Here is a 72,089-nt window from a genome sequence, read left to right as displayed (position 1 = left end):
CAATGGCTTGAAACAATCTTGGCCGGAAACAATCTTAATGATGGATTTGTTTAACACACAGTTTTTCATTTCACAAGACATTAATTGGTGGACTGGAGTCGTGTGAATTACCTATGGGTTATTGTGATGTTTTTATCAGCTGTTGGTACCCATTCACTGCTGAAGATCCATTAGTGGGAAAGTGATATAAAGATACTTTTTTTTTCTCAAATCTGTTCTGATGAAATAACAAATTCATCTACATCTTGGATGGCCTAAGGGTGAGTACATTTTCAGCACATATATTAATTTTTTTGGTTGAACTATTCCATTAATGAGCAATTTCAGTTACTTTTTGTCTTATATTATTAAGTTTTTTTTTTGTTTGTTTGTTTTTTTGTAAAAGTAAATTACATTTGATTACAGTTCTATCATGACAACTCTTGGAAGATTTAATATGGTAATGAATATGACAATGTTAATGTATTGGGTCTTGGCAGAATAGATCTGCTACGCTGCTGCTGTTGGTTTTTGCTGTTGTTGTGAATTATTGCTGCTGCTGCTGCTGCTGCTGCTGCAAAGCAAGTACAGGAGCTTGCTACTGCCAGTACATATGCTGATACGGTGCTGTGAGTATTTAGGAGTATTTACTGCCGCTGCACAAGTAACATATTTAATAACACGTAGCAGATCTATACAAGTGGAGCTGGGGAGGTGGAGGGTTTCAGAGGAACTCTGAAAAAAGCGTGCTGCGAAATGCTCTAGTAGATGCTAACCAGCCATATAAATGTAAAGGAGCGAGCTTATTGGCGGTGTATGCAACATGAACCAATCAGCTTGTGCCAAGTAGTTTAAGGCTGTGAATATCATCAGTTTGCATTAACAGCCCATCAGCCTGTGCCATCTAGAGTTTCATGACAGAATTTGGCATTTAAATGTAGTTAAATATTGATGATAAAATGTATTCTTTGTGTCCTCATATTTGTGGCTATGCAAAAACACTGGCTTCAGTGATTCCCTTCAGCTTTGTGCTGAATAAACAAAATCCACCTTTTGTCAGTCATTGATTGGCTTGGTTCTGCTTTTTGGCCTTTTTGTTCAACCAGGTGGCACAGAGCAACCTTTGAGGTTCCTTTTGCGTCCCCTTTGGTTGTAAACTGGAGGAAAAAAGAAGCAGAGAAAGAAGGAATAAAATGGGTGAAGTTTTATACTGTGCCTTTTGTAAAAGTGCCAAAGCAGCCTCAGTTTTGAAAAGCCCAGCACAAAGCATATTCCTTTATAAACAATGCAAAGTATGCTGGGGTGAAGCAGAAAAGTGCTAAATCCTCTCAAAGAGGGGATGAATCTTTCATGAATGAGGCACACTTCCCTTCTTAAAAGAGCAGAGTGGAACACGCTCGCACACAAACACACACATCTGCGCACACTTGACACTTATAAATAAGACGCAGCCCGTGCTGCCACGCTCAGAAAACAAAATGCGAAGCTGTTTGGATTTCTCCCACTAACGATGTGAATTATAAATGAAACTCTGTAATTTGGAGAAAGTTGGGAGCTGGTGATTGCTTATCAAGCCTCAGTTTCTGCTGAACTCTGAGTGAAAATAAAAGACCGTTTTAGGGAAAGGAGTTATTTTGATCTTTTATATTCAGTGTTACATACACTCACCAGCCACTTTATTATCTACGCCTTACTAGTAACAGGTTGGACCTGCTTTTGCTTCCATCTAGTTCAGATAAGGATAGTTCACCCAAAAATGAAAATTCTGTCATTGGTTATTCACCCTCATGTCAAATCCATTATATGAATCTCCAATTTCATCACATCCCAAAGCTGCTCTGTTGGATGGAGATCTGGTGACTTATTGACATGTTCAAGAAACCAGTTTGAGATGATTTGAGCTTTTTGACATGGTGTGTTTTTTTTGCTGGAAAATTACACACTGTGGTCATAAAGACATGGACATGGTCAGAAACAATACTCAGTAGGCTGTGGAGTTTAAACGATGCTCAGTTGGTGCTGAGAGGCCCAAAATGTGCCAAGAAAATATCCCTCACACCATTACACCACCAGCAGCCTAATGCATTGATACAAGGCAAGATGGATCCATGCTTTCATGTTGTTTACTCCAAATTCTGACCCTACCATCTGAATTTCGCAGCAGAAATCTAGACTCATTAGACCAGGGACTATTTCCCAATCTTCTGTTGTCCAATTTTGGTGAGCATGTGCGAATTGTAGCTTCAGTTTCCTGTTGTTAGATGACAGGAGTGGCCCCCAGTATGTTTTTCTGCTGCTTTCAGCCAAAAAAAAAAGCATTTTTTCTAATATGAAGCGAGTAAACAATCACACACGTTTCCTATTTGGGTGAACTGTTGTCTGTATGCCGCACATGCTATCAAAGCCATGACAGATTACTTGAGGAAAGCTTTATTCATCTCATTTGTGCCACCTGCAGAAGCTCATTTGCTGTGCGCGACACCCACATCAACTGGAGTCGCATAATTCTATGAGGTGCTGTGGTAACCTTTTCTGATTTCACCATTTTTGTATAGTGCACTTACAGCTAATTTCACAGTTGCATGGATACAGGGGAATTTAATTTGAACAGGTAAATCAATTTCGAGTCCCTGATCCACTGTATTTAAGAGTAGCACCATGAAAAAGAACTTGATTTTACTCAGGTCTTAGAAGGAATGCAATGTTGTTATTATTTTTGAGATTTGAGGGAAATGTGTTTTTACTTGATGCCCTAGGCTAAATAACACATTTGCATTAATTGTTGTAAACATTTAAACTCGCTGGTTTTCTTTAATTTTGTCTGCTTATTAGGAGCACATGGATTTCACTGGAGGTTTGAAATATTGTTCCTACCTGTAAAGATGAAGAAAATCTCTGAAGCTATAACCAAAAATAAAATGACTGTCACAAGGTATTGTAGACACACAAAACCCACTAAGCAACTAAAATAAAGGCCTAAATTAATAAAGAAACTACTAAAACACAGAAGACGTGAGGGATCAAAAGAAGAAAAATTATATTACCATATACCGCAGGGAGGACAGATAGAAAGCAAAAGGGTTTCTTGGAGGACTATTGCTCTCTGTGGTTAGCCAAGCACCGCTGTGTTCTGAGTCTTCACACTCATCTACCACAAGAGATTTCAAACCAGCTTCAGCACAGCTGAAAACAATGTGTACTGTACTCGGGTGTTCTAGAACAGAGGTTTCAAACTTTTGATGCCCACAACCCTCATATATAATGACCTCTTCCTAAACTAAAATGACAGCAACAGCAGATTTTTTTTAATGTTTTTGAAAGACATCTTGGTAACACTGTACAATATTTGTTAAAGTAGAAGTCCACTTCCAAAACAACAATTTACAAATAATTTACTCACCACCTTGTCATCCAAGATGTTGATGTCTTTCTTTCTTCAGATGTAAAGAAATTATGTTTTTGAGGAAAACATTTCAGCATTTTTCTCCATATAATAAACTGGTATGGTGCCCTGATTTTGAACTTCCAAAATGTAGTTTAAATGCGGCTTCAAACGATCCCAAATGTGGTTGTAAAAGATCCCAGCAGAGAAAGAAGGGTCTTATCTAGCGTTACAATCGGTTATTTGAATAAAAATAATACAATTTATATACTTGTTAATGTCAATCGCTCATCTTGTCTTACTCTGCCTGAACAGTTTTTGTTCTGGTTCATGACAGTTAGGGTATGTTGAAAAACTCCCATCTCATGTTCTCCCTCAACTTCAAAATCATCCTATATCACTGTTTTAACTTTTTTTGTTGAGGGTGTTTGATTTTCTTTGCATGTTCACTTTGCAAAGACTGGGTCAGTACTTCAGCAGCGATGTAGGATGATTTTGAAATGATTTTTGAAGTCGAGGGAGAAAATATGATTGGAGTTTTTTGATATACCCTAACTCTCACGAGTCAGAATACACAGAGTTCAAGGAGAGCAAGACAAGACAAGCGAAACATAATTTCTTTACAGCTGAAGAAAGAAAGAGATGAACATCTTGGATGACAAGGGGGTGAGTACATTATATGTGAATCTTTGTTTTGGAAGTTCTCTTTTAATGTATTAACTAACATGAACAAACAATGAACAATACATTTATTACAGTATTTATTAATATTTTTTATTGTTAGTTAATAAAAATACAGTCGTTCATTGTTTGTTAGTTCACAGTGCATTAATTAATGTTAACAAACACTTGTGATTTTAATAATGCATTAGTAAATGCTGAAATTAACATTAACTAAGATTAATAAATGCTGTAGAAGTACTGTTCATTCTTAATTCATGTTAACTAATGTAGTTAACTACTGTTATCTAATGAACCTTATTGTAAAGTGTCACCAAAATCTCTTATGCTCAGCAAGGTTTATTTGATCAAAAAATACAGTAAAAAACAGTAATATTATGAAATATTATTACAATTTTAAATAAAATGTTTTCTATCTGTAAATGTTTCAAAAATGTAATTTATTACATTTAATATATTTATATACATTTGTATGTGATTTATTTATTTATTTATTTATATGAATTTTATTCTGTGTGAGGGAAAATGTTAATAGTATTTTTGTACTAAATTAAATAATTTTAGATTGTTTTTTTGTGTGTTTGTTTTGTTTTGTTTTGTTCGTTAGTTGTTACCCTAGACCACAAAACCAGTCTTAAGTAGCTTTGGTATATTTGTAGTAATAGCCAAAAATACATTGAATGGGTCAAAATTATTGATTTTTCTTTTATGCCAAAAATCATTAGGATATTAGGTAAAGATCATGTTCCATGAAGATATTTTGTAAATTTCCTACCGTAAATAAATCAAAACTTAATTTTTTATTTGTAATATGCATTGCTAAGAACTTCATTTAAAGGCGATTTTCTCAATATTTACTTTTTTTTTTTTTGCACCCTCATAATTTAGATTTTCAAATAGTTGTATCTCAGCCAAATACTGTCCTATCCTAACAAACTATACATCAGTTGAAAGCTTATCTATTCTAACGTATCTAGCTTTCAGATCATGTATAAATCTCAATTTAAAAAAACTGACCTTTATGACTATTTATTTATTTATTTGTTTGTTCGTTCTACATTAATCAAACAATAAGAGTGATCTTGTCTCTCATGGCAAATTTAAAAAAAAGCTGAAGTCCGAATGAGTGAGTGTATTAGTGCGAGTTCTCGTTGTCACTTCACAGCACAATTTGAAGCTACACAGACCAATATCACAATTTAAAAATAAGCGGTTTGAGTCAGTCATCTCACAAATTTACTCTACTAACACTTTAATATCCTGTTTCATGCAACAGTGGGTCGCTACTCTTCTGGTGTGCCCTGCTGGAAATCTCTATTCAACTAAAGATCTTACAAAGGCTCGTCATCAACAATACAGCTGTGATGAAGAAAGCTAGACGGTGTGCATTTCAACAAAAGCCTGATGATCAATTCAAGCTTTGTAGTTCTCTGTTATCCTCAAACAGCAGATTTGTTTCCTAAAAAGATCATTTGGAGAAAATATTTTTTGATTGACTCGATACACAAAGTGCTATTTAATAGTTAACATGTTAATTAACACCTTGTTTAATTTTATTTGTTTCATATTGATTTATAAACACTGAACACAATAGTCATTGAACTGTTTTTCTAAATGCATTTTCAGGCATACAGTACATTGCTGCTCAGACTGAGGAGGGAAGAGAGATTGTACAGCTGCAGAAAATGCATGTAAGAGCTGGAGCAGAAGAACCTGCTCACATGCAATCAAAATGTGGGTGCTCCATCCCTGCCTCTTTCCTCTTTTATTTGCCCCTACATGTATTTTGTCTCCTAATTCCCACCTCTCTGGCTTGAAATTTACATTTCCCCTTGCCCACAGGGATGCTGATGGATGCAAAGTGGCATCTGAAGACACCGACGGCTCTGCAGCAAAGGCTGCTGAGAGCCGCCCAACTAGAGAGCAGACGGCAGTACTGAGCCATAGCTTTGAGAAGTCACTCGATGGGGAGAAACAGGTGAATGCATACAAATGTATTACTAAAATTTTATAATCTAAATATTCTAGCTTTGTATGAGGAATAAAACGGACATTTAAGTCATTATTCAGAGGTAATATTTTACTGTATCTCTTAAATGTCATTGATGTCTCCTTGTTAGTGTGAGAATGTGTCTTTGGTGTCACTAGTCCATGTAAAAGAAAATCACAGGGTTTGGAAAGTGTTATTTGATGTTATTGGAAAAAAATCACAATATTTTGCTTTTTTATATTTTCATCTTGAGATGAAAATTGCTGAATTTATTTCTAAAATTTGTGGAGGACATCAAGAAACACTGATTGCTGTAAATTGATGCAAAAAAGGTCTTTTTTTCATTGACATCTCTTCAAAAGTATTTGTGAAAAAGTAAACAGACGTTTGAGGTCAGTATTTTTTATTATTTTTACTATATATTTATATTATCAGCAAGCATGGATTAAATTGAACAACTTGTTACAAGTTGTTGTAAACTGTTACAAAATATTTTAATTTTGAAAATTCTATTGATCAGCTAAACTTGAAAATAAATGCATTACATTTTTAACCAAAAATATTAAGTGATATTTTAACTGTAAAAAAATGTAACTCATCATATTAGAATGATTTTTGAAGGATCATGTGACACTGAAGACTGGAATAATGATGCTGAAAAATTCAGCCATCAAAGGAATAAATTACATTTAAAAATATGTTCAAATAAAACTTTAACTTATTAATATTGTTTCACAATATTACTGTTCTGATATATCTTGCAGCCTTGGTGAGCATAACACAAAAGCTGATGAATGGATGAATGAGCCTTGCACTATCATTCAGAAGTTTGGGGTTGGTAATATTTTAAATGTTTTAAAAAGAAGTCTTTCTTTTAAAAACATTTAAAATATTACCAACCCCAAACTTTTGAATAATAGTACAAGGCTCATTCATCAGCTTTTGTGTTTCATGGAAAAAAGTAACAACATATGGGTTTGGAACAATCTGAGGGTGAGTAAACAATGACAGCATTTTTCATTCACTTAAGCAACATGAAGTTTAAGTATCTCCTTGACCAGGCTTGATAACCTCACAGCTTTGCAAGCAGATAGAAGAGACCTTGGGTTTATTTACCCAAATCAATTGTACCATTAGGCGCTAGTCTGAAAAGATCCTTCATGTTCTTTCCTAGGTGCACAATTAGAACTTAATGCCTGTTAGCGTTCCTACACACATACGTTAACACTAAGACACTTTAACCTCTGATGAATTGGTACTTGACTGAATAAAATCAATGGCAGCAGATATGTGGTTTTGTGGTAAAATGCATTGTTTTACACAATTGTCTGAGTTTGGCATCATTTTTTGAGGACAGAATGAGGACGAGTGGGCTGTTTTATACAAGCTATCACTTTGAAAGCTTTCAGCCTTGACAAACTGGGCAGCCCATGCACTGGCAACGACTTCAGATGTATAACATTTTACATACAGCATACATCCTTTGAGTTATTTTTTAAATGTTTTTAAAGGGGGGTCTGAGTGATGTGTGCTGTTTTCTCTGGCCCGATTCCCTTTGTCCGCTATAGCCATAGTTTTCTCTGTTGTCTGCGCAGCATCTTTAGCAGAGTCTTTCATGCTGTCGTCAGTGGAGCGTTACAAGTCGACAGCGGCGTTCAGCCGAAGCGGTTCAAGGCCATTATGCGACGATCTCCACAACTCAGAAGAGAAAATAACCAGAGCCAGTCCCACAATGCACCAAAATAAACCCAAAAAGGCCTGGTAATAAGCTATATCCCTTTATTTTATGAAGATGACATTCTGTCAGTAATGTTGTGTTGCAAAACTGGAATAAAAATCAAGCTGTGCTTACCAGCTGTACACAATTTTTGGTTTTTATAGCAGTGTGGAGTGTGTCCTGTTGGAGGGAACAGAGACGTTGTGATACGGCTTTTACAGTAAAATACAAAGTTTGACAAGTGCGACAAGGTCACCTATTTATCCATTTTATGTGAAATATTTAAATAATAATTATATTATATTATATTATATTATTATTTAGTACTGTCAAAATTAGCATGTTAATGCAGGTGATTGTTAATTATAAAATAATTAGCATATCTTAAAATAATAGCAGCCAAATAAGCTAATTACCCAGCTGCTGTGAAAAACAAAAGAAAAAACAAGGAAATCATTAACTTTTGTAACTTTAAGGATTCATCTATATTTAATTTAGTATATAGTGTTTGATAACTTTTCAATTTCTGTATATTTCCTACTTGCTGAAGGGCACAGATAAATAATGGGTTTATGTGAAGATTATTTTAAACTCACTCAGATTAGAAGTTTTTTTTAAGTCTAATTCATGTTAAAATTGATAGCTCAACACTGTAATGTTGACCAATTTCCTAGAGACATGAGTAATATTGTATATATGTAATATATGTCAAACGATTAATCGCAATTAATCACGATTACAAAATAAAAGTTTGAGTCTGCCTAACATATGTGTGTGTACTGTGTGTAATTATTATGTATATATAAATACAAACACATTCATGTATATATTTAAGAAATATTTACAAGTATATGCAATTATTATAATTTTTATATTATATATATATATAAATATTTGTATCTATCTATATATATATAAAATATATATTTATAAAAATATAAATATCTATGTACATAACGTATTTCTTTTAAATATATACATTAATTGGTTTTATTTTAATTTGAACTTTTATTTTGAATGCGATTAATCGCGATTAATCGTTTAACAGCCGTGATTGGTATCAGTGATACTCGCCTTCAGTCATAAAAAAATTCATAAATTAACAAATATTAAAAATATGTCTTTGTTGTTTTTTTATATTAATTTGAAGGTTGAATGTAAAATTACTGCAATAAAGTATATTTAAAAACTAATATTAGGTGGAATTAATCATAATTAATCGTGATTAATTTCAGAAAAAATGTGTGATTAATACATTTTTTAATCAATTGATAGCACTAATTGTATTATATTATTTATATTTACTGATTATGGTTAACATTAGTTTATACAAATGCAACTCTGATTTTAATACTGTATTAGTAATGTAGTTAACTAATTTTAACCATTTTTTATATTATATGTTAATTGTATTATTTTTTTATATAAAAAAACAGACAAAAAGTCTGAGAGTCATATTCATCATCATATTCACAGTTTTCACCATTTTAGCTTTATTTTTTAGCCCACCACTGTGGTCTTGTAAAAAGACATTGCCATATACTGTAATCAAGTACTTCACACTCACTTTGACCCGGTCATTCACCAGATGCTGACAGTTTTCCACTTCATAGCTCCTAACATTCAAGCCTTCAGTCTTGCCTCATTGGACAACAGATCGATATTGAAATTGTAGTCATTCAGTGGTGATCAGCCTGTAAGTAAGGACAGTCTGGACACAAGCCGCTGTCCTTACTTTTATAGGAGTCTTTCAAAGGACTTCTTCACATGCTGTATGTAAAATTCTGTTTTCATTCACAACCAGCATCAAATGCATCAGGTCAGTATTACACTGACCAAAAACACTGTCTGATCATTAAAGACCTGTTTATAGCAAACATGAAATGTTTAGATGTTAAAATTTGGTGCGATAAACATTTTAATTTGAATAAACAGCCCTCCTCCTCCCCAGCACCACCTGTCTAGATCTGCTACAGGGGATTTTCCTCTTTCTAGCAGCAACATGTTTCCTTTTCATTTTTATGATTCAAGCATTAAGCAAGTCCACTTGCTCCGATACCATTAATAAAGATTTTGCTGTCTATCCCAAGAGTTGTTATGACTGAAATATAGTAATTAAAATGCAAGCAAGCAAACCAGCTCTTCTGACATTTCTACGTTCAACATCCAGTGTATTTTTTTGGTGGTCATGTCACGCCTCATTCAACATTCTCCTGGCTTTGACCTAGTCTTTACCTCAGCCACCCTGGGGCTGATCAGCACAGCTGATGTAGAGAAAGTCACCTCACCGCACAGGCTGTCAACGCTCACATCTGACTCTGTAGCAGTTTGAACCCCGGTCGACGGAGGTCTGCATGCTCTGCGATGAGGCCAAAGCTAAATGTGCATCATTCAGGGATTACAGAACATCGCTGGAGATGTCAGTCCATGCATTTAATGCTGGACTAACCAGCTTTACGTCAGTTCTGCTTTGATCTTTTTTTCTTTTGAGGGCCCCTGAGGTAAAACTATGCTAGCAGAAACTTTCAGGGTCAGTAGGAGAGCTACAATAGCTTCAGGTGAGTTCTGACGTCCTGCTGGTGTTGAACACCACGTCCAGCTGCCCTTTGACGTCAGTGGTGATTTTTGTCATCCTGAGACTGAAAATACCCTTCAGAGGTTCTTGTCTGAACAATGAAGTTGGTGCTTCTCTACCCACCATGAACAGAAACACATGCTTAAAAACATTTAAAGGGACCAGGAAAAAATCATTACTTATTCCGTTCATGGTTTTTCATGATCATCTTCCACTTATTCTCTGACTATCTATCTGTCTGTCTTTCTGTCTGTCTCTCTATACATCCGTAGTATCTATCTATCTGTCCATCCTATCTATCTATATACCTGTCTATCTATCCATCCTATCTATCTATTTATCTATCTATCTATCTATCTATCTATCTGTCTATCTATCTATTTATCTGTCTGTCTGTCTCTCTATACATCCGTAGTATCTATCTATCTGTCCATCCTATCTATCTATATGCCTGTCTATCTATCCATCCTATCTATCTATCTATTTATCTGTCTGTCTGTCTGTCGTTGTTTCATTGTATCATTCTATCATTCTATCTTTCTGTCATTCATCATCCGTCATTCTATCTGTCTGTCTGTCTTTCTATTGTTGTATCATTCTGTCATTCTATCATTCTATATTCCTATCTATCGTTCTATCTATTGTTCTATCCATCCGTCATTCTATCTATCTATCTATCTATCTATCTATCTATCTATCTATTGGTCTGTTTGTCTGTCTGTCTGTCTTTCTATCGTTCTATCGTTCTATCGTTCTATACATCCGTCATTCTTTCTATCTATTCTATCTATCTATCTATCTATATGTGGTAATTTGTTCAAATATGTTGAGTGTCCCATCCAGCTTAGTTTCAGTAAATGTTCTCTTTGGACTGTGGTCCAGTTTTAAATTCTGAAAGTGGTGAAGTTTTAAGTTCTGAAAGTTACAGAACGTGCTCATTGTACTCTTTTATTTGAAAAGATCAAGGCAAATTTGATTCCTCACAATATGACCCCTTTATGTTACTAAACCCGAGAAGGTCGAGATCCACTGTGTAACTTTACAGGGAGTTCCTCTCGGGTTGTTCTTTGACATTTCTCCTCCAAAGCTATTTAGCCCTCTCCAGGTACACCTCCTATCTCAGTTCTCCTTATAAAAGTCGATTTCATTCTGTCTCTCAGTGACCATAAATCTCTGATCCAATGCCTTGGGTCATGTAGGTACATTCTCATTTTCCCTGGCCCTTTCTTACCTTCATCTCATGTCCATTGCTTCCTTCCTCATTAGAAGCTTTCCATCTGCTGAAACAGGGCTTTGAGATTTCCTGCCTTCTAAACCTCTCTCTCTCTCTTCTCTATTCCCTGTCGTGATGTTCAATCTCTGTGGTAGTCTAGTGAGAGCCTTCCTCCATCTGTACTATCTCCCTTTTTGCCCTTTTAATTCTCCCTGATCTGCCATCTCTCTGCTTTTAATAAGCGTGATCATTCTCTTTCTTGTGGCGGCAAAACCTTGGAGTCATTTAAGAGTTACTCAACACTGGTGGGAGTATGTCACGCTTTGGCAGTGTTCAGCTTGTCATGTAGTGGTTTCGTTTCTGTTCCTTTTGTTGTGGTGGCTTGCGTCTTGTTTTCTCTCTCTCTTGCATCTTTAGAGCGCTCAAACTCCAGAATTCTTTATGTTTGCTGGGGAGAAAGGCGGTGGGGGGGATGTGTTCTGAAGGATGCATGTTGCAAACATTCACACAAAAAAACATTCTTAGACTTCTTTGGTGTATTTTTGTGCCTGACAAAAGATGTCAAAAGTCTGTGCCCGACAGAAAATGTCAAACATCACCAGCAACAAAGATGTTGCTTTTGAAATCCGAAACTCATTTGGGAATCAAAGTAACGCTCCAGGTTGAATTGGACAGAAGTTTATTTACAGTTTCATGTCACGCAACAAATGCCTTTTCTGTTTGTTTTTTTTTTAGTGCAAGTGATTCAAATATCAGTTAACAGATGTTCTGTTGTTAGAGATCAACCAATTTTGTTTTTTAAGCCTGATACCAGATATACATAATTTTAGGATTTAGAGTCCAACCAATATGCAAAACATAGTTTTGTTATGTTTTGAATGTTTATATTATTTTTTCATTACATAATTATATAATTTGTATAATTATTGTATTGTTCTGCTGTTTTTTGTCATAGCAATAATAAATCCTGACATTTGAATTCATTTTAATGTTTCTATATTTAATTATATAAAAGTATTTTTTTTATTGTGAATGTGTAATGTTTAATTATTTAGGTTATATTAATTAATTATCAAGGTTATAAGACTACGACTTTCTTATTTTAGAATGAATGGCTGAGTTCTACGATAAAGCAAATATTATTTTCATATTATTAATTATACAAATGTATGTAACAATATTAAACCATAATTAAATAAATTACCATTTAAATTATTATTATTATTATTATTATTATTATTATTATTATTATTATTTTTGTTGTTGTTGTTGTAATAGCAATAATATTTATAAATGATTATTGTTATTATCATCAATAATAATAATAATAATGTATATAACTGTTACAAATAACAATAACAAAACATAACTGAATAAATAACCTTTTTACATTGCATTCGCTTTACTATTGAATTATTATTATTATTAGTTGTTGTAATGCCAATAATATTTATAAATTATTATTATTACAATTATCATCATTATTAAATAAATAACCATTTTAAATTACTTTTTTTTTTGATTATTATTGTTGTTGTTGTTGTCGTTGTTGTTGTTAATATCATTATTTTTAGTAGTAGCAATGCCAGTAATATTTATTAATTATTATTATTGTTATATTAATCATTGTCATCAATAATAATAATGTATATACCAATAACAGAACATAATTAAATAAATAACATTTAAAAACAATATTTGCTTCATTAATCAATTGTTTTTATTATTATTATTATTATTATTATTATTTGTAGTAGTAGTAGTAGTAATGACAGTGATATTTTTAAAAATCATAATAATTAATAATAATAATAATAATAATAATAATGTATATAACAATAACATAACATTAATGAATAAATTAATAAAAATAAATTTAATAAAAAAAAAATCCTTAATCATTAAATTAGTGAATTAGTGCTTGTAGTAGTGTCAACATATTAATAATATTTTAGAAGGATAATAATAATAACAAGTGTGACAATTATAAAACATAACTAAATAAATAGCAATTTTATATTTAAAAAATAATATTAACATTAATAATATAATATGTAATAATATTTTAATAATAATTTATTTTATTAAAATGGAACTATTGTGACTTGATGAGTTATATATAATTATGAATAATGCTCTTCTTTTTACCAGCACCAGTGGCTGCATTTTAGAATCCAACATCCCGAACACTGTGTATGACAGTGAACTACAGCAGCCAGCTTTGACGCAAATCGCCTCTGAAAACTTACTCACAAGTGCTGGAAAGCTATCGGAGGCTTCTGTGGCACATTATTGTCGCCATGCTCAAAAACTTTCATACAATTTGTCGCCTGTCCGGAGCTGGGATATCAGTTTCAGGGTCACGCCACAACAGCGTGCAGGGTGAGGCGCTTATAGGCTCTGAGTGGGCTTGTGAATAACTAAGAGTCTGATTCAGGATGACACCTCTTAGATGGGGACAAATGGGGGGCTGGGCCCTCCACTTGCTTCCCCTGACCCCTGACACAACTCCCTTTGTGCTGCTGCAAGGGGTGGGTCACCTGTGTTTTTTCAGAGGGAACCAGATTAAAAGGTTAATGGATTCAGTTCAGTAGAACTGCCAATCCTTTACAGTGGGCACACCAGGGTGAGAGTGGATTTGCTCGGCATGTTGATGTAGGAAGAGGATGGTTTTGAAGGTGCCTCTGCTGCCCCCTTTGGGGCATTAAGTGTCATTACAAGCTCAATACATCAGACTGGAGTTACATCGGAAAAATGCTATCATTCAATAAACAAGTGTCATAAGCCTTCCTTAACACTTTTTAGTAGCCTACATCTTTTAAAAGGTGTACCATTTCACCTGCAGCTGTTGCAAAAATAAAATACACTACCAGTCAAAAGATTTTGGTTTTTTTAAAGAAAAAACTCACCAAGCCTGCATTTATTTGATCCAAAGTACAGCAAAAACATTTAGAAATATTTTTACTATTTAAAATAACTGTTTTCTATTAGAATATATTTTAAAATGTAATTTATTCCTGTGATTTCAAAGCTGAATTTTTATCATCATTACTCCAGTCACATGATTCTTCAGAAATCATTCTAATATTCTGATTTGCTGCTCAGAAACCATTTATTATTATTATTATGTTGAAAACAGCTGAGTAGATTTTTTTTTCAGGTTTCTTTGATGTATATAAAGTTCAGAAGAACAACATTTATATGAAACAGAATTATTTTGTAACCTTTTAAATGTCTTTATAATCTGTTTTTAATCAATTTAAAGCATCCTTGCTAAACAAAAGTGTTCATTTCTATAATTTCTTTCCCCAAAAAATAAATATAATAATTATAATAATAATTATACTGACTCCAAGCTTTTGACTGGTGTATAATGTTACAAAAGCTTTTTATTTCAGATAAATGCTGATCTTTGGATCTTTCCATTCATCAAAGAATGACACTGAAGAATGCAGTAATGATGCTAAAAATTTAGCTTTGATAACAGGAATAAATTACATTTTAAAATATATTCAAATAGAAAACAGTCATTTTAAACAGTAAAAATATTTCAACATCTTACTGTTTTTGCTAGACTTTGGATCAGATAAATCCATGCTTGGTGAGCAGAAGAGACTTCTTTAAAATTTGACATAGTAACAATAAAAGTAAAAGGTACACTAAGATTTGTAATGTTTTTTAATAAACGAATGCTGTGTTAGTATATGCATAGTTTAGTCGTTTGTGGTTGACTTTGTGGTTTAATGTTAAAGAAATCTCTCATGCTCATCAAGGCTGTTTACAATATCTAAAATAGTTGCACTGTAAAAAACAAACAAAAAAAAAACACAATTTGTTGAGTCAACTTAAAATAATTTGTTACCCTACAGCCTTAAAATTTTAAGTTCAGTCAACTCAAATAAGTTTAGCCAACTTGAAATGTTAAGCTGTACTACGTGAAAATGTAGATATTTGAGTTGACTAAACAAGCAATTTGGTTTGTTAAACTTAAAAGCTGGGCTTCTTACCCAGCTGCCTTAAAATTTTAAGTTGAATCAACTCAAATATCTAAGTTGTCACTTAGTACAACTTAAAATTTCAAGTTGCCTAAAATTTTGAGTTGACTGAACTTAAATTTTTAAGGCAACCAGATAGCAAATTATTTTAAGTTGACTCAACAAATTGTTTTGTTTTGTGTACAGCAGTAATATTGGGAAATATTTTTACAATTTAAAATAACTAAGTTTTCTATTTGAATATATGTTGAAATGAAATTTATTTTTGTGATGTAAAGCTGAATTTTCAGCATCATTACTCCAGTCTTCAGTGTCACATGATCCTTCAGAAATCATTCTAATATGCTGATTTGATGCTCAGGAAACATTTTAATTATTATATTAATAATTTCTTTGTTTTTGTTGTTTTGTGACAATTTAAAATTCTTTACTGTCACTTTTGATCAAATAAATGCATCCTTGCTGTATAAAAACATTAAGTGATCAGCAGATTTCCATTTTATTAATACATCATGTATGTAATATGATTTTTAGGATTTGCAGCTCAAGAACAGAAATATGACATTTTTCAGCGTACATTCTCTAAAGCGTAAGGGGTGAGGAGAAATCAGAGAGGTGATAAATTATTAGTGGAGCTTACTAAGGCAAGGTTCACTACTAATATTGCTCATACTTATTATATTTTCTGCCCAAAGCTAAGTGATAAGACATATGGTTTTCACTGGGCAGACAATAAAATGGGCAAAAAATCTCATCAATTCCCACTGACACCCATATCTAGAGGATCGGAACATCACTGAGGCCTGAGGATGGGCTCTTTTTACTCTGGACAGTAAGGAACTGCTCGGAACACCTGCCTAGAAATGCCCTAGAAACCACACAGCAATAGATTAGCAAGTAAAGTTGTCAGACAGAAGTTGTGAATTTTTTAAGGATTGTACTTTTCTAACAGCAAAGAGCCAGTATAGACTAAAGGTGCTTTGTGTATGTGTGTTTTGCTGTTGCGTTGTTGCATGCTTACAAGTCCTCTATTTGAATGCTCCACAAGCCACAGTGGGCGCCTGGACAGAAGAACCCGAGTCAGTGACCAGAAACAATGTTCAGACTGTTCCAGCTTATGTCCTGCAGGCAAACACCTCAACACACAGTGGACTGGGATACTGCTCAATGCCACATTTAATATCCGCATCTTCATTTAAATCTAGTATAAAAATTTTTTAAAGAGGAAATCAAATGCAAAATTCACTTTTACATGGTGTTCGCATATAAACGTATCTTAGCAGTGTGTTGACACAACCACCATACAATGGTAAAAATCCATTCACTCCTTTTTTTAATGCACAAAAGCCTACACAGTCTCAATTATCAAGCTGTTTGTATTTTCTGAGTAGTGATGTCATACTGCACAGGCCCCGCCCACAACCATTGATAAATTGTCCCGTATTAGCATATCTCCGCCCTCAGCCAGTTGTATGCTGTTTGCCATTTTTTCCATGCTTGAGTAGCTATAGCAACAACGTCTTGTAAGCAATGCAGGTGTTTTGTAGTTGGGTGTAATAGTGTTCATTATCTCCTGACATCAGAGCCACTAAGGACACAGTGGATTAGTTTAGTTTTTGATGATAACTCTACCGAATACACAAAAATGGAAGAGAGGGACGGGGTGAGCAGAGCTCATTATCATTTAAAGAAAAACACACCGAAACGGCTGGCTGTGAACAGAGCTGTTTTTGACAAAGTTAAAAAGGATGTTGTTTTACACAAACCACTGAGGAATTTTACCCAAAGTATGTTGGAGACATTTCATAAAGACCAAGAATCAGACCAACTTGTAAAAAATTTGGAGGTATGGTAGTGCTCAAACCACTGATAACGTCACCAAGGCTTGCCCCAATCGGCCTGACGGGGGCACTACATTGTTCAAAAGTACGAAATCGCTCCTAAACTCCAAACCATCAGTTGCAGGCTCAAGTGTCTTATGTGGCTGGAATCCTTGGCTCATGCCGGACAAAACGCAATCAGATTGTGATCAGACACGCAATCGTGAGCCTGGTAAATTTTTCAGGTATTTTGTAAAACCTACTTTTGTGAACTAGACCTAGGGTTTTCACCTGATCGAAACCAAGTCAGTGCAGAAAGATTCTCTGGAGAGTGAATATCAATAATTATCAAAAAAAAAAAGTCAACTTTCAATGCACCGCCGCAAAGGGACGCCAAATCGTTTAAAAGGGGCAGGGCCACTTTTATTAAAATGCCTATAACTCCTGAGCGGGATGAGATATCTCTGCCAAACTCAGGGCACTTATGTAAGAGCTTAATCTGAGGTTGCTAGACAAAAATCATGGAGCTTGCGTTATAAAAGGGGAAAAAAACAGAAAAATGCCTATACCTACACAACCATTGTCCTATCAACATGGAAGTTTGTGCACTCTGTGCATGGTCTTGGTCCAAAGTTCCACAAGTGCCACAAATTTCTGTATTTAAAAAAAAACATGGCCACCATTGGCCGATGAAGTCAGGGGCATAAACGATTCTGCATTGCGCAGTTTTTTTTGCACATACGCACAATATTGTCATGCGATAGAACTCCTCATTCCAGACAACTTTGCCTCTTGAACCACTGCTGTCAGTCAAATCGTTTGTTAAATAATTGAGAAGATCTAACTAGTCTTGGGTTTTTCGCTCAATCTGGAAAAAAAAAACACTGCAGCACAATTTTCTGGACTCTCTAGGTCAGTAATTCTCAAAAAAAATTACCCTGCTATAACAGCATTGTTTAGAAAAGGGGCCTGAATTTGCCCAAAATCCTATAAACCCTAAAGGAAAACTCAAAACTTAATACAACCTGGTGAGCACATGCTACAGGTGATTCTAAACAAGCATGCAAAGTTTTAAGGAGATAAACATTACAAAACATAATATTTTTATGGTAAATTACCTGTATTTGCAAAAAAAGGCTTGCAACATTTATGCTAAAATTCCTTAAAGGGGTCATCGGATGCTAAGTTCACTTTTTCATGTTGTTTGAACATTAATGTGTGTTGGCAGTGTATGTACAAATCTACCCTATAATGATAAAAATCCATGCAGCGGTTTTTAATTAATCTGTAAAAAAAGGGTGTTGTTTTACAAAATCATTAAGAATTTTTAATCAAAGTATATTAGAGACTTTTCATTAAGACTGGGCATCCGATGACCCCTTTAAAGTGCTTGAACTGAATGCAGCTTGCAGGGTTTTTTTGGGGGGGGGGGGGGTTGCTCTTTTTAAATTTTGATGATGCATTTTTCTTCTTTCTTGTTGCCAAATGTTAGTTAATGTGTCATTGGAAAAGCTCATGTAAGAATGCTGTAAAACTGATCACTTAATTTGAATGTGTTTTAACAGAATTAAATTATCTACCAGAGGCGTGAGATGGTGTCGATCATCGCAATTATTACACACAACGCAGATAGGAACCATTATACACTGGCTGTCAAGTTCAAAGTAGTGGTTACTTAGCTTATTTTAATTTAATATTTAATTTATATTATCTTATAGATATATTTAAGAAGGTACTACTCTCTCAAGTTGCTTTGTAGCTTGTAACTACTTTTTCCAAACAGCAGCTTGACTGTAGAGCCACTTCATATCATGAGTCTGACAAGCTTCGCTTTCAAAGTAGCTTCCCGACATTGGTCCATGAGCGTGTGATTGGCAAGATAGGACATTAGATCTCGCTTTAACCCAAGAGGATGTGTGAAACATAAAAAACATAGTCCTTCGCTCTGAGATAAATCGGGGAGAGGTGTCACTGTTGACCGTTTTCTGAGATCCAACCACCTGATTGATGTAGCATTTTTTTCAGTCTTGTCATCAGCTGCTTTAATTGAAGTCCAGCATTATTTACAGCTCACCCCACCGCACGCTGACCCCCGGCAATCTGTGGAGTCTGTGAAAACAGTTTGAACTGCACCACATGAATACTGCATACAAGTGGACGTTATATGATTTACTGTTTCCTTTGTTCTAACGGTGACATCAACAACAACAACTGGGTTGCGTTTCATCTTCATAAATAAAATATTTGCAGATCTAACGAACAGTCTGCGTTTGCTGGACTGCGTAGTTGCATGTGACAAAGTTTGCATGGGAGAGATATATTCAATGAGAATTTTTTAAAAGCTATATGTCAAATCACCAGGAGCATTATATAAGAAGAACTTGCTTCAAAAGAGCTTTTGTGATAGCATGGTTTACATGCATATGCTTTTGTTTATTGTTGTAGCACTCGATTCACTAACAGAGTAAAACAAACATCAAATAGTACTCTGGTCGGCAGAAAAAAAGTGTAAATATTTAATTTATATATTTAATTAATAAATAAATAATTTAATTCTTTGTTGATTTATTTATGTTGGATTGGGTTGTGAGGACTTTTTTTTCTATAAATGGGATTATATAAGGGGAATCATCATATTTGTGGTCCATGGCATCAATAATAAAAAATAAAATAAAATATGTGTATTAAAATTATTTGTAAATTTATTTTAATTATTTAAAATGAAATTAAAATTTAATTATTTTTAAATTAATATAATGTAAAGACAAAAACAAGCATAAATATTTTACAGATTATTTTTAATTATTTTCATGCATTTATATAGGATGAGGGAGTGTGAGAATTATTTTTATGTTTTATACTATGTTTTTTATTTATATTATAAATCTGTTGCTATATACACACTTTAACCACTGTATAACAACATAAAAAGTCCCAGACTGCTCCAGGTTGTTTGCTTCTGCACAGTGTACTAAAAGTCACTTTAGATAAACACATCTGCCCAGGCACCACAATTTTTAACATACCATCATTGAGTTTCGGTAATCTGGTCAGTCTTAAAAATATGGAAACTGTCCCCGGTGGCGTGTTCAGAAGTGCTATTACTTTTTTTGAAAGTGATTTTGTGCCATATTGCCAGTATCAGTCCATTGCTGGAATTGCAGATTGCCCTTTTGAAGAATTGAATTAAGTTAGGAAGAATTATGTTTCATTTTTTTTTTTGGTGGTGGGGGGGGGGGAGTTACACTGAAGGACCACCACTGCAAAGTTTCTTTGCAAAGAGACTTTTCATTACACTAGCAGATTGAGAAACCAAAAAAATAAAAAATAGACACTCTGGGACTGAAAACTGGCAGTTTCAACATTAACACTCCTTATGTGGAAGCTTCCAGAAAAAAACCTTGAGACTTCACTGAATGGACACATTAAAAAGTGTTTCTGAGTATCATGCTGAGATCTCCGCTCATGAAAGATTGCTTTGATATTTTATGCCCCTTTTTCTACATTTCTGAGTGAGAAGTTAAGAACATGTTGTGTATTACACCTCTCATAAAAAAAGAAACATATTTTGCGATTTTTTTTATCATTATTTTATTTATTTATTTACTTTTTCAAACTACTTTTTAATGTAATTTTATTTCTTTTTTGCATATATTCTTGACGATTAAAGAGGTCATCGGATGCAAAGTGCACTTTTACATGTTGTTTGAACATTAATGTGTGTTGGCAGTATGTACGAATTTACTCTATAATGATAAAAATCCATGCAGTGGTTTTTAATTAATCTGTAAAAATAAGATCCCCTTTTTCAAATCGAGCCATTCTCAGATTCCTGTCACACCCACAGAGGCCACTCCCATGATAGTTGATTGACATGAGCGTCTTACCTCAGATCAGCTGTAACAGTCCGACCTCCACTGTTTCGATGCCGGAGCAGGGATGTAAGTTAGACAAGAATATCTCAGACTGAGCGATTGAGGTGTTGTGTTGCTGGATGTAATAATGAACATAGTGGTCGTCATTTACTCACGACATCTGAGCCGCTGAAGATGCAGTGGATTACGTTGGTTTGTGAAGGGAATGCGCTTCCCAATCTACATAAATGTGTCTATGTTCATGCAAATCATTTGTGATACAGCTTCACCTACAGAAGTGAGTATAAGGGTTTTTTAATTAACCTCTGCAATCACCTTTTCTAATAACATGGTAGTTAGCAAGTTTAGCGGCTAAACGCACTAAATGTGGCTAAAGTAAACAATCTCTCTGAGCAGCTCGTCACTCGGCGGGGCGAGCAGAGCTCATTTGCATTTAAAGGAACAATGCCACAAAATGGGATGATTTTTCCAGAGCTCATTTTGACAAGGTAAAAAGGGTGTTGTTTTACACAACCATTGAGAATTTTTAAAGTATATTATAGACTTTTCATTAAGGCCCTAAAGAATCATATCAACTTGTGGAAAATGGGCATCCAATGATAAGCACATTTCCACCGCAATTCTAATCACTGTAATGGTAAATAATAATTAGATTTTGTAGAGAGCTATAACCTTGTTCACCCATTTGTGTAGAATAATTGTAGAATTTTCTTTATTTATTTTTTGTTATCTAAAAAATAAATGGTTTAAGTAGTTTGGGGACCATTAAATTTTTACATCTCTACTCAAGCTATAAGCCATCCCTGTTTTGAGTTCAGTCCCAAAACTTCATTTTGCATCATCTCTGAGGAGATATGAATGAAAGGAATAAGACAGAGGGAGGCAAAGCGTTAGCTGCGCTGACAGTGTGGAAATTTATTGAGGATCTTTTCTTCTCTCCACTCCCTCTTAGTTAAACCCCGAGAAAAGCTTTGATTTCCCTTGAGAGGAGGGAAAGGAGAACACACACACACACACACACACCCTTCGGTCAAGTTTACGTCCTCAATGCAAAGACGTGCTCCACTGCCCTTTACAACAGTATTGACATTGACAATATATATGAAGAAGTGAATGATGGCATAACAGGATGGAAGTAACACAAAAACGTCTTTAAAAATATTTTATTACATAAATATATGGTCTGCTTCCACGTGAATGACTTTTATTTTAAAATAAAATAAACATTGTGTTTCCAAGGGCATATTTCACTCAGCATAACATGCTGGAACACAACAGGGTGTAAATTAATGTGTGATGATGTGAAATTGTGTGGTCATTCTCTTACTTTGAATTTTTATTCATGTAAATTTTTTGTTAAATGTTCCATGTAGGCAGTGACTTTTATATGATTTTTTATATGTATCCACGTTGATCCTAAATGCGAATGTAAGCCTATGGACGAGATTTCCAGTTCATTATCACAAGAAGAATAACAACGTGCAGTAAATGGCAAAACTGTTTGCACTACAAACCAGTGTGTTCATAATTAAGATAATACATTAAAATATTATGGTAAGAAACTCCCATTTGCAATATCAAGCCGCAAAACGAGCTGTTTTGTACAGCTTAAATAGAACAGGGATGAGACCGGAGGCCACACCCATAAAATTTACAAATGGCCACGCCCACTCTTACAGAAAAATAAGGTGGATACGAGTTTTTTGGTTTCAGTATTCAATCTACAAACTCTAAAAAATCACAGATAATGGAAATAATGATTAATGAATTCATTCTTTTTCCCCCTCAGGGACAAAAGGCTGAATGCAAAAAATGAATCTTACAATGACTTCTTGTAGTCAGAGCCGGATTAAATAAATGGACTACACTAGGCAGGCTGCATTTTTTGGGCCCCCCTCCATCAATGTTATTTATGAATTGAAATCTGAAACTTACCAAAGTTAATTCACGTTTTACATAGCCTAGTCTTTGGTTACAAATTGGTTGTTTGTATGCCAAAATAAGTCATGTGTTGTATATTAAACAGTCTATCAGACTATTTTTTGATATTCATTATTTATACGTCATTACACGGCTCTATTAAGTGCTATTAAATTATCCTCATCTTATCCATTGGGAGTGTCATTGTTAAGGCAGTAGTACCAGTAAATAACCAATAGGTGTCAGTAAACTATGTAAACAGAGCAAATACGTTTATCTTATTTGCTCTGTTTACATTTAATCAACACATTTAATTAAGATTTTCTGCAAAATTTATTTATAACAATTTATAAATGTTGTAAGCTATTGCATTTTGCAGAAAATCTTAATTAAATGTGTTGATTAAATTGAATAGTTAAATAAGTATTCAAATATACAAAGACCAATAAAATTTGCAGTAAGAGAAAGTGTGCTGTAGTAGTAAAGATGTTTATTTTCATGGACAAGCATCATTATTTCCATTTTCTGGTATTCAACACTCAGCAGCTCAGCTCCTGGTCTGGACTGTTCAGCAGTTCTCTCCACTGGTCTGGATGTTTCTTTGGATGGTGTGCTTTACTGGACTGCATTCTAAAAGCAGATTTAATCACAGAAACATAGTAGAAAAATAAGCAATCATTAAATAACTTGACCCTTATGTTTGAACCAGGAACACATTTCTTCACTTTTCTTTACTAACCTGCTCAGACAGCCAAGGGAAACGAGCCTTTTGGGTGAACAAAAAATGTGACGGCGCTGATGTTGACGGCGCCACAGCGTCTTCCGCCGCATTTCCCGCCGCATCTTCCACCGCGTCTTCGGGCCGTGTCTCCGGGCCTGGCTCGGCCTCTGGCTCTGCTGACTCGAGCAGGTTCACAGCTGTCGGACGGCTGCCCGACAGAAACTTCTGTAAAGCCCCCCGCTGTCTCTTCTTTTGTTCCTCTTCATTTTTTTTTTCTTTTTACGTTTTGCCGCACCCGAAAGCATCTTGTTAGCCTACTCAAAAAACACCTGCCTGCTAGCTTTGTTGTCCCGCTCTGACCTGACCGCCTCTGAACGCCGCTGATGTCCCCTCGGACTTAACTGGCTGGCGCCTCTATACAGTCATGAGCTGGCGTTAATGTGACGTAATGTAACAGTCTATGGTTAAGATAAACATCGTCACTATTTTTAGTTAATTAATAAATATTGAAATAAATTGTAGATAGGACATTTATACATTTTTATTTTATTTTTATTTTTTATTTATTTATTTTTATTTTTTTATTTTTGTCCCTCTGTCTGGGCCCCATCCCGCCAATCAGGCCCTAGGCACGTGCCTAGTTTGCCTTTGCGTTAATCCAGCTCTGCTTGTAGTGGACTCCATCTCTACAAGGCAAAAAGGTTTGAACCAAGGCACCTAAAAATAATTACTTTGTCAAACTTTGAGGCCTTTTGAGTATACATTTTTAGACATGACCAGTAGATGGGGCTCATGTAAAATCCACTCATAAACATTCTGCAAATAGTGTGAAGATACTAAAGAAGAAGAATATTTAAGTAGTTTTTCCATCACATCTAATATCTATTCATTGCTGCTAACTAACATGTTTTCCTGTATGATTAACCATGCACATATTCTCAAATTAAGAGGAAAATATAATAGATGTGGAAAATAAATAAGCAAAATGAGTTGAAATTGGCTTTTATTACAAAAGTCGCCTGCATTACAAAAATATTTTGTTAGGTAGCCTGAAAATATACTTTATGTGTTATAAAATTTAATGTCAAGGAAATAATGTAATGTGATTCAGTCAGTCCTAACACATCACTCAGGGCCTGGTCAGACAAAAATCCCAGGATTCTGATTGGCCAGCGCTGGTTCATGTGACAGGATGGAATTCCACTCACAGGATTTCTAGATCCGCCCTTCTGTCCTCTCCTGCTCTTCTGCACCTTCATTTATGGCTTTAGAAGCAGTTGGATATCTTTAATGTGGAGGTGTTGTTGACGTTCTTCCTGTTGCAAATCAAACAAAAAGTACACGTGTTAATCTTATGCCTAATATATAATATGCATAAAGATTATCCACATAATAATGTTTATAAAAAAGAGCATTAAGCATATTAATATATTGATCTCTAGTTATTTTTATTATACCATCATATTTGAAGGAGCATGACTATAGCTGTGTCTATTAGATTTGTGGCTAATATTGTTTAGTATTAGTTCATTATTAATGATTGAAAAATGCAAGTGACATAATAAAATGTCTGTACCTGTTCCAGCAAAGCTGCAGGTTAATGCCTTGTTTTGTGTCTGGACTCAAGCAGCGCTGGACGCCATCAGTTTTGTGATTCACTGGTTTCAGTGTCAGCCTGCAAACATTGAAAATGCATCACATTAATAAGATTCAGACAAACTTATATAATTTATATGCAGATTTATACCTTAAGAATAAAACTTTAAGTAGTCTAAATGGGCTTTTTGTAGTTATCTGAAAATCCTTTAAACAAGAACAGTTTATTTGAAAAGCAACACATTTTAAGACTTTTCAGAGCATTTATTATTTTGTATTAAGTATTAACATGTTAAAACACTTTTAATAGTGTTGCCTCTTAACCACATTTCTCTTATTTTAAGGATATTTTAACTAGAGAACTAGTCAAAACTACACCTATACATATGATAAATTAAATATCTCACAAACTGTTTAGCAGCTAATATAAATGCATAGCAAAAAAAACTTATAGAGCATCTAAGGATATCCTAATAAATATGCAGCATTTATATTACAAGCAGGTTAACAGACTGACACTTACATGATTTCAGTGTTCTCACACTTTGATCTTTTGGGGAAAATAGAAAACTCTTCAATATCTTCTTTCGGGACACGCTTCTTCAAAGTGTTCAGACAAAAGCACCTGTCAGGTCCGTCAGCTAGAACTGTAAACATAGTAAAGCATAGAAAGATTCATTTAAAGTGCACGATTCTAACAGAAGATTGTGATTCTGCATAAAAAGTTCTTGGCATCATGCTAAAAGCAACAAAAATGCACAAAATTCTAGCAATACCTGACAATAACAAGAGATATTAAAGTGTCATTAATGTCTTACCTCCACTCAGCTGAATACAAACAACTGCCAGGAGCAGCAGAAGAAGGACTCTTGGTAAAAATGCCATTTGCAAGGGTAATAAATAGGTTGGAAGTGCAAAAAGATCAGCTCCACTGGTTTGCTGAGCTTTCAGAGAAGTAGTAAGTGCTAGTGAAGCTGAAGTGAAAGTGTGAGGAGTGAAGCCTCTACTCTCTCTTTTATAGAGGCACGAGAGGGATTCCCATCCCACAACATTTCCCAGCAGTCATTTCCAAATTTCTGCCTGTCGGAGCAGGGAGTGAGGGAGGGAGGGAGTCTTAGTGAGACAGAAAATATATTGATTACATATTTACACAGTGGGTCTGTAACAAATAAAAAAAAAGAACCTGGCCCGTATTCACAAAACATTTAGCAGCATAAATAGCAGTAAAAGTTTTTACCTAAGAGTTTTCTCTTAAAACCTGTTTACAAAGCTGCTGAGACAAACTTTTACTATTTTACTTTTGCAACAGAGATAAGTCTTAAGCTAAGAGTAAGGCAGACTTTCAACAGAGTAGAATAATCATGGCTGATAGTAAGACATGCAAACCTAAAAGAAAACCAAACTGGACACAAGAACAGCTGTTACTTCTTGCCCAACTTGTTAATGAAAACAAGAATATAATCAAAGGAACATTTGGAGTTGGCATAACCTCTAAAACTAAAAAAGATGTGTGGAGAAACATATGTGTGCAAATAAATGCAGACTGTTTCTATCGCCACGACATAGCTTGCTTTATTGCATGAAGAGACTTGGTGCAGACACCACGTCAGTTGCAGAGTCACTCTGAAACGAACAAAAATTTTAAATTGCTGGCACTTTAACAAGACAGAGATTCCCAAAATTAAGACAGGAAAAGAAGATATGCTATTGTCACATCAAAATCAGGAAATGGAAAGGACGCCATCTTTCAGACATACTGGAGATCCAGAAAAGCAAAAAACAGACTTACTATAGATTAAATCATTAAAACTATGCAAAAATAAGAACAGACATGTTTGAGGCTAAATGTTTTCTACTTGATTAAGTTCTCTCTCCCTCTCTCTCTCTCTCTCGGAGCACAGCTTGTCCAAATGTGCCTTATTGCGAAATATCTTGGCTGTCTAACTGCTCTCTCTAACCATCGAGCTCTATGATAGTTAGAAAACATTTCCTAAGAAAAGTAAGTTGTGTTTACATTACCGCTAACAGTGATTTGGTCCAACAGTGCTGTGCAAGTTGTGTAAAGCTGCTTGGCAGAAAGACAACATTCTTTTTTGGTTGAATAAATGAAGAGTTCAGATGCAAAAGCCTCTAAATCCATCTTATGTCTTTCTATAAAAAATGCATTTTTATCAGGCTCAGATGTATAGGTTTCTATGTAAGTACCAGTACTTCTGATTGGGCTGAGGCTGGTATTTTAGCGAGTTTGAAGTAAAAGTACTTGATGGAAGTTTAATATGTGTCGAGAGCATTCACTCAGTATCATTATCTCATTTTTGACCGAGATGGCTTTTAGGGGGTTTGCATCTGAACTCTTCAAATCATAAAAAAATAAGTAAGATTTTTTTAAATGTTTTTGAAAGTCTCTTGCAAAGCTGCATTTATTTCATTAAAATACAGTGGAAACAGTAATATTGTGAGGAAAAAAATACAATTTCAAATTACTGTTTTCTATTTTATTATATATTTAATGTAATTTATTTCTGTGATGCAAAGCTGAATTTTCAGCATTGTTACTTCAGTTTTAAGTGTCACATGATCCGTCAGAAACTCATTATGTTTAAAACAGCTGTGCTGCTTAATATTTTTGTGGAAACTAAGATGTATTTTTTGGTCCCACTTTATATTAAGTGGCCTTAACTACTATGTACTTACATTTAAATTAATCATTTGGTACAATGCACTTATTGTGTACATGTTTTTACATTGTACTTATATTTTTAAAAATACCTATATAATTCCATCTGTAATTACAAATTGACAGTTTATATACTTTTTAACCTTAAATGCTCGTCTTGTCTATCTCTGCTTGTACTCTGTGTATTCCAGGGTCTACAGTTTCCTCGTGGAGGGAGCTCTGGATTGGAGGATGGTCTCAACAACCTCGGTTGAGAGACCGGAGGCTACAAGGTGTGCCCCCTCAGAGGCCACACCCATTCTTCCACCCCAACTTCCACAACTCCGGGCGAGGGTGAAAGATGGTGCCTCCCGCTTGCGAGAGGAGATCCCTCCTGACGGGAATCTCCCAGGGAGAGCCGTCGAGGAGGAAATCAGGTCCGAGAACCATGCTCGGGCCGGCCAGTACTGGGCTACTAAAAGAAGACGGTCCCCATCCCGGCACACCCTCTCCAGAACTCCCGGGAGCAGAGCGATCAGGGGAAAGGCATACAGACCCAGCCTCGGCCACGTCTGTACCATGGCATCCAGCCCCAGTGGAGCTGGATGAGTCAGAGAGAACCAGTGGGGACATTGCGCATTCTCCTGAGTCGCGAAGAGGTCCACCTGAGCCTGGCCAAAAACTCTCCAAATCTGCTTCACCACCTTGGGGTGAAGCATCCATTCCCCGGGCCTCAGCCCCTGCCTCGACAGGATGTCTGCTCCCATACTGAGATGCCCAGGAACATGAACTGCTCTCAGCGAGAGGAGTTTGTCCTGGGACCACACAAGGATCTGGTGCGTCAGCTGTATAAGGGGCGCGAACGCAGACCTCCCTGGTGGTTGAAGTAATAGACCACCGCTGTGTTGTCGGTGCGAACCAACACATGGTGGCCTATTAGGTCCGGGAGCATCTCCAGGCAGTTGATGTGCCAAGTGAGATGGCGACTGCTCCACAGACCGCGGGCGGGGTGGCCACTCATGACTGCACCCAAACCGATGAGAGACGCATCCGTCGCTAGCGTACGAGGCGACAAGGAGCTCCTAACACCGGGCCCTGAGACAGGAACCAAGGCTTCTTCCACATGTCTAAGGCATGTAGGCATTGCCGCGTGACCTTGATCACGCGGAATGGGTTTCCCCTCGGGGAGAACCCCTTGGTCCTGAGCCACCACTGTAGGGGTCTCATGTACAGCAGGCCAAAAGGTATCACGTTGGACGCAGCTGCCATCAGACCCAGCAGTCGCTGGAACTGCTTTACAGTGAGTGACCGGCCTTCTTTCACTCTTGTTACTGCAGTGAGGATTGACTCGATCCGAGCAGGTGACAAACGTGCCTGCATCGTGGTCAAATCCCACACCACGTCTAGATAAGTGGTTCTCTGTAATGGAGACAGCACACTCTTCTTGGCGTTCAGTCTCAACCCCAGCTCTTTCATATGAGCGAGAACAACATCTCGATGTTGAACCGCCATGTGCTCCGAGGGAGAGTACTAGGCCGAACGGAAGAACCTGATATTGGTATGCTTCGCCACTGAAAGCAAACCTCAGGAACTTCCTGTGTTGAGGAAGGATGGAGACATGGAAGTAAGCGTCTTTTAGATCTATCGTCACAAACCAGTACTCGGACCTGATTTGTGACACCACTTGATTGACAGTCCTCTTTCTCTTTTTTAGCATTTTGAACTTCAACCTCATAACTGAACGATTCAGTAGTCTCAGATCTAAAATGGGACACAGGCCCCCATCCTTCTTCGGAACAATGAAGTACCGGCTGTAGAACCCGGACTCCCCGTCTTGAAGAGGGACCACCTCGACGGCCTCCTTCCTCAACAGAGTTTCTACTTCCTGTTCCATTACCAGACCCTGCTCGGGGCTCACCACAGTGGGAAAGACCCCGTTGAAAGGCGGCGGTGCGCCGAATTGGATGCGATAACCTCGCTCTACAGTGCGCAGGACCCATGCAGACACATTTGGCAGTAGTTTCCACACTGCACCGGGCCCTGAGACAAGAACCAAGGTCTCCTCCACATGTCCAAGGCATGTAGGCATCGCCGCGTGACCTTGATCATGCAAAGCAGGTTTCCCCTCAGGGAGAACCCCCTTGGTCTTGAGACACCACTGCAGGGGTCTCATGAACAGCAGGCCAAAAGGTATCACATTGGACACAGCTGCCATCAGACCCAGCAGTTATGAAACTGCTTCACAGTGAGTGCCTATTTTCACTCTCTTGACTGCCGCGAGGATGACTTGATCCGAGCAGGAAATATACATGCCTGCATCGTGGTCGATCCCACACCACGCCTAGATAAGTGGTTCTTTGTAATGGAGAAAGCACACTTTTCTCTGCGTTCAGTCACAACCCCAGTTCTTTCATATGGGTGAGGATGACACCTCGATGCCGAACCGCCCATACCGACAAAAATGTCAATAAGGATCAGTATGCAGATGCCCTGGGAGCCACTTTTTTAGCCACAGCAGCGCGAGCTCTCACTCAGAGGGGGAAGAACCGCAGCGTGGGCTTCCGAGCCCCGAGAGAGAGCACTAGATCTAAGTAGAAAGGCAGAGAGATGGCGGACCCGTCTCTAACCCGTCCATAGATCTATGTGCGATCCCCATGGCCGCAGTCGCCGCTCTGCCTCGGCAAAGCGGGACCCGAGCCGCGGGGAAGTTCACGAGGGCTCCCTCCTTGAAGAGGGAGAAAGGCAGAGATAGAGCGGACCCGTCTCTAACCCGTCCGTAGATCTAAATGCGATCCCCACGATCACAGCCGCCGCCCTGCCTCGGCAGAAGCGGGAGCTGAGCGCGGGGAACGCAAACGCGGGCAGTCAGCTCCCTCAAGAACTGACTCCCATGCTTCGCTCCCAGACAGACAACAAATAGATTGTGTGTATCGCCACCCGAAATAGCGCAGGCAGAGAGGAACACACAGTCTAAATGCCGCTGCTTATATTCGTAAGAATGCTTTGTAGGACATAGTGACACTCTCAAATAAAAGCTGTGCGAACTAGCACAAAAAAACAGAGTGACACACACACACAGAGCGCTTGCTGAAAGACAGAAGCTGCTGGCTGCATGCACCGCACGTGCTTTAAGCTCTCTGGTCTCTACGTCACCCCGCCTGTGACGTCTCGCTTCTCCATTGGACTGTTTGCACACGTGTTTCAGAGCGTGGTCACGCTGGAGGCGTTCCCCTAGCGTTTTCGGACGCAGCTCGAGTTCCCGAAGGGGAACTCTTTAGCAGTGACCTCTATCACCGACAGGCATCTAAGAATGGCTCGATTTGAAAAAGGGCATATTATTTTTACAGATTAATTGAAAACCACTGCATGGATTTTTATCATTATAGGGTAGATGTGTACATACACTGACAACACACATTAATGTTCAAACAACATGAAAAAGTGAAGTTTGCATCCGATGACCCCTTTAAGAGTGATTCAGGACCAATCTAAGAGCAACTCTGTGTGAGGAAAAGACAACAATTTTTATCTTAGTGAGGAGGCGGGCAGACCCTGTTGAAGTCCTTCTGAAGTCCTTGTCCATACAATTTTGGACATTAAGACCTCTTTTAAAGGTTAAGATGCTTTCTAAATTACTGGGGTTTTTTTTCCTTTTTAGGATTTTTTTTTCTTTAACATTAAGCGGAAACACCCACATTTCTAAGAATTTTCTTAGAATATTGTTACTAGAAGCAACTCTTTGCACTAAGAATTTTCATGAATATGAGCCCTGGTGATTTACAGCCGGCCCGGGTGCTCATATTGCTTCTCATGATTATAATAAAGCTCTAAGAAGTGTTTCAGGGAAAGCATATCCTAGTTCAACACACATTCTCACTCAGGATACTTCTACCCTGCATCTGGGGCTGTTATTCAACTATAATGTAATGAAGCACATGATGAAAAAAACCAACCCAGGCCTCTACATACATTTCTGCAACACTGTAGTTTCAAAGCGAAATGTCCAGAGAGTGGCGCTAAAACACACACAATACGTGACCTAGGCACGTTTTTAGTACATGGGTACAGGCATGTATTGCTGCATTTTTATTATGCTGCTTGAGGTATGTATTGCAGCTGTTCAGAATTCAAATATTCGGGGCGTGTCGCTAAAGGTTAATGCTCTGTCTTATTGGGAATATACCCTACACCAAACCCAACACTATACCTAACCGATAGTGTTAACAAATGAAAAACTGATTAAAAAATGCATTTTGTTATGCAGTCGTACTATTTTGACTTTCGATTCAATACGATTTGGGGTTTGAACCGAAGCTCTTTATCACCCAAGTACAACGCCGTATCGCATGAGCTATCAAGCAAACTGACTTCGTTGGAAAACTCATGTAGGGGAGTGTGGGGCACAACCTAACACTTCTTGAATTTCTCAGTTTGTGTAAATCCACGTGGGGTTCAGAGTATAATTTTTTATCTACGTTAATTTCAGACGTGTCTAGTACAAATATGTAGCTTTGCTTCATAATTACAGTGTGTACGTTTTTCGTTATTTACCTCAAAAGAAAGGAAGTGAAAAGTGGCAACATGCCCCATATGTGGGGTACATTGTAACATGTGAGGGGCATTTTGTAACATGAGCATATGACAGCTTAAAATGTTATCTGATTGAATGAAAAAAATATACACGACAAACTAAAATATTTTGTCAATAAAATAAAATGATTAACTTTTTAAAATAAAATAGTGGCATTTTTTAAGAATTAAAATTGCGTCTAATTTTTGAGGTTCACAATGAACACATCGCAACCATGCGTGGGACGGCTGTGATCGCAAAACATAGCTATACAGTATAGCTGAAAACAATGTGCGCAAATAGATTTAGACACATTTAAACACATTTAGACATTCAGAAAAACACTCCCCTCCCTCCAAACACAGCTCTCATAGAACACGAGACACACAAATGGGCCAAAATGCTTTACATTTCTTGAAATAATAATTTCTCAACATTAAACAGTCTTGTCAGTTCTTATTCACCTGTTTCTTGTGGTTTCTTTTTAAAATCCATAAAAGTAAATAGTGAAAATGTCATCGCTAATTCATAGACTAGCATAGTTTAATAATAGCGGGGCAAATTGTAAGGCAGTGTTACAACTTTCCCCATCGGTGCGACTGGAATATAAAAGTGGTTAGTGTCTTCTGATGGTTTGCCCAGCATTAATAAACTATCTGAACTGATGAATAACAGATTGGAGATTAAAATAATAGCAGATTTTTCTCATTTTTTAAATGAATACTAAAATTTACTTCAGCCAGAAATTAACTTTTACTATGCTAAAATAAATATTCAGTGATATCTTCAAAGGGCTTTTGAATTTTGGCACACTTTTTTCTCTGTATAGTGTTGCTATGGCAACACCGTAAATTTGGTTACCCTAGCGTGTGTGGAAATATTTAAACCAGGCATGTTACAACTAATCCCGCGTTAGTTTGTGCCCCGCGCACCCCTATATGAAGCTGTATGTGTGATAACAATGTTCAAAAGTATCAATTTTCAAATCATGCAGGACGTTAAAATAAGTTTTGCACCTGATCTTATTGAATATGCATTTGTAGGAGTTACCCTTTCAGATGCAACATTTATGGTAGGAGAGTATTAAAATGAACGCTTGTGCTCATCAAATTACTAGTATTTGCGCCATTATTTAACACCCAAAAAAGCATGTTAAAGCAGGCAGTAATTTGTGCTGCTCTTGGTGGATTGTGCTGGTTATTAAGTAAATGATCTGGCTGTGTCTGTCTTCTTTAATGTGCGCATTGTCACACGCAGAATCCCCTCCGATCTGCGCTTTTATGGAATTGTGCTCTAACGCGAATTTGGACTGTTTGATACGTCTGGCCCCAAGTGTACGATATTGCCGAAAAATTAAGTGGACTGATATAATGATGCTTCACTTATAAGAACAGAACTGTTTCTTCCTGAATGAACAAGTCTTTGTGAATAAATAGTTTGAGTGAATGATTGAATGACTCACTCGCTGGTTTCTTCCTGAATTAATCAGTGTTTGTCACTGAATCAGTTCCTGAATGAGTGTTTTTTAATGAATTGTGGGCCTATTCAACTTCATTTGCAACGTGAAAGCAAGCTATTCTGTGAAAGTGCGAGGCTTCCAAATCATTTGCCGCTATAGGTAAATAACTATTAGAATAACAAAGTAAATGGTAAACCTATTTGTGCTATTTGTTTATAGTTTAAAGCAAGGAAGTTTTTTTGTACATATAAAAATAACATGAAGCAAATGACACCAGGAGCATGGCACATTCGAGTTTTAAATATCCGTGCCCATGCACTTAATGTTATATGTATACTATTGGATATACTATTGACTGTACGTGTCTCTATTTTAGAAACTTCCAAAAAATTAAGACCAGAAATAGGCACTGTTAACCTTAGGGCCCAAGACCCAGAGTCTGTGCAGTGTGTGCAGCAGTGATGGCTACAATGTTTAGGGAAATTTATTTAAAGCAGAAGTCTCAAACTCAATTTCTGGAGGGCCGCAGTTCTGCAGGGTTTAGTTCCAACCAGCTCCAACTCACACCTGCTTGGAGTTTCTAATCCTGAAGACCTTGATTAGCTGGATCAGATGTGTTTAATTAGGGTTGGAGTGAAAATGTGCAGAGCTGTGGCCCTCCAGGAATCAAGTTTGAGACCACTGATTTAAAAATGAATTTGATGTTTTAGTGTGGGTCATGTTCCACTTGTTTACCTGGACAGGGTGGGGTTTATGATATACTGCAGCCAGCAACCAGGAGGCCAAATGTTTTGACTGTACATTTCAGGACGTGTGCACCACACTTAGATAGATAGTCACTTGCCGCCACCTACTGGCATAACGATGTAAAGTGCAATATCGAGCAGCAAAATGAGCTGTTTTGTACAGCTAAAACAGCTTGGATGAGACTGGAAGCCAAACCTATAAAATGTATGAATGGCCACGCCCCAACCTTATGGGAAAAATAAGGTGGATATCAGTTTTTTGGTTGCAGTATTCAGTCTGCAAACACTAAAAATGCACAGATGACTAAATTAATTATAATAATTAACAACTTAATGCTTTTTGGCCTCAGGGACAAAAGGCTTATGTAAAAATAAATAAATAAATAAATCTTACAATGACTTCTTGTAGTGGACAACATCACTTCATGGAGTGACATAATGGTTAAAGATCTAGACTAGAAGCCAAAAAGTTTTGAACCAATGCACTTTGATAAAGGCATCTGCTGAATTTTGTCAATCTTCAAAACATTTTGAGTGTAGGCTACATTTTAGAAATGATTAGTAGATGGGGCTCATGTAAAATCTACTCATAAAAAGTCTGCAAATAGTGTGAAGATACTTCAGAAGGACAATATCTCTGTAGATCTTCCTTCACATCTAATATCTATTTTTTTGTTGCTAATAATTTGTATTGCTTTTATTGCTTTTTATTAATAATAATTTTATTGCTAGCATGTTTTCCTGTATAATTAATCACATATTCTCATGTCAACAGGAAAATATAATGGATGTGAAAAATAAATAAGCAAAATGACTTGAAACTGGCTTTTATTACAAAACAGTACAAAAGTCGCCTGCATTATAAAAATATTGTTAAGTCGCCTGAAAATATACTTCATGTGTTATAAAATTTCATGTCAAGGAAATAATGTAATGTGAATCCGTCAGTCCTAACACATCAAACAGGGCCTGGTCAGACAAAAATAGTAAAAGTAAAACATTTTCAACACTTTTAGCATTATAAAATAAGTTAATTTATAAACCTATTTAAATACAGTGATTTAAATACTGCGTGGAGTAATGATACATTCAGTGCTTCAGTCATTCAGCAAGTGGATTCAATCCAAAGGCTTTTGCTGACAACATCTGCGTCCGGCGGTTACTGGCAGTGCTCCGGGTGTTTTCAGGGCTTCTGTGATTTCCCATCAGCTGCATGAGGCCAACACTCAAATCCCAGGATTCTAATTGGCCAGTGCGGGTCATGTGACAGGATAGAATTCCACTCTCTGGATTTCTAGAGTTTCCAGATCCCCCCTTCTGTCCTCCCATGCTCTTCTGCACTTTCTTTATGGCTTTAGAAGCAGTTGGATATCTTTAATGTGGAGGTGTTGTTGACGTTCTTCCTGTTGCAAATCAAACAAAACGTACACACATTAATATAACACCTGATATAATATGCATAAACATTATCCACAAAATAATGTTTATCATAACAAAGAGCATTAAGTATATTAATATATTGATCTCTAGTTCATTTTATTATACCATCATATTTGAAGGAGCATGACTATAGCTGTGTCTATTAGATTTGTGGCTAATATTGTTTAGTATTAGTTCATTATTACTGATTGAGAAATGCAAATGACATGTCTGTACCTGTTCCAGCAAAGCTGCAGGTTAATGCCTTGTTTTGTGTCTGGACTCAAGCAGCGCTGGACGCCATCAGTTTTGTGATTCACTGGTTTCAGTGTCAGTCTGCAAACATTAAAAAATGCATCAAATTAATAAGATTCAGTTTAACTTGCATGATTTATATGCAAATTTACACCTTAAGAATAAAAATTTAAGTACACTGTAAAAAATAAAAAGCACAATTTGTTGAGTCAGCTTAAAATAATTTGTTACCCTGCTGCCTTAAAATTTTAAGTTCAGTCAACTAAAATAAGTTTATTCAACTTGAAATGATAAGTTGTACTAAGTAACAACTTAGATATTTGTGTTTGCTAAACTTAACAGATGGGTAAGTAACCCAGCTGCCTTAAAATTTTAAGTTGATTCAACTCAAATATCTAAGTTGTCACTTAGTATAATTTAACATTTCAAGTTGAATAAACTTTTTTTGAGTTGACTGAACTTAACATTTTAAGGCAGCCAGGTTACAAATTATTTTAAGTTGACTCAACAAATTGTTTTTTACAGTGTAGTCTAAATGGGCTTTTGCACTTATAATATTTGAAAATCCTTAAAACAAGAATAATTTTTTTGAGAAGCAACACATGTTAAGACTTTTCGGAGCATTTATTATTTTGTATTAACAATTAACATGTTATAACACTTTTAAAAGTGTTGCCTCTTATATCCTTTAAGGATATTTTGACTGGAAAACTAGTCACAAAATACACCTATACATTCCATATGATATATTAAACATCCCACAAACTGTTTGGGAGCTAATATAAATGTATATAACAAAAAAACTTATGGAGCATCTAAGGATATCCTAATAAATATGCAGCATTTATATTACAAGCAGGTTAACAGACTGACACTTACATGATTTCAGTGTTCTCACACTTTGATCTTTTGGGGAAAATAGAAAACTCTTCAATATCTTCTTTCGGGACACGCTTCTTCAAAGTGTTCAAACACCAGCACCTGTCAGGTCCGTCAGCTAGAACTGTGAACACAGAAAAGCATAAAAAGATTCATTTAAAATGCATGATTCTAACAGAAGATAGTGATTCTGCATAAAAGCTTGATGCATCATGCTAAAAAAGCAACAAAAATGCACAAAATTCATGCAATACCTGACTATAACAAAAGATATTAAAGTGTCATTAATGTCTTACCTCCACTCAGTTGAATACAAACTACTGCAAGCAGCAGCAGAGGAAGGGCTCTGGGTAAAAATGCCATTTGCAAGTGTAATAAATAGGTAAGAAATGCAAAAGGATCAGCTTCACTGGTTTGCTGAGCTTTCAGAGAAAGTAGTAAGTGCTAGTGGAGCTGTAGTGAAAGAGTGAGGACTGAAGCCTCTCCTCTCTCTTTTATAGAGGCACAAGAGGGATTCCCGCCCCACAACATTTCCCAGCAGTCAGGCTACAGCGGAATTTCCAAATTTCTGCCTGTCGGAGCAGGGAGGGAGGGAGGGAGCGTGAGACAGACATGGGGGGAAAGAAGGGAAAGTGAGAGAACTGAGTGAACAAAATAATTCCAAGGAAATCCAGGATAGAAGTAATAGAAAGTGCTTCTGTGCTGATTCACAGATGCACATGTCGACTTGCAATGTGAAAACTGACACAATTATCGATTATATATTTACACAATAATTCTGTAAAAGTGCTTTTTGAAATGCTTTTTAATGCTATTTATGCTATTTCAAGCATTTTCACACAAACCTTTAAATCAAAAGATGTTTATATCATCCAAACACAAATCTAGTACAAACAATTGATTTGTGTTGTATATTTTCTATGGATCACATGTATTATGGTAATCTCAATTACCAAATGTAATGACTCAATATCCAAGCGGATAACATTGGGCAGCGTCATGATGCATATCAGAACATGGAACCACTGCTGCTGTTTGACATGTTGAGGCAGATCTACCTCATAATTATGTCAGACAGATGTCAGAAGTCTGACTAATGCCTTATTGTCATGGGATTTTGTCTACTTTCCCTCAGTTACATCAAACGCACATAGGGATATATTTAGCCCAGAATCAGTATTGTAATTTCTTATTTCTTTATTATCAGCATTATCTTTTAATATCATTGGTTTACAACATCTTAAGCCCTCTTTGGATGATAATGCTCTGAATAATCGAGAGGAAATGTTCTTAACGAAGAAACTTACCTCATAAAAAAGTTAATTGACTGACTCAGTCTAAATTACATTCACACTGGTGTTTTAGGTAGAAATTAGAATATAATAATAATAAAAACCACAATGACAGTAATAGCCATATATTGTAAAACAATTGCAATGCAAAATAAATTAAAATGAATATTTCATAAATGTATTATTTTTGCTTTACACTACAGTAGGGAAATAACAAAAATAACAATACTTCTTTCCTAATTTCTACACTTGAAAGAGATGTTTTGAATTTGGACTGCAGTAACGTTACCCATTTAAACCGCTAACTGGCTGCAGTTCATATGGCACTTTTAAGCTTTTATTTTAATGGAAATGGCAGTAGAGCTTTTATTTTAAAGGAAAACTCCAGTGAAAACAGGCTTACAAAAATGTGTCTCACTACAAATCTAGTGAAGTTATGTACAGGTGCATCTCAAAAAATTAGAATATCATGAAAAAAAAAAATTATTGTAACTTATTTTGAAAAATGAAACCTTCATATATTCTAGATTTATTACATGAAAAGTAGAACATTTCAAAGGTTTTTTGTTTTCATTTTGATGATTAGAGCATACAGCTCATGAAAGTCAAAAATCCAGTATCTCAAAATACTAGAATATTTACATTTGAGTTTTATTAAATGTCCATTCCTACACTATAAATTCTGGGTATCTCTTATTCTTTGAAACCACAATAACTGGGAAGACCGCTGACATGGCAATGGTCCAGGAGACAATCATTGACACCGTCCACAAAGAGGATAAGTCACAGAAGGTCATTACTGAATGGGGTGGCTGTTTACAGAGTGCTGCATCAAAGCATGTTAAATGCAAAGTTGACTGGAAGGAAGAATTTGGGTAGGCAAAGGTGTACAAGCAACAGGGATGACCGCAAGCTTGAGAATACAGTCAAGTAAAGCTGATTTAAACACTTGGGAGAGCTTCACAAGGAGCAGAATGAAGCCGGAGTTAGCGCATCAAGAGTCACCACGCTCAGACGTCTTCAGGAAAAGGGCTACCAAGCCACTTCTGAAACAGAAACAACTTCAGAAGCATCTTACCTGGGCTAAGGAGAAAAAGAACTGGACTGTTGCTCAGTTGTCCAAAGTCCTCTTTTCAGATAAAAGTAAATTTTCCATTTCATGTTGAAATCATGGTCCCAGAGTCTGGAGGACGACTGGAGATGCATGGAATCCTTGAAGTTCAGTGTGAAGTTTCTGAAGTAATGATTTAGGGAAGTAATGATTTAGGGTTACAAATCATTACTAATGATTTAGTAATGATTTGGGGTGCCGTGACGTCTGCTAGTGTTGGTCCATTGTGTTTTATCAAATGCAAAGTCAATGTAGCCATCTACCAGGAGATTTTTGAGCACTTTATACTTTGATTTGCTGACAAGCTTTATGGAGGTGCTGATTTCTTTTTCCAGCAGGACTTTAGCACCTGCCCACAGTGCAAAAATCACTTCCAAGTGGTTTGCTGACCATGATATTACTGTGCATTATTGGCCAGCCAACATGCCTGACCTGAACCCCATTGAGAATCTATGGGATATTTTCAAGGGAAAGATGAGAAACAGTTGATCCAACAATATACAGATGATCTGAAGGTTCAATAGTGCCTCAGCAGTGCCACAGGCTGATCGCTTCCAAGCCACACCTCACTGATGTTGTCATTTGTGCTAGGAGCAAGTCATTTGCAGTAATATGTGCTGCTGACCAAGTTTTGAGTGCATAAATGAACATACTTTAAAAAACTTGAACTTTTCTTTTTTGCAAATCCATTTTTTGATTGATCTTAGGAAATATTCATTTTGAGATAATGGATTTTTGACTTTCATGAGCTGTAAGCTCTAATCATCAAAATGAAAACAAAAAAAAATATTTTTACATTAAAAAAAATATATTACTTCAGAAATATTTTACTTTACATGTAATGAATCTAGAATATATGAAAGTCTCAGGTTTTTAAAATAAGTTACGATAAAAAAAAAATGAACTTTTTCATAATATTCTAATTTTTTGCAATGCACCTGCCATGTGCCATGAAAATAAAGCATATAACTGATGGCTGTTGCCTTCCCAAATATTCTCAGCACATGCACTAAATGAGTTCACAGCATTCACTGTGAACGGAGCCATTCTGAGGAGCAGATCACGAGCTGATTGCCTGAACAAAGTGTGCACACTGCTTTGAAACACACAACGAAACCAGACTTGACGAAGAGATTAAGCCATATTGTGCTTTCGGCTTTAGTTCTTTTTTAAAGAACTTCGGTTTTAAAATACAACTTTAAAGACCTTTTATGTTAAAATAAGATGTTTAAATTTATTTACACTTTTTCCCCGGAAGACCTATCGTTTTATATTGTCACGATAATATCGAGACATCGCGATATCACAATATTGATAATATCGTTACATCCCTAATCATGACAGATCGCTGTAGTGCCTCAGTTTAAGAGGCACGTGAACTGATCATATCTGCCTCTTTTGTAGTTATAGCGCAAAATGAACTTAAGAAGGTATCTTGTTTCAGCCGCGGAAAGACAGATTACACCATTTTCAAATTCAAATCCACTGACCTTAATCTACTCTCCTGTCTGTTTTTTTTTTTGTCAGATGGAAAGATTCTGCATTATGATTGCGAAGGATCAGTTCCCAGTGAAGGGTCAGTTACCACAAAAATGAATGTAATCATCATTGTGTCATTAAGAAACAGTATGAAAAGTTGTCTTTCTGTTAAAAAAAAGAACACTGACATTTCCGAGAACATCCTCTTTTATGTTCCACAGAAGAAACTCAGATTTGCAATAACATGAGGGTGAGTAAATGATGACAGAATGTATTTCTTTGGCGGAAGAACTGTCTTAAACTGCACAGTAAATTTAATCAAACCTCATTGAATGATAGTGTTTAGTTTAGTTTCTGCATTTAAGGGAAACAGTAAAGAATGTTGATGGCGATGCCCACCAGTGATAACTAGCGCAAAGTTTAAACCATGCTATGAGAAAGCGTGATGAGTCAGTTGTTTTGACCTGTTTTTGCATTTTTGTGGATGAAGTAAGAGACAGCAATATAGGGTGGAGGCATTTGTTCTAAATGATGGTCTAATTGTCGCTTAGACCATATACAAGTTTTCACTTGTCAGATGTTATGATTTGTATATCCTTTTCATTTATTGTTTAGTATTTATTATTTATTATACACTACATTTCAGTATGTTTTTTTTTGTTTGTTTGTTTGTTTGTTTGTTTGTTTGTTTTTTGAAAGATTTACTTTTATTTAGCAAATTGCATTAAAGGGATAGTTTACTCAAAAATGAAAATTCTGTCATTTTTGATGAAATCTAAGAGTTTTTCCACAAATCTGATGACAGCAAAGGTCCTATAAAGGGACCTTGTTGAATAAAGTTGTTAATTTAGTTCAGTTAAGTATTCTCAAATTAATGTCACATGGACTATTTTGTCGATGTTCTTGGTACCTTTCTGGGCCTTGAACATGGTAGGACCCTTGCTGTCTATCGAAGGTCAGAAAGCTCTTGCATTTCATCAAAATTATCTTAATTTGTGTTCCGAAGATGAACGAAGCTCTTACGGGTTTGGAATGACAAGAGGGTGAGTAATTAATGACGGATTTTAATTTTGGGGTGAACTATTTCTTTAAATTGATTTAATCTGACAGTAAAGACATACATAATGTTGCTAAAGTTCATCAAAGTTTCTGGGGGAAAAGTATCACAGTTTCCACTAAAAGCAAAACTAACTGTTTTTAACATAAATATTAATTAGAAATGTTTCTTGAGCACCAAATCAGCACATTAGAATGATTTCTGAAAGGTCATGTGCTGCTGAAGACTTGAGCAACGATGCTGAAAATTCAGCTTTGCATGAGAGGAATAAATTACATTTTAAAATACATTAAAACAGAAAACAGATCATTGAAATTGTAGGAATTTCGCAATGCAGCATTTATAAAATATTGCATGTTATAAAACTGTTTCCCTTGGCATGTGGTGGTTTGGCATAGTGGTTAAAGATCTGAGTTTGTACAAGAAAGGCTGTAAGCTTCAAACCTATTAAGTGTTCTTTAGGTTAAATGGTTTATTAAGCTTTAGATAAGTGCCTGTTAAATGGGGAGGAAACTGCATAGCTTGGTTTATTTCATTAAGAGCCTTGGTGCAGACACATCACTCAATTTAAGTAGTCCTACAGTCTTGAAAATAAAGGTTCCAAATAAGTGTTTTTGCATTGGTACCATAGAAGAACCATTTTCGGTTCCCCAAAGAACCTTTCAGTGAACAGTTCTAACAAGAACCATTTTGAAGAACATTTTAAAAATTTAAAGAACATTTTTCAAATAAAAAGTATCTTTTGTGCATTTGAAAGTTTCCATGGATGATCAAGGTTCTTCATGGGACCATCAATGCCAATAAAGAACCTTTACTTTTTACTGCAGAGTCACTCTGAAATGAGCAAATACTTAACATTGCTAGCACTTTAAGAAGACCAAAAATCCCAAAACTTAGACAGGAAAGGATGATATGCTATTGCCACATCAAAATCAGGATCTGGGAAGGACGCCATCATTCAGAAATACTGGAGAAGTCGTCATCAACTCATTTGTCCAGTATGCAGGATGGTTTTTGTTGTGTGGCCCAGAAATCCCCTTACCTTTGAATCAGAAATCCAGAAAAGCAAAACACAGACTTACTGTTGATTAAAAGATTACAACTATGCAAAAATAAGAACGGACATGTTTGAAGCTAAATGTTTTGTATTTGTTTTTTCTCTCTCCCTTTTTTTTTTTTTTTTTTTTTTTTCTTATTTTGGAGCACAGCTTGTTCTAAACAACCTTATTGCAAAATATCTTGGCTGTTTAACTGCTCTCTCTAACCTTTGAGCTCTATGATAGCATAGTGCAGTTACTTCAGAAAACCGTTCCTAATAAAACTAAGTTGTGTTTACATTACCAGTAACTCTGTGCAAACTCAGAGCTCTCAGCTCTTGACAGTGTACTTGCAGTGTGTTGCAGTGATTTGGTCTAACAGTGTTGTGCAAGATCTGTAAAGCTTGGCAGGAAGACGGCATTCTTTTTTGGTTAAATAAATCATGACCAGAGTCTCTGAGAACTGCAGTGGCTTAGAGGAAAACGAAACCTAACAACTTTTTGTTTATTAGGGCATGCTGCTGACATGTAATTGCTTTCTTCTGCTGTTCTGTGCAGTCTTTTAATGCAAAGCTGAAATCAGTATAGCCGGTTCATTTAACACATTTACATATTTTAAACTTAATATTAAACAGCAAAAGTTTAACAGTAAAATTGCAAATATACAAGACAAATAATAGACACAATACTATTCAAAAGATTTGATCACTAAGATTTTTATGTTTTTGAAAGTTTCTTGCAAAGTGGAATACCTTTGTAAGGTTATAGATGTCTTTATTGTCATTTTGCATCAGTGTAATGCATCTTTGCTAAATAAAAGTATTAATTTCTTTAAAAATATATATATCTTTCTAACCCTAAACTTCAAAATTTTAATTCATGAAACAACAAAAATAGAAATATCATTGCATTTGGCTAACAGATACTATAATTAATATACTTATAGTATATACCTGACATTTGTGAAACCTATTTTTTAGCCCTTCTGACAACTTACCCCTATTTCTAATCTCAGAAATCACACTTTAATACACTGAAAATAAGAATAATTCATTGCAGCTTGCAGCATATTCCCAAGGCTGTGACATTGCATCATTTTTGTCTCCATCATATCATGCACACATCTTCTGGGTCGGTCTGCGCTTGTGCAAACAGCCAGTCCAATGGGTCCTGATTTGAACTCGCTGGGCCTTTTGAGTCTGTCAAGGTTAGTGATACGTTGTCAGGTCCAGGGAGTGCCCAGGGCTTGTGTGCCAGGACTGAACTGCCGGTGGCCAGTGACATGCTGGGGTATTTGGTCATGCGCAGCGGTGACAGACGGGAGCCCCGGAGGGGTCCGCTGAGAGGGTAGGTGGGTTGGGACAGTTCCCGTATGGAGTCTGTGTAGTCATCCAGACTCTGGCTCTCCTGGAGTTCTACAATCGTAGGGAGCAGATCCACAGAGGTCAGACGCCTCCTGGGCTTCATGCTGGAACTGACAGAGCAGGATTTATAAACACTGGATTCACGCCTGGTTTATTAAACTTTGATTACTTCATATGTTTGATTAAAAATTTTACCGTCAGAATGTGTTAATAACATTCTTCTGACATTACTAATTAATCAAATCAACTGTGAATATCCATATCACCAGGAGATTTATCTGAAATGTCAATGTTTTCGGTCCGTCCCAAGCTCCTAGGAATTTAAGGCCTCTTTTCTTTGTGTTTTAGCTCTTTTATCAGTCTGATTTAGCCAAATTATTCCTCTTTTATCAGCTGCCAACATTAGAGACCAGGAATGGAGTTCTTCAATAACAAACAAGCAGAGTGATATCAGCGCGTGGTTAAAATGTAAGTTCTGTCTGCAAGAACACAAAGCATGACTGTATGAATTTTAGGTATAAAGGTGACATTTTTGATGTTCAGATTTTTTTCTGGTCTCTAAACTTATAAAATAATTTATATTTTTTAATTTGAATGTTATCTCTATGATATATGAATTTTTGGCTCAGGGCAATTGCAATATTTGTTACAGAATCTTTAAAACTGGTAATAAGGGCTATTATAATTAACTAGAACTATAACTTAAATCATAATAACAATTTTTGTTACTTGTACACCACCAGTCAAAAGTTTTTGAAAGGTAAGATTTTTAAAGAAGTTTTGAAATATTTTTACTATTTAAAACTGATTTCTATTTCAATATATTTTAAAATATAATTTATTCCTGTGATTTCAAAGCTGAATTTTTAGCATTATTACTCCAGTCATATGATCCTTCAGAAATCATTCTTATATTCTGATTTGCAGCTCAAAAAAAACAAAGCGTTTTTTTTATTATTGAGTTAAAAACAGCTGAGTTAATTTTTTTTCAGGTATCTTTGATGAAAGTTCAGAAAAACAGCATTTATCTAAAATAATAATCTTTTCTAATATTTTAAATGTCTTTATCATCACTTTTCATCAGTTTAAACTTTAAAGCATCCTTGGTAAGTAAAAGTATTAATTTTTATAATACCCAGGAAAAAAAAAAAGAAAAATAAATATTTATACTGAGTTCAAGCGCTTTTTATTTCAGATAAATGCTGATCTTTGGATCTTTCTATTCATCAAGCAAAATAAAAAAAAAAAATTTGGAGTAAAAAATGTACTCAACTGTTTTAAATATTATTAATAATAAAAATAATAATAATAGATGTTTCTTGAACAGCAAATCAGCATGTTAGAATGATTTCTGAAGGATCATGTGACACTAAAGACTAGAGTAAGGATGCTGAAATTTAATTTTGATCACAAGAATAAATTAAAATTTTAAATATATGTAAATAGAATTTAGTAGTTATTTTAAATTGTAAAAATAGTATTTTTCTGTATTCTTATTCACAGCTTTGCAAAAAAAAACTTCTGTACAGTGTTAAAAAACTAATAAAAATGACAAATAACACAAAGTGATTAAAACTTTAACTAAAATTTAAATTAACACAGAAGATAGATATAACAATAAAAACTAATTGAAAATATTAATAAAAACTATAATAGTCTCTCAATGATACTACAACTATGTTTATGTATGTAAAAAAAATATTTTAATTACATATATTATACTTACTGTTTTGCTAATATTTTTTTCATTTTATATTGATAAAATAATTACTGCAAATATTTTTATAAATTAGTGTGTGGCCTGTGCTTGGGTATTCTCTATTGTCTTTAAAAAAAAAAAAAGTAGTATATATTATAAATGTTATTATTATACACTACAACATTACAAAAGAGTTTGCATGGGCAGGTTGTCTACTGTAGTATGACTTACTGTAAATCATACTACATACTCCTACCTGTATGTTCCCTTGATGTCTTGAGTGTTTCAGTCCAGATATCTGCTCAGAGGACCAGCTTCACAAGCAGCTGAGTGTGTCTTGTGCTCTGTTGAGGATTTACCACCTAGTTAGTGACTTTAAATCCTTTGGCATTGAGAGAAAGATACTAAAAATAAACTAAGGGATGCAATGGATTTAGTGAGAGTGTGTATGTATTGTTTGGGTCAGTGTTACCTGTACATGTTATACAACCTTCTGATCTATTTTATATATACATTTTATATAATTGTATTTGCTCATCTGATTTGTATTTCACTCCACAGGAAGTGTTGTGCAATATTAGTTGAATCCTTAATCTTAAGTTTTGCATCGAGTAATATGTTTTAAGTCTTTTTCTTTTTACTAGTTTGCCTTACAGTTGACTGCACTTGGTTCTTGACTGAACAAGTACAATGGAATATTGCCATATTTCTATGATTCACTGAAGATAATTGCAAAACTCGCTCTTGAATTTGTGCCACCTCTCTTTCATCATCCAGACATATTCCCACGGAGCAAACAACAGATCCTTGGTTCGGATGATTAAAAGCCACATGGCTGTTATGTAGTCACAGTTACATTCCTTCAGGGTTTCATTGTTGCGTTCAGAACAGGTAATGCAGATCAGGTTACTATTAAGTATAAGATTTCTCACACCTGTCACTCAGAGAAAACATTTTAGCATTGAACATTTGATTGTTTGATGTGTTTCAAGACATAAGCAATTAGAATATGAGAAACACAATAAAATTTCACTGCTCCAGGTCTTCAGAGAGCGCATGACTGTCTTTTTAATATTATTAATATTCTATTAATATTATATTTTATTTATATGATCATATTCTACATTACGTATTGTTTATTTGAAGATAATGTTACTATTAGGGTTGTCGATTGATTAAAAATTTAATTAATTTTAAAATGCATCATGTGGGATTTTTGTAAAAAAAAAAATAATGTACTAAATTAACAGTTTGAACCTGACGGTGTTCATTTAATGTGTATTTTTTATTTTATTTATTTTATTGTAATAATCATATTTATTTATAGGTGTACTATAATATGTACATTATCATTATTTGTAATATTATGATATATGAGTGGTATTATTTTAAGTAGTATTATTTGCATGCTTTTTAAATGCCTTCTTTAAATAGTTCATTTAACTGGACAATTGAGTTTGATACTGACTACACCATGAAAAACAATTTGTTGAGTCAGCTTAAAATAATTTGTAACCTGTCACTCAACTCAGTTTATTCAACTTGAAATGTTAAATTATACTAAGTGACAACTTAGATATTTGAGTTGAATCAACTTAAAATTTTAAGGCAGCTGGGTTACTTACCCATCTGTTAAGATTAGCAAACACAAATATCTAAGTTGTTACTTAGTACAACTCAACATTTCAAGTTGACTAAACTTATTTGAGTTGACTGAACTTAAAATTTTAAGGCAGCCAGGTTATAAATTATTTTAAGCTGACTCAACAAATTGTGTTTTTAATTTTTTACAGTGTACACATGTGGCCAAAGAGCATATCTACCATATAAGTACAAAAATAAATAAAACTCATTAGCAGTGACCTCTATCTCTGCTTAAAGTGAATTGAGGCAGGAAAAGGAAATTGCTCAATGATTAGACCATAGATGAAGAAAACTCTCAAAATATGTGCAGTCATGTGGAGAAATATTTAGTAACAGGAAGGAGAAACGACCAAATGATTAATCCAGCACTGACATCCTTCAAGACAGCTGACGTAACTCAAAATGCTTAGACCACAAGACCTTCTCTGTTAGTTCTCTGTCTTGGTTCTGGTAAAGGATTGTAAGGCACGAGAGGGATGAGGATATCCGGAATTCTGTCGAAATACACTGAGTTTGAATCTCTGAACACTAATACTTCTTGCTTAAGGTCAATTATGTAGATCCACTCAGTGGTGACCATGCATTTCTGGACTCTGGTTAACATCTGGTGATTCACAGCCAGCCCTGGCGCTTATATTGCTTCTCGTAATTATGATAAAGCTCTAAGAAATGTTTCAGGGAAAGCATAACCTACACACTCTTAGAAGGAAACTTTATTCAGGGTACTTCTAGCCTGCATTACTAAAACATTACTCTGGGGCCACTATTTAACTATAATGTACATGATGAAGAAGATACTTAAACAGTCTTTTAAATAAAATAAACAACACTAACAGGATAATAACAAGTAGCAACACAATCACATACACTGTAAAAAACTATTTGTTGAGTCAACTTAAAATAATTTGTTACTTGGCTGCCTAAAAATGTTAAGTTCAGTCCACTCAAAAAAAGTTTCTTCAACTTGAAATGTTAAATTATACTAAGTGACAACTTAGATATTTGAGTTGAATCAACTTAAAATTTTAAGGCAGCTGGGTTACTTACCCATCTGTTAAGTTTAACAAACACAAATATCTAAGTTATTACTTAGTACAGCTTAACATTTCAAGTTGATTAAACTTATTTGAGTTGACTGAACTTAAAATTTTAAGGCAGCAGGGAAACCAATTATTTTAAGTTGACTCAACAAATTGGGTTTTTGGTTTTTTACAGTGTACACATCGACGTTAAACAATTCAGGATCAAGAACTGACTGAAAGGGCAAACAAAGGACCTAACAACTTATAGCGGTTATCGGATGCCCACTTTCCACAAGTTGATATGATTCTTTAGGGTCTTAATGAAGTCTATAATATACTTGGGTTAAAAATTCTCGATGCTTGTGTAAAACAACACCCTTTTTACTTTGTCAAAATGAGCTCTGCAAAAATCAACCCATTCTGATGGATTGCTCCTTTAAATGCAAATGAGCTCTGCTCACCCCGCCCCTCTCTTCTCTCTGTGGAGTGATGAGCTGTGCTCTGAGAGATTGTTTACTTTAGCTGCATTTAGGGCGTTTAGCCTCGAAACTTGCTAATTAGCATGTTGTTAGGAAAGGTGATTGCAGAGATTCATACAAAAAACCCTTATACTCACTTATGCTGTAGGTGAAGCTGGATCACGAATGATTTGCGCATTTTTGTAGAAGTCGGACTATTACAGCTGATGTAGGGCGGGTCTGAGGTAAGATGCTCATGTCAATCAACTATCGTGGGAGTGGCCTCTGTGGGTTTGACGCAACAACAACAGGCATCTGAGAATTGCTTGATTTGAAAAAGGGGATATTATTTTTACAGATTAATTAAAAACCACTGCATGGATTTTTATCATTATAGGGTAGATGTGTACATACACTGCCAACACACATTAATGTTCAAACAACATGTAAAAGTGAACTTTGAATCCGATGACCCCTTTAATTAAAGAGGCAACATGTGAATGGGATGAAACAAATGCGTAGGAAAACTAGGTCAAAGGAAAACAGCCGCTGAGCACAATGACATCTGAGACAAAACTGAAAAGAACCCTGACATTACTTACCGTCCCAGAAAGCACAACCTCACATCAAAAGGAGTATAGGAGTTCTCCTGTGAGAATGGATTTATTCCTTTCAAAAAATGGTAGCCTGCATAAATCCTACAGTCCAAGCTGTCTGTATAACATAATATTTAAGCAATATCCAGCAAGTGCGAGCATGCGTAGAATAAGATGTGCTGATATTTGAAAAAAGCATGCATGAATGAATGTTTTTGAACGAATCAGTTGAAGGAATGATGCTTCACTCATAAAGAAAGTCAACTGTTCCTTCCAGAATTAACAAGTCTTTGTGACTAAATAGTTTGATTGACTCACTCACTTGTTTCTTCCTAAATGAGTCAGTGTTTGTCACTGAATCAGTTCTGAATGAGTGTTTTTGAATGAACTGTGGGCCTATCCAACTTTGCAGTGTGAAAGCAAGCTATTTTGTGAATGTGCAAGACTTCCAAATCATTAGCTGCTATAGGTAAATAACTATATATATAAAAAAAGAAAAATTTAAAAAGATTAATTACGTGTGTCTATTTTAGAAGAGTCTGTGCGGTGTGCAGTAGTAATGGCTGCAATGTTTAGGAAAATTTATTTACTGAATGAGTATATTTAGTTTAGCTCACATCCCACTTGTTTACATGGAGAGGGCGAGTTTATGACCGGTTTACATGGAGTAGCCGCTAAAGGAAAATAACATGAAGAATAACAACGTGCAGTAAACTGTAAAACTGTTTGCACTACAAACCAGTGTTTTCATAATTAAGATAATACATCAAAATAATACGGTACACACCAATTTGCAGTATCAATCAGCAAAATAAGCTGTTTTGTACAGCTAAAAATAGCTGGACGCTAATGAGACCGGAAACCAGGCCCATAATATTTGCAAATTTGCAAAACAAAACAAAGGTGAAAAGTTACAAAACCCAACTTACGAAAACTAATAGCCTACTTAAAAATAAAACTCTTACATAAAAATAAAGTGGATACTGCAGCCACCCACTAGGAGGCGAAAAGTTTTGGCTTCACTTTTAAAGATTTGAGACAGACAGTCACTTGCTGCCACCTACTGGCATAACGATGTAAAGTACTGAAAGAGTCCTTGGGGGGAACACACAACTGAGTGTCAATTAAATTTGAGGACCGGAAGTAATCTTTCTATAAAATATAATATACGATTCCAATTCTGACATATTAACATAAACATGCAGTTTGCATTTAAATTTTTAAATAGGGATTCGTGTAAAACATGATTGCTGATTAAAAAAAGTCTAGAAAGAAAGAAATAAAGCATCGCCTACAGGGAGGAGAAGAGAATGAAGGGTAGAAGGAAAACTTAGACTTTTATCTTCACCATGTGGAACTGTACATTCAAACGGACAAATCAGTAGAGCAAAAAATACATAGACCAATGTAGAATATTAATATTGCATGAAGCAGCCAGCAACATACGAACACATCAATCCACAGGCTTTGATCTCCATCTGCTGCTTTGTAGGAACAGAAATACCAAACGCTTTTGCTTAGACGGAGGAGGCTGTAACCAAAGGAGGAATACTTCTGATTTTATTCCTATCGCCACAGTCCAGACTCCAACTGCGCAGAAAGAGATTTCGGTTCTGAGACATCATTAGACTTAAAACAACTGCTGCTATAATTGCGTGTTTATGTGATGCGTGCACAGGCGTTTGATGCGCAGACGAGATGAACTTGGTCTTTGTGTATCTAAACAACATTAATCACGGACAAACAACATGGCTGCTGTTGCAGCTGATACTTTAACATCTTTACAGCTGGATTTATTCAAGCTGGTTTATTCAGGCTAGTAAATAAATGTGAAAAGTTCAACCCAACTTACAAGCAATAATAGCCTACTTAAAAATACAACTCTTAGTTATTAAACAATGTGAGTGTGCACTGGTGGAACATTCTCAGAACATTAGCAAACGTTCTGGCAAAAGTCGCTCAAAGTTATAAACAAACATTCTTACAGTAACTTTAAAAAACTTTAAAAAGCTTTAATAATGTTAACGTTTTTGAAATTTCTGAATATTCAGAGAACATTCGAAAGTATAATTTCCATAATGTTTGCAAAATTATAAAATAGCATGTTCCCTTAACTTTGAGAAAAAAAAAAAAAAAAAACCCTGCTTTTTGACCATTCAAAGAACAATCAGAAATAATGTTTTCATAACTCAGTAGGAAAGAGGGCAGTGTTCCTCTGGAGTTCGGAAATATCTTCAGTGTTACTCATGTTTCTGCCGTCTTAAGTGTCAGCGGCTGCTCTAAATGCAGAGTTCATGAGTAAGTTCTGCCCACACCCCATAATTAACAAGACCATATCTGACCTTTAGAGCTGGAGCAAACTAGGGCAAATTAGTTCAGTGAGGTGATTATCTGATGCCAACATTTTCAGTAATTGGGAGTCTGTATTACATGGGTGATCAGGAACAACTGTGAACAAACACACACACTTCATTTGACATTATGCTCTTATCCTCGCTGGCCTTTACAATCCCTGGAAAGTTTTGTTTTGATTTAATACCTCTAGATTAGACAGGCTTTGCTGGACTATAGACAAGAAAGGGGTTATTTTCTGGCACTGTGTTCAGTATGCCATGTATTTAGTTATGTAAACAATAATACTACATTGAGAAAGATGCATGAAAACAAGACTGCTATTGAGACATCATAAACACTCAAAGTGATTATCATGCGGTTTGGAAAAGAGTACATGTTCACCCATCATCCAGATGTTCAAGGCTCCCCACACGGAATTAAAAGTGTTAGAGTGCATTGTTTGCTTGGATAGGGCAGTTTTGGAAGAAGCTGACTCAAAAGTAGTCATTTCCTAAGAAAAACAATTTATCAACTGTCAGGGGCGTCCTCTAGGCTGTTACATGACTTCTTGGATCAGGTTCAGGGTGCATCTGTGCCTTACAGAAACTGTGGTTTTGTTTAAGCCTGTGCTTAATACAGCACTAAATCAAACTAAATACCAAAAACATTTACTAACTCATCGCTGTGCGTTTGGTAACTGCATACCTACATCATTTCCAGGCCCTGTGGAAAGATATACATGTATAACATTTAGTTTACCCTATTAAATATCATGTGACTGTCATTTCCCAGCACAGGCTTCCCTTAGTTTATCTGTGGCACGAAAACAGTCACCAGCAGGAAGATTAGGGTCATTGGCTAATTTAAGAGTCCTAGTTACTGTAAATACTGTAAGTGATGGAAAGTTCTCAAGGAGTGACCTGGGATTATCCTCAACGTCCATGATAAATCTGGAAAGAGCTGTTCAATAGTTTGGCATGTGACCTTTAACTCTCTATGGCATTCATTTTTATTTTTGGTGGAAAAAGAATATTTCATCCCATTTTTTGGGAGCTTAGGGGTCCCTGATAATATGTCCATCGTAAAATATGTTCCCCACCCTCGATCCAGATATTGGTTTGTTACCTCAGGGCAACACTGTACTATGAGGGTAATGAAACATCCAAGTTTTCTATGTAAGTGGAATATGAAAAGCAAGCAATGTAAGCATTACAAAAGTTAATTTGACAAGTATCAAACAAAACTGGTTCCAACTAATCACAAACAAAAAAAAATACTAATAAATCAGATAAATTAATAAATCAAAACTACTACTAATTACAAATAACACCTCATGTATAAATGTCATGTATAAACGCCTGAGGGCAACATCATGCCATAGAGGGTTAATTTTGTGTGTAATGGCAAGTTGGAGAGCCATGTTTAAAAAACAAATAATTATTTTAAAAACCACACTGCCATCTAGTGACCACTTAGGCACAGTGAAATCCTCAATACATCAAATTCCCTTTTGTACACTGGACTTGGTGCAAGTTAAAATTAAAAACGCATTGTTCATCTGTCTTACAATCAAGACAGATATGGTCACCTGACCTTTGACATCTGTCGGAAATAATTAAAAGAAATTTGATTTCTACAGCTAAAATACATTCAAAAGGTATTCTATAGAGCAGTGGTGATTGTTTGCTTATTTATTTATTTATTTATTTTTACAGAAACTCTAAGGAATTATATAGTTAAATTAATTAACTACAATTTATTTTATGATGTATCAAACAATATTTGAATAGTTGAGAGGGGGGAAAACAAATGTGATTTCAGTTTACATCTTGATGTTGCACTACACCTTAATTAAGCTAGAACATTTTAATATATTCATTATAATAATAACAGTACCAACGTTAAGGCAAGTAACTAGAAAAATAATTGTGAAAAAATATGAAAATATCATGTTTAAGGTCTGTTTAAGTAAACAACAACAACTGACACTAGGTGGCAATGTTGCTTATTACTCTAGTCTGCAATAGATTTTGGTCTGAGTTTATGTTTTTTAATTCCGAAGAACAGGGAAAAATGGTTTATATTAATTACAGTCATCATTGGGAACAATTTAATATAGGCCTACATGCTGAAATATGATTGTCTTAAAATGTGTTGAAATAATGATCTAGCTTAACAGACTCCATCAATCTACATTTGTAAATCTGATCCTAATGTGTAGATCTGGCCTAGTAGTTACGCATAAAACTTCTTCAGAAGTTAGTTTACAGTTAACTTAAGGTAAGAAAAAGAAATGTAGGCTGAAATGAAGGACTAGATGAAAGAGTTGGCATAATAAATTAATTACATTTGGCAAATCCACAGCATGCGTCCTGCAGAGGGATGATAAAATGTTCATAAGCTTATAGACATGAGTCTGATAGCACAGAGAATTCAAAATGTGTCTTTCATGCACTACTTTCACAAAATAATAACTGCAATTGCCAAAATCCCTATGATAAAATCTATATGTATAACAAAGATTGGAAGCACTCATTGTTAGGGAAAGTATCTTTTAATAGTAATGCATTACAATATTGCGTTACTCCATGAAAAAGTAGGCTAATTGCGTTACTTAGTGACGGTTTATGGAAAGTAATGTTACGTTACTTATGCGTTACTTTTTGTCACCTGAGCTGGTCTTGCTTATTTGTTTTTAATATCAAAAATGTTATATTTTTGGCAAAGGCCTTTTTGCATCAAAAGTGTAATTAATAAGCTTCAGTCCTGAAGAAAATGCCTTCTGCACCTTCCAAATTTCTCTCAACATGGGGACAGGAGAGCTGTCAGTGATTAAGTGGGAAAGCTAAGTAATTGGCGTTACTTACCTGATAAAGTAACTCTTAAAAGTAATGCATTACTCTACAAGTTAATTGGGGGGAAAGTAATCTGATTACGTAACTCGCGTTACTTGTAATGCGTTACCCCAACACTGCTTGTGAATACAGTTCAACCAAAAGACATCTTGTCTGAATGTAAATCAATGTGTTTGTGTGATTGTTTTGTGTCTTTGTAAAACGTTTTGTGTGACAACTAGCCACCAAATGTATGTTTAAATAATTTGCTTATGCAGTAGTCAACATTTGAAGTGGAAAACCTTTCGTCAAAGTTGTGCTAAAACCAAAACAATACCCATTTTTGTCTTAGGACAACTTCGATGAACTTTTCAGTGTTCACTACTGTAGTCTAACAACTTAGACTAAAATAAAAATGGAAAATTTGACTAATTTTGATCTACATGAGACAAAATAAAATAATAAAATAATTGTAGCTTACCAAATCACTGCTAAATGTGTAGTTTTACACATTTTGTTACATTTAATCATTTAATTTTAATTCCACTTGCTTAAAACACATTTTTATCCGCCTGTAAGCCGGAATGACTCTTTTTGCAGAATATCTGAAAATTTGACTGAAATTTCCTTTACATAAATCACCGAACAAACTTGCTCAAAGTAATTGTGAATATGTGTAAAATGCAATTTGTCACATTGATCAGCCAGTTATCTGCTGCGATACAGCTGACATCATACAGCAGCGACGGGAGCGGATGCGCTTTAGTCAACTACACACACGCACACGCGCACACACGCATCGCCATAATAACAGTAGCTCTCCATCAGCATCAGCAAGACAGCCGTAGGGAAAGCAGTGAGTATCTCTTTTTCATTCATCTCCGTCGAAAAACAAATTGTAGGCTGTGTTATTCGATGTCCATCGTTTCGCCTCTGCGGTTTCCAAACCTCTGGGCAGCGGCTATGATTGGAGAAACGCGGAAGGAAGCGTAGAATTTATTCCGTTTATTCTATTTTCCCAATCGAAAATTCGCTTAATCCTTCTATTCGCTTATACATATGAAAGAACATCCAAAAACATCCATCAGTGTTTTGACGTGTAATGCCTCAGTGAACGCGCAGCTGTTGCGTAATAATGGTCCATTATGAGCGCGTAATACCGTGTGATGAATTACAAATAACATTTGGCAATGTTCGACAATGAATTATGATGTTGTTTATGATTGTATAAGCGTTCAGTGGCGCTGTATTGGTCTGTGGTCGAAGCTTATTAGAGAGACACCGCAGAAATCATCTGTGATGCCTCACACATCCTGATGTTCTGTACATTGGGCATCTCGGATAACCTTGATAGAGCCAGTAAGGTGTGTGTGTGTGTGTGTGTGTGTGTGTGTGTGTGTGTGTGTGTGTGTGTGTGTGTGTGTGTGTGTACTTGTTTTTGCTACATTGTGGGGACCAAATGTCCCCACAAGGATAGTAAAACCTGAAATTTTTTGACATTTTGGGGACCGGCCTGCGGTATATAAGCTTATAAATTATACAGAATGAGATTTTTTGAGAAAGTAAAAATGCAGAAAGTTTTCTGTAAGGGTTAGGTTTAGGGGTAGGGTTAGGGTAAGGGGATAGAAAATACAGTGTGGAGAGTATACAAACCATTGCGCCTATGGAGAGTCCCCACAAAGATAATAAACCAGACTTGTGTGTGTGTGCGTAAGAGCCAATAAAACACGCCTTTTCCGTGGCCTGCAGTGTCTTTCACGTTAAGTGATTGTGTCAGAAAAGGAGCATCCATCCATTTATTTATTTGAACACATAGAATAGCATCTTTAACAATGATGAAAATAAACAGATTCACCAGCTCATACTAATAGTTAGATTATGTTTATATTTATAATATTAATAAATTTGATCAGTTATACAGTTATATAAATTGGCATTAAAACTTAATGTACTAAAAAAAAACATTGTATTCATATAGCCCCCTTTTGTATGATTTGCAAGTTAACTACTTTTGATGCATAATCTGTTGTAAGCCACCAAAATGTCATGGAAAAATCTAGCGGTATATGACTGGTGTTTTAATATATCTGTCAGATGGCCTTTTCATATCTAAACCAACAGTTTTTGCTTAATTAATCTCAGTATGCATCCAATTTAAATAAAAAATGGCTTGGTAATCTGAGTCACTCTAGAAGAATAATTACTAAAAATCCACTTAGTTTAAAATAAATAATTGAAATTATGGAAACGTCTAATCATTCAAGCTTTTATTGGCCAATGCCGACAATCTCAAAGTGGCTTAACTTGAGCTGACGTGTTCATCTATCGCTAGTGATTGTTGTGTTTATGTGTTTTGTATTCTGTAGAGAGCTCTTTAATAGCCTATTAGGTTGGAGAAAGATAATGAGAGAGAGCCGTAACCTATCAGATATTTTCCTCAGTCAGCTAATGAGTAAGACAGTCATAATGACATGGAGAGAGATTCACAGTAAGTGAGTAACAACATCGGACCCCTCAGAGACAGACTTAATGGAGAGATATTTACTGACTAACTAGTGCTAAATTGAAAACATCAACCAACAGTAATATCAGAGAAGCAAAACCTCTCAGGTGAATGAGGACGTGGAAGGATATGCGCAAATATTATGAACACATTTGACACACTACTGAGAAAATACACTGGGAAAGGAAAGGAAACTCATCCAAAAACTTCTCCAAGCAAGTAATTTAGATGTTTTATAGAACGTAAAAACTGCTTATAGAATCAAACATTACAAGAAACCACAAAAAACTTCCTGCTATAACACACAATTGCTAAGTAATGAAAATAAAGACACTAACTGAATAGAAATCGAGTTAATTTGTGTTTTTTTTCTGAATATAGGATCTAATCATTCATGTTTGCTTCAGATATGGTAAAACTAGGAAGTAACCTGGTGGACAAGATGGAGAGACAGCCGTCGGTGGAGGACGGTTTTGACAACATCCCCCTCATCACTCCACTGGAGGTCGGCCAGTTACAGCAGCCTTTCCCTGATAAGGTAATTACCATTCGTGCATTAGAGAGCAGAACCCACACATAGCGCCATATTAAAGACAGCAGCGCACCTCTGTTATTCATTACTCTGCATAGAACTTCATTAAGGGGAGGAATGTAATAGGAGACCGGAGGTGGATCGGCAGACATCCAGTACCACTGATACCATCAAAGACACGGTAGAAACCACCCCGTTAGATCCCAGCGGATAGCCTGGCATGAAAGAAAGAATTCATGTGACACCACTGAGATTCGTTGTCGCTGAGTATGATACAGTTTGTCACTGAAAGACTTTGCAAACCATCTGATCTTGCAAGCGCACAAGCTCATGTCAGGACTCTTACAGATGGCTTGTATCTATTCTTAGCTCTGTAGGAGGCAAGTGCAACGGGTGGAAACGCACAGCAGAGTTTGAATTTAACTTTGCAGTGACTCATTTAAAAGATGACAAATGATATAGTAGTAGGAGCTCGCTCACTGCATTTTTAATGCTGTAGCAACATCCTGTGTATTCTACAACCTAGGCTGTTTGAAAAACCTGCCTCTGCCTAGATTTTTGCAAAAAGTAGCTATAAATACAATTCACTGCAGTTTACAGCTGAAATGACCACTAGTGGTAGAAAAACATTTACTTTTAGTCCTTTTCTCGCAAATTATAATTACAGGGGCAGATTATAAATGAATAAATACCTATTATCACGCATCTCTTTGTAAAATACTATGTGTGTAATAATACATTTTGATGCTTGCATCACATAACCACCTTTGTATGTATGGCTTTAATGACAATAAACTTGCTTGGTAGCGCATCTAGTACAACATAGCACAATTGCACAAGCATCTCTTTGCACAATACTATATTATGACCTCAAAACAACATGGTAAACTAGAATAATACATTTTGATGCTTGCATGACATAAGCCCCGTATGTATGTAAACTCTAAACTTGCTCGGTAGCGCACCTGGTACAACATGGCACAATTTGCTCTATGCTATATTATGATCCTAAAACAACATAGTACATGATTTGTAAACTAGAATAATATATTTTAATGTTTGCCTCACATAACTAGCTCCGTATGTATGGCTTTATTGACAGTAAACGTGCTCGGGAGCGCACCTGGTACAACATAGCACAAAAGCAGAGTTGCCTCTTTGCACAATGCTACATTATTAACACAGTGCATGATTTGTAAACTAGAATAATATATTTGAATGTTTGCATCACATAGCTCCATATGCTTTAATGACACAGTAAACTTGATAAGTAGCACACCTGGTACAACATAGCACAGTTGCACAAAAAAATGTCATGGTTGCTGCAGCACAGGGATGGGCGATAATTTGATAACGATAATTATCGCAATATATTTTTCCTCGATAAAACGATATGGAGAGTTCGATAAATGTTCGATAGAATTTTTCTGTGCCAACAGTGGAACGAAACCGCGCGACTCATTTGAATCACACCACACGGACCATTTATCCGCTCGGACCAAAGTTCAAACTGCCGCGCTGCGCGAGCTCACTAGAGAGGATGCAAAAAAAAAAAAAAAAAAAAAAAAAAAAAGGGAAGCGACACCGCGCCTACATTTGAAATAATGAACTTGAGCGCACAAAATACGCGATATGTGTGCAATGAGACAGTCAGCAGGCTTTTCAATCTACACATCGCCATCATTTACCATGGATTTACTGGGCACCAATGTGGGAGATTCACACTGAATTTTATTACAGGAGTAATGGTTTATATTTATAGTAAGTATGTATTTGTGATTTAAGATATAGCATGTGTGCATTTATACTGAATGTTTTTAGACTACCGTTTTTCATACAAATAGGCTACCTATAAAAGCATCTAGTTATATTTTAACCATGGTATTGGGGTACTATTATGTGTGGTTTTAACTGGTGTTTATCATTATTTAAAATGTATGCTTGCTACTATGGGAGACCAATGCTTAATTTAAAAAAAAAAAAAAAAAACTGGGTTAGAATAAATTTAACCATATAAAACTGAGATTGCTACAGTTTTTACAGAAGTTACTGAATGATAATGAACAAAAATTTACCTCTGCATCCTCAAGCTACTATCAAATGTGCATTACTAAGAGACAAAAAAGTGATATTATTATTATTATTATTATTATTATCAGACAACCCAACCTGTTTCTTGATTTGAAACAATATAACTCATTAGAACATGCAGAAATTAGTTTTTTCTGTTTAGATATTTATTTTGTTAAGGAAAATTAATGGTCTGGTTTCTACAACTTTCACTTTGGAGCAAAAATCTGACTTTAAACTTGAAATAAATAAAGATTTGACATTTATGATGATAATTATCAATATCGACTGATATGAAAAAAATGATCGTGATAATTTTTTACCCGTATCGCCGAGCCCTACTTGAGCAATTGTGTTTTATCTTACGTTTACTTTTGTTAACACTGCAAAGGCTTTAACAAGTTTAGAGTAGGTGGTATGTTGTTTTCAAATGTGGTAGAGCATTAACCTTGTACACCACTCAGAGGACGTTTCATGTCTGAGTTGCTGCGATTATGTACAACCAGTGTAATGAAACATTTCCAGATTTATGTTCATCTGTTTTATATAAGACTAAACACACTTTTAGCTCATCTAACTGGACGTTTTACTTTGAAAGCATTGCGAAACATGCAAGAATCAATGTAATATAATTTTGCAGAATTGTCTCCACATGAACACATGGGTTTGGAATCCTAATGCCCTGATTTTTAGGAAGTTAATGTAGAAAGAACACAACAGCAGATTAGCCTCAATGAATGAATTCTAAATTTGGCTTCAATCAGAGCATGTAAGACTTGTTTGGGATTGAATGCTGACTCTACTTTGGCTCTCCAAATAATTCTAGACTCATTGTTGTGTATCAGTCAGTTCTATGCAAGCCGGTAGACCGTCATGGACTAACAACGATGTGCCATAACATAGTCTAGATGTTGTTTGGAACATAATGTCTAATCGACCAGCCAGAAACAAGCTACAGTGTTTGAAGACAGCTTCAGCTCGTTTTCCATTAGGGTTTCTAATGCTAACTCTGAAAGCAGCGAGCCCATTCTTGTGGTTTCTGCCCAGCCCCCTCTCATCTTGTTCTTTGTTTGGACTATTTTAATAGTTCATTCTTTCTCTGTGACTCTATAGGTGATTGTGAAAACCACAGCAGAGTATCAGCTGAAGGAGAAGAAGAGGAAGCTGTATGTGCCAAGCATCAAGAAGCTAAACATAAACCTTTATGATGAGATGTCAGAGAAGCTCAAGGTAAAAACTAGGACCGACTGCCCAGCCTACTTAGATCTTGCATTTGTCTCTCTGATAGTGAGGGTAGTATAAAAATGTGAGCATAAATAAAAAATGGAAGGCATAAATACATGTGTAAATGTGTTTTCCAGCTGACTGGGTTGATTATTATCACCTTGGCGTTCCTGGCGTGTCTGCTGCTTTTGGTCATGTATAAAGCGCTGTGGTACGATCAGCTCGGCTGCCCTGAGGGCTTCGTCCTCCAGGTATCCACAAACACACACTGTCCATACTAACATTTGTGGTCTACTTCACAAACCATTTTTGGTCTGAAATATAGATGACAAATCACACTTCTATAAACAAATGTCTTCACTTGTGGGTTCGGTAAAAACTAGCCTGCGGTTGCCACCCGTATGACAACTCAATATGATTTTGACCTCAAAACGTATCCTGGTTTCTTTCACTGTCAAGCAATGTAGCTGCCAGATGAGTAATACTTTATACAACAGCTTGTGCATTAGTAGTTAGGATTTTTAAGTTACATTGTACCTCCAGTAAGTGGCGACAAGTGATTGTATTTATGCATTTAGTCATTGAATCATTCATTCAACCTGTTCGTTCAAAATTGTTTATTCAGAAACAAATTCCCCCCTCTTCCTAAGTTAACCACTTATGAAAGTCGGTTTCTGTTAGGATAGGCACATGGCAGCTTACTAGGTTTTGGAGCAGAGTGATTAAGTAATAAATGCATCATTTGTTCGTGTGAGATTCGTTTAAATTGACTTTGTTTGCTGCTCAGCAAAGCTTAGCTGCAAATACTCAGTCTGCGGACGGGATCTGAAGCGGTGCGTTAGCTTTGCTGGAGTGTGAGAATGTCTTTAATTAGTCTTAACCATGACTAAACTGTGATTAAGGCCTGCAGGGGCTTCCACCTCACCCCCTTTGATGCAGATACCACTGCCATAATTAGCATGCCACACTAATGTAGCGTTGCTAACTTGAAGAGCGAGAAAATTGCCTCTTGTTAAGATGGAATGAGGTTTATGGAAGCTGTGGTATGTTGACGTCTATTGATTGACGTCTTGCAGTCGCAAAACACTTTTTTGTGTTAATTATTTTTTGTGGGATGAGTAGCTGACACTTTAAGCATCTAAGCATCTGTTTTACTAATTGGAAATATAATAAATCTTTCATAGTTTGCATTCCAAAGAAATAGTTTATTACTGCTTACTACAGTATGCAGTCAGTCTGAGCCATATTGAGAGGTGTTTTTTTAGGATACATCATATATCTATAAGTTCTGTAAGTTTACATTTTGTGTTTACAGTTACAGTATACAGTTTAAGATTTTTTCTTTAACTAGAAATTAACTAGAAACTTGAAATTTAAAGTGTCTGTACATACGATTATGTATTACATAATAAATTAGTTTGTTTTTTTTCAGCATTGAATAACATGATTAGTTTGAGTACATGCTTTGTTTGGAATAACGTACTGCCATGGTACTCTTAATGTTGTGGCAGAGTATAGGGTGGATATTTTGCACAGTATGCAAATTTTGTATACCAGGGCACACTACATTGAATAGACATGAAATGTAATTTTTCAATATGATGGGTAAAAATAAAAAAATAATATTAGCTATAATATTAATATTAATATTATATTATATTATATTTCTGAGATGATAATTGGCCACTCACTGAATTAAACATGCAACATGTTGCATGTTACTTTCTTAAAATAATCTAGAATAATGTTTTGTTTTACATGCTATTTTTAAAATGTATACATTTTACAGTTAGGGGTGTACAATAATGACAAAAAAAAATTCTGAAATTTTGTTACAATAACGATAATTGGACCATATTTTGCTGAGCGTGTTATTGTGCTGGTACTAGCTTTTGATATTCTTCATGTTCTTGAAATTAGTACCAGAAATTAATTTTTCCAATGTGTTTAAAATGATTTTTTAAAATATTAAGACACTATAGGGCTGTTACCAATCAAATGAAATCAGTATCAACAAAATGTGCAGAGGTGGCACAAATCTGCATGTGAAGTGGCATTTAGATGCATTTACAAAGACCTGCAGTTACAAATGCATAATTCGTGTTTTGTTATGAAAAAAAACGTTGAATACTGATATTCGAAATGATTTGGGGGAGAAAAAGGGGGGAAATACTTTAAATATAAACCCAAAATCACCAGCGGGTGGCAGCAGATTACTGCATGAGTGAGTCATTGAGTCATTCATTCAACTGATTCATTCAAACTACTAATTGATTCAGTAACAAAACACCGCTGTTGCTCAAAGATGCAAAATATTTCTTCAAAGGCTTTGTTTAAAACTATTTTCATTGTCAAAATACAGCAAAAACAAGACCTGTTGTGTCTAAAATGTAAATCCCTTGATATTAACTACTTGTTTATTAAGCAGTTCATTAAATCAGTTTCACATTTGCGATCGGCTGATATTTGGAGTAAAACATCACTCTTCATGTGATATTAACTATATGAGGTGATATAAATATAAAGGACAAATTAAAGTCATACGGAAGCATTTTTGTACCTTATCTTGAATTATGGGGGGAATCTATATTTTAATAGACAAGTTTAAACAACAATTATGACATAATCGTAGACAATATATATCGCACACCCTATTTACAATATATGTTCATTATGTAAAAAAAAAAAAATTGCATTTACAGGTTGCATGTTCAGTGCTTCACGTTATCGCAACACATTTGGAAAAAACAATAATAGAATATCGTTGTCCAGTTCCACAATATTGATTTCCCCAAATTTATGCATGTGGGTAAACGGAAGTGGCAGGATTGTTGTTTCAGGGGCAGTTATCAGCGGTTCGGGCGCTCTACCGATGCTATATCAACAGGAATGCCGAGCTCCATGACATTCACCTTTACGTTTGATTTATTACAGAACCTGCCTGACCTTCTCCATTCTAGTTAATGTATTCCCATATAACCTTTGTTTGCAAACATCTACTTTGTAATCTAGCACAGACACTGCACCCCGTCGGCTCTGGAGATGTACTACCCTGAGCAGAACTCCAGGGGCAGCTTGTACACCGCCATGACCCACCTCAACCAGGCCAAGAAGAACATCCCAGAGCTGTCTCCTCCCTGGATGCCGGTCATGAAAGACGAGGTGAACCACTCCGAGAAATAAGGGCAAGAAAGCTCTCTGTATTTTCACTTTAGAGGGTTTTGAGGATGGAATCCAGATGTTGTTGATGGTCAGTGGGAAGGCGTTTATGTGTGTATTTTTGTGTTTAAAATGGGAATTTGGTGCGGGTAACTATTTAGATTAACTGTGACGCACACAGATGTCTTTAAAGTGAAGGTTTCTAGGTTTCTACTTTGTCGGCCTTCCGCAATACAATGCTTTCAGCCTCTCTGAAATCTACTCACGATGCTCCGTACCCGTTTAGAAGAAATCCAGACTCTGAAGCTCATCCGTACACGTTTTAAATGTCACTACGCCACTTTCCGATGGCACGTCTCACTGTGGCATTGTAGGTTTAGTTGTGCTGCTTGTAATTCTGCGAAGTTTGTTAGGCGTTAGTTCTCGCTTATGGTTTCATTTGAAGTCATTTAGCTTAGTGTAATGAACTGTGCATTGGCTGTGAATTGTGTTCTAATGAACTGCAATGCAACTGAGAAACGAGTGCATTGGCAAGAAAAAGCATTCCAAAAACTCTGATTGTTTTCCCTTAAATCAACTCTAACTACTGATTGTTGTCTTAAAGCAACGTGTCTTTGATTTAAAAGAGAGAAGAGATTGTTGCACTGGAGTTTTTTTACTAAATGAGAAAATCTGACTTTTGAACGTAGGGATGAAATGATTGGTGCAAAAAGTACATTTTATACACATTTGCATGCTTGTTCACAAAACCATATTATATACTAGAATTTAAATTAAAGTGTAAGATTTGAATGTAAACTGGAGTAACGGTAAACTACTTTTAGCTATTAGGAAAAATCATTTTTGTGTTTGTTTGTGTGCTGAAACATTTACACACGAAGCACCAGCAGCCATTTAAATGTTTATTAATGTTGTAAATTCTTTAAAAAGTTCAAGAATGTGATAACGCCTCATGAAGGCGAGTGACCTTTGAATTGTTTTGTGTACATTTATCACTCCTACAGCAAATCGATCCCAGCTGAATGTAAAAAACCTACAAAAGCAGATTGAAACATGTTTCCCCTTTCTGTTACACGTTTGTTCATTTATTGTGCTTTATATTTATCTATTGTGATCTGTATTTTTTTTTTATTTTTTATTTTTTCCCAGTTGCTATAAACGTAGAGTTCTAATGTGTATTTATTTATGTATTTATCTTATTTATTTGACTGGTGCTGGAAGAATGAATTGAATTCTTGTACGGTGCAGCAGGTGAAATCAAAGCCTGCAGTATTAGTCATTTCTGTGTGACAAACATTCATTCGTCCTCAATGGAAAATAACAGAATAAAAGTTTCAGTATTCACCAGTTCGCTGTTCTGTCATTGCATTGGAATTTCAATAACTGCATTTGAATGCACTTTTAATAGTGAATAGGTTGCTATTCAGAAAAATCCAGAGCTTTGATTCTGTAACAGCGGTGCTGCAAGTTCAATTTATAAACATGTAGTTTATTATTAGAAGTATTAGTGTTATTTAACAATAGTGATAATAATAATAGCAATAATAATGATTATTATAGATCATAAATTAAAAAGAATTGAATAAAAACTTGTTTACATATATAAATTAATAATAAAAATAATTAATAGCAGTATTATAGATCAGAATTTATTTTTAAAAATTTGAATAAAAATTTAAATGTATAATTAATTAATATTAATAATGATGATATATCAGGTTAATTAAAAAGGACTGAATAAAAAGTTATTTAAATTGGATTACTAAATTAATAATATTAATAGCAGTAATAATAGCGATAATGATGAGTGTAGATCATAAGTTATTATGTTAAATAGGATGTAGTTAAATTGTGTTAACAAATTACATTAATGAGAGAAACAATAAAGTGTCACCACATAAATGGATTATGCATATGATGTGATATTTGTGTGTAAATATAAATATATGGATGATATTAACATTTTCATCTATTTGCCATTCAAAAGTTTAGGATATGTTTTTTAATGTTTTTAAAGAAGCCTTTTCTGCTCATCAAGGCTGTGTTTATTTGATTAAAAATACAGAAAAAACAACAGTAATCTCGTAAAATATTTAATTTAATATTGTGGGTTTTCATTTTAATATACTTTAAAATAAAATGTATTACTGTGATGTAAAGCTGAATTTTCAGCATTATTACTCTTCAGTGTCACACGATCTTTCAGAAATCATTCTAATATGCTAATTTATTATGTATGTTATTATGAATATCAATGTTTGTGGGGGGTTTTTTGTGCATTTTTTTACACCTGTGATGCTTCTTTTCAGGATTATTTGATGAATAAAACATTAAAAAGAACAGCATTTATTTAAAATAGGGTCAGTAAATTATTTTCTTTCTTTCTTTATTTAAAAAAAAAAAACTTTTATTCAGCAACGATGTGTTGAATTGATACAAAGTGATAGTAAAGACCGTTAGAAAAGATTTCCGTTTGTATCTATATTTTTGGTCAAATTTGATGAGCATAAGAGTCTTCTTTAAAAAACATTGAAATTATATATATATATATATTTCATATGTAAGACACTGAAATACCATAAAACCTAAAGAACACACAGGTTTGCACACCATGTTCGTTCTAGTCCATTGTGTAATTAACATTTTCATTTCTTGCACTGTACTGTATGTCGTGCAGGCGCTGAACCCAATAAAGTGTCAAAAAGTAATTATTAGAGAGTAGCATAGTCAGCACACAGCAGGTGTTGCCAGGGGAAAGGGCGTTCATTTGAGTGAGGGTGTAAAGTGGTTGTGGGTCAAGCCCTGTTTGAGGAGTCTGTGTGTGTGTCTCTCAGTAGGATCTCCTGAATACTGGCGCCAGCAGAGAATGCCTTTCATTACAGATACCTCTCTCTCTCACACGCACACACACACACACTGACTGTATCTCTTTACTCTCACACACACACACTTACAGATTAAATGAGGTGTCAAAATAATCAACTCAGATTGACAGCCGACTCAGTGAACTGTCCAAACTAATGTTCCGCTGAATCCTTCATAAATACCTCACAATGCAAACAAGGATAAACCCACTTATTCTTTATTATCACTACTTTCTAGTAATAGTGAAGTGATGAAAACTAAACCTAACTGCATTCTTAAATTGCATTGCTTTAAATTTGCATTACATTGCATTTCTTATGTGGTGGAGTTTATACCTGGTTGCAAATAATTTGCTTGTTTTCTTTTTTACTGCATGTCCTTTCAGCACTGTTCTTCATTGCTACAACATTTCTGTGGACACTTATGTTATTCAGAAAGAGTCTGGCTGTGAAATCTTTTTTTTTTTTTTTTTTCCAAAAGAGAATATACAGTGCCACCTACAGGTCTCTTTATTAAGTCCTGCAGCCACTTGATGTGGTACTGTAAACATAGCAGACATGTTTGTGTTTTATTAAGTTTGTTTGTTTTGTGATTTGTGCTCAGTTTTGTTAAAATATCATGATTCAACACTATATTAGCAAAAATTCTGTATTTGTTTTTTGTTTTGTTTTGACCATGACGGTTTCTTCAGAAAAGTTTTTTTTTTCCTCACCCAATTTTTTTTTACTTGTTTGAAGAACAGTTTGCTTTTTCATTTCGTGATTTGTTTTGCAGTTTTGTGTTTTGTTGTGAGCATGCCAGTTTCTTCAGTTAACTTGATGAAGCACTGTATTAGAAGACAAGTTTGTTTGTTTGTTTGTTTTGTTTTGGGGTTTTTTGTATTTTGTGATTTATTTTCTGGTTTTGTTTTGACCATGACAGTTTTTTCAGTTAGCTTGTTGTCACACTTTGTTAGCAGACATTCAATGTTTGTTTTTTCTTTTCTTTTCTTTTCTTTTCTTTTCTTTTCTTTTCTTTTCTTTTCTTTTCTTTTCTTTTCTTTTCTTTTCTTTTCTTTTCTTTTCTGTTGACCATGACCATTTCTTTAACTTGTTGTGCCACTGTATTAGACATTCAATGTTTGTTTTGTTTTTGTTTAGTTTAGTTTTGTTTCAGCCATGACAGTTTCTTGAGTTACTTCAGTTATGTTTATTTTTTCACCCTAGTAGCTTTTTTCCTTGTTTTAAGACCAGTCATCTTCCTTTGTTTTTTATGATTTGTTTTTGTTCTGTTTTTGTTTTGTTTTTTGTTTTTTTGTGACAATGACAGTTTTCCCAATTAGCTTGATGTGACACTGTATTAGCAAACGTTTATTTGTTTTGTGTGTGTGTTTGTTTTCTGACACTGACAGTTTCTGCAGTTAAACTGTAGCAGACATTCAAAGTTTTTGTTTTCATTTAGTTAAACTTGGTTTTGTTTTGTTTTGTTTTGTTTCTGCCATGACAGTTTCTTGAGTTTCGTCAGTTAAGTATATTTTTCTCACCCTAGTAGTTTTTTTTCCTTGTTTGAAGACCAGTCATCTTCTGTCTTTTGTATTTGTTTTATGAATTGGTTTTGGTTAATTTGGTTTTGTTCTGACTATGACAGTGTTTTTGTTTTCAATATTTTTTTTTAATTATCTTTGAAATAAAAGAGGCACTTTATATGGCAATTTATTAGCAAACATGCAATGCTTGTTGTAGTTTTGTTTGTTTGTTTGTTTTGTTTTGTTTTGTTTTGACCATGACAGTTTATTCCGTTAACTTGTTCTGCCACTGTATTAGCAGGCATTCAATGATTGTTTTTTTGTTTTGTTTTGTTTTGACCATGGCAGTTTGTTTTGTTTTGTTGTGACTATGACAGATTTTTTTTAAATATATTTTTTCAGTTATTCAGTTATTATTATTATTATTAACTTGTTGTGCCACTTTATTAGCAGACATTCAATGTTTGTTTGTTTTTTGTTTTTTGTTTTTTGTTTTTTGTATTGTTTTGACCATGCATTGTATTAGCAGGCATTCAGTGTTTTTGTTTAGTTTATTTTGTTCGTTTTAACAGTCATCTTTATTTATTTATTTATTTTTTTGTGTGTGTGTGTTTGATTTATGATTTGTTTAGTTTTGTTGTGACTACGACTCTGTTTTTTCAATTAACTTAATGTGGCACTTTATAAGCAGACATTCAAAGGTTTTGTTTTGTTTTGTTGTTTTGACCATGACAGTTTCTACTATTAAGTTTCTTACCCCAATAGTTTTTTTTTTTCTTTCTTTCTTGTTTTAAGAACAGTCCTCGTTTTCATTTCTTAGATTTTGCTAGATTTATACTTCGTTAAAAAAATTCTCTAAAAACGTCTAACCGGTTAGAAAAAGCTTTGCTATAGTTTTCTTCACATGAATTCCCCAGAAGCAGCAGTCGCATATGATAATCATGTGGCTTTGAAAGAGTAATCAAAATGAACCAAATACATTAATTTTAATTTACAACACGACTACTAAGTGTATAAATGCACCCGTACTGTGTGTAGCATCTATGATTTAGTGTGCCCATAAAACCACCTTAAATTGAGAAGTGTTGACAGCCTCTGGTTTTTTCGTTGACTTTCTGCTTCTATAAATGTTCAAACTGCGTAAAAAGTGTGTTCTTGTTTTAGCACTATGACAGGGAGTTTATTGCTGTAACACAAGAACCTCCTGACCCTTACAGGCCGAGAAAAAACTTGTTCATACGTCATTTACTTACCTAGTCCGCGCTTTCTCTCTGCGTTTGATCCTGTGCCCTTCAAGTAAAGGCCATATTGCAGTCATAAAGGGATCAATGAGAAATCAAGTGACTTACAACTGTCAAAGCATAATAACAGCTGGCAGGCCTGCCGTGACACTGGGCGAGCGCCAGTGTACAGTGTGTGCGCTCTGTGTTTTTATTGAATGTAGGATCTGTTTTGAATGACTGTCTGAATGAATGTCTTTAGCTGCTTAAGGGCAGCGTTTAGTCCCTGATTTATTCGTTTAGGAACGACTTGGCGTGGAATCATTTTCCAAACTCTGCAGTTTGCAGCAATTTATGCTTCAATGAGGGAGAAACCCGCAGAAACAAATATTTGAGTGCGCTCCGTAATGAAATGGCTATATTTTTACGGATTAAATTGAGTCATAAGCCCGTTTAAACAAAGCCTGGCTACACAGGCAACAATTTAGGATCCCTATATTAAACCAAAGACTAGGACTGTCCTAAGGCCAGGAATAAAAAGTAAGTATGCAGTAATTGTGTCGGCCGTCTGACCTGCGGTCAATGACTTTTTCTTTGATCTTTAGGTTGTGATGCTCAAAGTCAACTTAATCAATTTATGATGGTTTTATTCAGTATAATAAAAGCACAAAAAGGTAGAGAAGGTAAAAGTAGCATGTTGTTTTTCAAGTTTATTATTTATTTGTTAGTTTATTCCTGATGATTTCTTTTGTAATATCACCTTTTTTATTTAATTTTAAAGTTAACGTCATAATTATTGGTGCCCAGAATCGCTGGAGCCATAACGTCATTTTCCTGTTAAAAAAATGCAGAATTCAAGGACAAAATTAGAGGGTAAAAATGTTAATGACTTACAAATGGGTATGTATCAGGACTTCACATCCACTTACAACCTGTCCCCAATCTCTAATCCAAATTTATAGCAATTACACACGTGGAGCAAATTCTTAGACGAGTAAATTAGAGGCAGTCTGAAGTCCGGGAATCATATGTAGTTACCGCATTTGCTCTTTTTTACGTTGTGAGTAATAGATGCCGATTAACAGTCTCACAGACAGAGGAAGTTGTTGTTATTGTATCAAAGTCTTAATTGTATGAACATGGACCATGTGTCTCATGGACAGAATAATTGCATGAACAATACTGTGTAAGCGATATGACTCAGAAGACTTTTATAGTACGGGTGATCTTTTTCTTTTCACGAAATTAATGTTGCCTTTTTTAAAAACAAAGCCAGTCAGAGTGAAAGCAGTACACTGTACTTTAGACATTATAAAATGTCCAATATAAAAGACAGCTGGGATAGTCACACTTTTAAATGCAATGTTTTTTGTTTTGTTTTGTTTTTTTTTTGTCAATTTCCATCTAAAAATGGGCCATTTCACCATTATCTGTCATAAAGATGCTGTTTGTTCAAGATACACTACCAAAAGTTTAAAATAATTAAGATTTTTAATGTTTTTGAAAGTCTCTTATGCTCTCCAAGACTGCATATTTGATGAAAAATACAGTAGAAACTTAAAAAGTATTCAGCTTTACAATCAAAGGAGAAAAAAAAAAATATTAAAACATTAAAATAAAAGTTATGACAAAAGTTG

The 72,089-nt window shown here is 35.4% G+C and overlaps 3 protein-coding genes and 1 long non-coding RNA gene across 4 annotated transcripts; 1 reads left to right on the top strand and 3 right to left on the bottom strand.

Annotated features, from left to right (window-relative positions):
- Window positions 1–24,854: 24,854 nt before the first annotated feature.
- On the bottom strand, window positions 24,855–26,463 carry LOC127171739 (C-X-C motif chemokine 11-like). The gene is made up of 4 exons (XM_051120568.1): window positions 26,283–26,463; window positions 25,988–26,111; window positions 25,445–25,543; window positions 24,855–25,184 (listed from the first exon to the last, which is right to left on the bottom strand). Exons 1-4 carry the CDS (start codon window positions 26,347–26,349, stop codon window positions 25,136–25,138), a joined length of 339 nt encoding a protein of 112 aa, XP_050976525.1. The 5' UTR covers window positions 26,350–26,463; the 3' UTR covers window positions 24,855–25,135.
- Window positions 26,464–35,706: 9,243 nt separating this feature from the next.
- LOC127171733 (C-X-C motif chemokine 11) lies at window positions 35,707–37,909 on the bottom strand. The gene is made up of 4 exons (XM_051120554.1): window positions 37,745–37,909; window positions 37,449–37,572; window positions 36,552–36,650; window positions 35,707–36,298 (listed from the first exon to the last, which is right to left on the bottom strand). The coding sequence occupies exons 1-4, from the start codon at window positions 37,809–37,811 to the stop codon at window positions 36,250–36,252; spliced, it is 339 nt and encodes a 112-aa protein (XP_050976511.1). The 5' UTR covers window positions 37,812–37,909; the 3' UTR covers window positions 35,707–36,249.
- A 5,800-nt stretch (window positions 37,910–43,709) lies between these two features.
- Window positions 43,710–49,868, bottom strand: LOC127169786 (uncharacterized). Its single transcript, XR_007828271.1, has 3 exons — window positions 49,770–49,868; window positions 46,744–46,831; window positions 43,710–44,898 (listed from the first exon to the last, which is right to left on the bottom strand). It is a non-coding gene; the product is annotated as an uncharacterized LOC127169786 (long non-coding RNA).
- Window positions 49,869–56,107: 6,239 nt separating this feature from the next.
- caly (calcyon neuron-specific vesicular protein) lies at window positions 56,108–66,212 on the top strand. The gene is made up of 5 exons (XM_051120879.1): window positions 56,108–56,231; window positions 58,286–58,416; window positions 61,594–61,710; window positions 61,842–61,955; window positions 64,717–66,212. The coding sequence occupies exons 2-5, from the start codon at window positions 58,288–58,290 to the stop codon at window positions 64,885–64,887; spliced, it is 531 nt and encodes a 176-aa protein (XP_050976836.1). The 5' UTR covers window positions 56,108–56,231; window positions 58,286–58,287; the 3' UTR covers window positions 64,888–66,212.
- The last annotated feature ends 5,877 nt before the right edge of the window (window positions 66,213–72,089 follow it).

This window comes from Labeo rohita, chromosome 1, assembly GCF_022985175.1.
Source record: "Labeo rohita strain BAU-BD-2019 chromosome 1, IGBB_LRoh.1.0, whole genome shotgun sequence".
In the NCBI taxonomy this organism is placed as follows: domain Eukaryota; kingdom Metazoa; phylum Chordata; class Actinopteri; order Cypriniformes; family Cyprinidae; genus Labeo; species Labeo rohita.
Note: the sequence above shows the minus strand (reverse complement) of the source record. Positions and strands in the feature narration are given on the sequence as shown.

What these genes read in the sequence shown, in the direction of transcription:
- LOC127171739 (XM_051120568.1), bottom strand. Translation starts at nt 26,349, where the DNA reads ATGGCATTTTTACCAAGAGTCCTTCTTCTGCTGCTCCTGGCAGTTGTT. An exon ending in TTGTATTCAGCTGAGTGGAG is followed by an intron (nt 26,112 to 26,282) that starts GTAAGACATTAA and finishes CTATGTTTACAG; the next exon opens with TTCTAGCTGACGGACCTGAC. An exon ending in CTGCAGCTTTGCTGGAACAG is followed by an intron (nt 25,185 to 25,444) that starts GTACAGACATTT and finishes GATTTGCAACAG; the next exon opens with GAAGAACGTCAACAACACCT.
- LOC127171733 (XM_051120554.1), bottom strand. Translation starts at nt 37,811, where the DNA reads ATGGCATTTTTACCCAGAGCCCTTCCTCTGCTGCTGCTTGCAGTAGTT. An exon ending in TGTGAGAACACTGAAATCAT is followed by an intron (nt 36,651 to 37,448) that starts GTAAGTGTCAGT and finishes TAATGTTTGCAG; the next exon opens with ACTGACACTGAAACCAGTGA. An exon ending in CTGCAGCTTTGCTGGAACAG is followed by an intron (nt 36,299 to 36,551) that starts GTACAGACATGT and finishes GATTTGCAACAG; the next exon opens with GAAGAACGTCAACAACACCT.
- caly (XM_051120879.1), top strand. Translation starts at nt 58,288, where the DNA reads ATGGTAAAACTAGGAAGTAACCTGGTGGACAAGATGGAGAGACAGCCG. An exon ending in AGCAGCCTTTCCCTGATAAG is followed by an intron (nt 58,417 to 61,593) that starts GTAATTACCATT and finishes GTGACTCTATAG; the next exon opens with GTGATTGTGAAAACCACAGC. An exon ending in AGATGTCAGAGAAGCTCAAG is followed by an intron (nt 61,711 to 61,841) that starts GTAAAAACTAGG and finishes TGTGTTTTCCAG; the next exon opens with CTGACTGGGTTGATTATTAT.